A 72,089-nucleotide genomic window follows, 5' to 3' on the forward strand; every position below is an offset into this window, starting at 1 on the left:
TTTGTCATTGTGGTTGCGATACCGACAAAAGTATATATTGTGCAGCATGTACCTTTATTGGCATTTTAGAAGTTTATCATTATAATTATTATTTTAAATATTATTCAAAATAAACAGTAAAGTTTTACGAATATTGTTTATGTAAGGTAAGCGGCGTATCCCAGCGACCGTAAATTTGTTTGTGAATCGTAACGTTCTCAACGTAAAGCGTAAAGCCATAGCTTGGTACGTACGCTCGTTGCGTATCTACGTGGATGAATGAACGTCAACATGGCTGAATCCATGAGAGCAGCTGCCGAGAGTTGATGTGGCACTGAAGAGCAGCAGTGGCAGTGAACTTGAACTAACTAAATAATATTTATTTTGGAGATTAAGGTACGTAAGACAATGTTTACACATTAAGCCATTACACGTTCACTTTGCATTATAAATGGTATGCTGGGCCATTTATTCTTCCTTCTTGCATCAGCCAACGTGTCTTCAAAGAAAGTTTGCTGAATAAATATGACGTTGTCCTTTAATGTTTGTATTGATTGTGTTAATTAATTATATTGATTATTAATGTAAAGGTTTCATGAACCTTGTTTTTTTTAAATATTGTTGAATATTAGATACCATGCACTTGGATCTTAAATGTACTCAAAACGAATAAAGTGTCGTATTGATATAATAAAAACATCAAACCCTGGTAACTACTTTACTTTACAGCACTTACTTTTTTGATGCACGTGTCTTTGAATTTGAATTAAATGTACTAGGTAGAAATAATGATCAAATAATGCCTTAAATAATTCATTTATGTGAAGAACTTGCCCAGGACCTAAGTAAATCAGTTATCTGAAATATACATTTCTGTGTTTTATTTTAGTTGTACAGATCAGGTCACCATGTATCTCCAGAGGATGTTGTCCTGTTCTCGGCTTTTAGCAAGACCAAATGCTCTGCAAACCTTCAAAAGAGCTGCTTCACAAGGCAAAAGTAAGTAATGTATTACGTATGTACCTTCTATCCTGTACCTCTTTAAAGAAAGAAAAATATGCAGTGTAAAATAAAGAAAAGTTTAGCAAAACTGACTGGCTTTACTGTTCAGTATATCATTGTATCCTTGTTTCTTACTTAATAAAATCTGTCAATAATTAAAATATGGAGTGCAAGCAGTTTTCATTCATGACCCTTGCTCCTAATTTACAGCATGTCTGTCTCATTCACTGGGCCAGTGCCATGCTTTGAGTTCTGTCCTGTAAGCGTTTGGTTGTGTTGTCTGGCTTTGCTGATGTGGCACCTTTTACTATGTTATTTTCTTTCATAAAGAATGTGGTATGGCTTTGGTGGATGCTGTTTTTTGCAACCTCACAGCTTTGTGAATGGCTTGTGCCCGATTTCTGTTCACTTCAGTTCATTTGATTGCTTTGACTTTGATTTAAGATATCTTTTGTGACTGTACTGAGATTAGTTGCTGTTAATGTATCTTGATGTCAGCTATTATGCTTTGTGTGAATTACAATATAAAGTGTAGATTATGAAGTTATTAAAGCACATTTTTTAAAACTTAACCTGTAATATGAAATGTAAAGGAACACGCCACCGTTTTTAGAAATAGCTTATTCAAATAGGGCTTATTGTGGGCAAATGCATTTTTGTCTCAGTGCATGCATTGTTTTAGTTTGGCAGGGTCGCCGCTAGCTTAGCTTAGCATAATAAATGGAATCCTATGTAATATAATAATATCATATAATAAATGGAATCCAAACATGTCCAGAGTAAAAGTGCACCAAATTACTTCTTGTGGCCTGCGTATTCACAAGGAGTACAAATAGTGATGCAGTCAGTATCTGCCTTGGGACTATATTATGGGGAAGCACCGCTACTTGGGCACAGAGATATCACTCAACAGCCAGAGGACGTGCGGATGAGAGCCGTGATATCTCTGCTCCCAAGTAGCAGTGCTTTGCCTGTGTGCCCTTCAAGTCCATTCACAGATTTTCTATCAGATTTAAGTCACTGTCACTCAAGGACATTCACCTTCCTATCCTAAGTCATTTTGTTGTTCCTTTGACGGTATGTTTAGGTAGGATCACAGTTGTGTTGGAAGGTGAATGACCTGTCCCATCTTCAGCTGTCTAGCAGAGGGTTTAGTAGGGTTTTTATCCTGATTAGTAGTTACTAACTAATCGTTTAAGGTACTCGACTAAGCGAGTACCTTAAATACTCTAGTTATAGAGCCTCCAGTGCGTCATCCAGTGCGACCAGCAGTTCGTCACCATTTTAGTCCCGCCTAGAAAATCCGGAGCACAGCAATGGTGAAAAACTGTTTAACGGTCTGACTCCACAATTTAGTACTTCACAGTTCACAGTCTTTGCAATGTGTTTTAGCAATACATTTCTAACATTGATAATTTGTTTAGAATTTTTTTTATAGAATTGCATTTACAGGGACTTTAAGCAATTCTGCAAGGAAGAATGGGCAAATATTCCCAGTGCAAAGCTAGTAAAGACATACCTGAAAAGTTTAATAGGTAATTAAAGCAAAAGTTTGCTCTACGAAGTATTAATTCAGGAACTTGATGATGAGAGTTATAATGTCTACATACAGCTCACAAAAAATATTTTATTTTCCTTAGTGTAATGACAAATTGAAGATTTTCTAAAGATCCTTCAGATAAAAAGAAACCGATCATAATATAGATTATGAAAACATGCATTGATTAATTTTGTATTACAAAACAAGGCACTTTATACAGTATTTACATCAGTTATTTAGGGGACCAGCATAGTGTTCATTTGTTTGCGTTTATGCATTTATCAGATGGAATCAGAACAGAACAGAAGCAATTTGTCACAGAGCCAATGGTATTCTTAGTATCCATTGCCATTTGTTACGTTATGGACATGCACTTCATACTTCCTGTTTTCTTTGATTGTCTCTTACCACCTCCCCATTATTCTGACATTCATCTGTGATACAATAAACACTAACACAATCCATCTATGCACTCACGGCTTTCCTGCATGGCATGTCTCCTCATTGGGTGCTTTCCTGGCTCTCTCTCCCATGCAGATCCCTCTTCCTTCCCATTTCCTATACTCCATGCTGTGCGTCAGTGGAGTAATGTGCCTTTTTTTACAGTGCCACTGGCACGGGCCCACGGTAAGTCATTTGCCCACCGCAGTGAGCTGCGCCAAGCCAAAAGAATCGTAGTGAAGTTGGGGAGTGCCGTCGTAACCCGGGGAGACGAGTGCGGCCTCGCTTTGGGTCGACTCGCTTCAATAGTAGAACAGGTAAAAGCTGTGCAAATAAATATGTAATGTAACACATTTTACTAACGTGTGATGCTATATTTCATTGTTGACACAATATGACTCTGAATCTTGATTGTTTAAGGTGGCCGTGCTTCAGAATCAGGGTAGAGAGATGATGATCGTGACCAGTGGCGCTGTAGCATTTGGAAAACAAAGGCTGAGGCACGAAATTCTTCTCTCACAGAGTGTCAGACAAGCCCTGCATTCAGGCCAGAATCAGCTCAAAGATATGGTGAGAGGACATACACATTTGTTGTTTTTGGTGAAAAATTAAAATGCTTTAAACAAAAATACAATGTTACATTAAATGGATAGTTATTCACCCTCACATGATTCCAAATGAGTAGGCTTTCATTCATCTTCTAAACACAAATGAAGATATTTTTATTTGAAAAATCAAATTGTAAGCCCATTTACCCAAAACTTTCTCTTTAAAACATTCATAAAGAGATCATAAAAGAGATCCATATGTATTGAGTGGATTAATTCGAGGCTCCTGAAGATACAGTAATTTTGTATGATGAACAGATTTAGTTCAGGGATTTATTCACATTTAAACATTGATCATAGCACATAAATAGAACATCTCATTGGTTCTCATATGTCAAGCGAGCATGTTTGAGCTGGGTGAACTATCCATTTAACTTTAAGAAGTTAACTTTAAGACTTTTCCTATGTCAGGCACTGCCAGTTTTAGAGGCGAGAGCGTGTGCCGCTGCAGGACAAAGTGGGCTTATGGCTCTGTATGAAGCAATGTTCACTCAGTACAGCACCTGTACGGCCCAGGTACATACACACACTTGCATATGAATGATGAAAATACACTCTTGTTCACATTTTAATTCTTTTTTGTTGTTGTTGTTTTAGATACTGGTGACAAATCTGGACTTTCACGACGACCAGAAAAGACGGAACTTGAACAGCACCCTACACGAGCTCCTGCGTATGAACATCGTTCCCATTATCAACACCAACGACGCTGTAGTGCCTCCCCCAGAACCCAACAGTGACCTACAGGGGGTAAATGTGGGTACAGACTACAGAGTAAAAGGAATAGGGAGAGAGAGAGTCTGCTCAGCAGCCTTGCCACCCATCCTCTTCCTTTTGGAACTGCATGCTGGGCGGGGGCTTTACAGATGCATGCTGGGAGTCAGAGCTATGCAGCGGCTTGATCTTTGTCTTCTGCACTGTTGCAGCCTGAGGGTTTTTCTATAGAAACGGGAAAGGAACTCTCATAACTTCATTCACAGTACTGTCGCTTACTTTCTGGGCACATCTATACTTGCTCTATCATGCACTGGCTGTGGCTTCAAATGTGGTTTAATGTGGTGATGTATTTATGGGTTTTAAAACAAAGTGGCTCTTTCTCTAATTTTCTTTTCACACTCTGTATTTCTCTTATTCATTGAGCAGGTTATCAGCATCAAGGATAACGACAGTCTTGCAGCGCGGCTTGCCGTGGAGATGAGGGCTGATCTTCTCATCGCTCTTTCGGATGTAGAGGGTGAGATTTCATATTGAATGTTTTGATCAGTACCATACTTGTTATTGGCCGATATTAGATTAATCCTGTATTCTTCATTCAGCTGGATCTATTTGATAGTTACTTGTTTATTGTTTTTTTTTACATTAAGCTGACCTTTGCCTTCATTAAAAAGCTCACTTAAAATGGGTAATAACAGTCTTGAAATGTAAAACCATTTTATACTGTATATATATATTTTTTGTAGCCTTTAAAACAAGTGATGTTAGTTTTTTAGGGATTTTGCCATATCAATAATTTATTGTGTGTGTAGTCGTGGCCATTCATGAGTCACGGCCAGACTGCCTGCCTAAGGTCAGAGGCAAAAAATGCATGCCTATACATTTTTACATCATAATTTTTTTAAAGGAATTAGTATCTTTATTCAGCAATTAAATGCATTAGATTAATCAAAATTGATCTTAAAGACAGTTACAAAATATTTCTATTTCAAATAAATTAGTTCACAATCTAATAACAATCATTACTTTTATATTTCCTATAATATATAAAAATTAAGATATTTTGATCTATGAAATTAAGCCAAAAATGAACACTTAAACGCCTAAGATTTTTCATGCAGTTGCAATTGATGCAGTCTGAACCTTTCCAGATTATCTAAATAATAGCAGGCTTTAAATCTTCGGGTGAAATAATTTTACACCATTTTACTCTTTTTGCCTCTTCTCTAGGCCTTTATGACAGCCCTCCAGGGTCAGATGATGCCAAGCTCCTGGACACATTTTACCCTGGGGACCAGCATTCCATAACCTACGGCACGAAGTCCAGGGTCGGCATTGGAGGAATGGAAGCTAAGGTATTATTACAGAATAGGCTTGCTACGATAGTCAGTGTTGCCTGTGTTACCGGTGTTCAAACTCAACATCGGTTACATCACTTGCGTGGCACTGCCCTCACCCTCACCCTCGTTTATGTTTATTTTTTTATTTATTTTTATTTATATATTTTTATATTAACTTTTTATTTATATATTTTTTCCAAACAAAACAATATAAAACAAACAGAACAATGTCTGAGACAAGTAATAAAATAACAAGAGTATTACAGAGGAAAATAACAATAATACTAAATAAGAATATTCTGTGTAAATATATTGCTGCACCTAAAATGAATGTTCACATCTCAACAAACAAGATACAGTAATGTACAGCCATATAGTGATATAAAAAATATATATATATATATTTTACTTATTTTATTAACTTATTTTAATTTATACCTTTAAATATTTTTTAACCATGTGCCATCTTTGATTAAAAAGGTCAGTTTTCAATTGTAGTGATGCATTCATTTTTTCCATCATATAAATCTGTTTTAGTCTCTGTTTCCATTCAATTACAGTTGGTACTTTTACAGACTTCCAATTAGCAGTAATGTTTTTTTTTTTTTGCAATTAGTAGTAATACACGTAAAATATATTTTTGGTCAGCATTGAAAACATCGACTGGTATAACACTCAATAAGAAAAATCGTACATTTGAGGGAACTTCTCCCTTTACAATTTTCTCCAACTCTTCTTTGATGTTTTTCCAAAACTCAAGGATTGCTGGACACTCCCAAAATATACGTGTATGGTCGCCTGTTTTACCACATTGCTTCCAGCATAAAACTGCAGAGGGATCTTTTACAAATTTTGAAATAACCATAGGGGTGTGAAAGTAACAGATTTTAATTTTCCAGTCGAATTCCTTCCACTGTTGACTGCTAATTCCCTTATGGCACCCATAACAAAGTTTATCCCATAACTCGTCCTCTATTACTGTATTCGCTTCTATTTCCCACCTTCCTTTAATATTGTAAGTGTTTCTGGTCATATCTGTTAGCAACCTTTTATAGAGATGAGAAACATGTTTACCAACAGGAAGACGTTTTTCTGTAATCGTGATTAGGGCTGGGCGATATGGCCAAAATTTCATATCCCGATATAGCTCATTTGATATCCCGATAACGATATACATAACGATATAGCAACCTTTCTATTAATTCAGTTTATGAATAGTCTATACAAAATTGCAATGTGGAAATGCAGTTTGAAATGATATACAAAACAAATAAAGGTAGTATGGACTACATTTTTATTTTATTTAGAACCTTTTTTAAAAGCAAGACTGTTAGTAAAGTTAACACCTGCCTAGGGATGTTAACCGATGACCGTTTGACCGATGGCTGACCGTATCAACGTTAACCGATCAAAGTTGTCGGTTAAAATAAATAAAAAAGTGATCTCTAAATTAGGCTATTATAGACAGTGGACTAAACGCTACTACAGTTGGCCGTCTCATTCCAAAATCTTTTTGTGTGATTGAACATATCCCTCGCACTCAATTTTTCATAACTCGCCTGTTTGTACTTAATAAACCAATAAAAACATTTGGCACGAGGTCACAGCGTTTGGGTTTGCGCGCTCACAAGGTTTGCAAAAAGTAAACACTCGAGGTTAGAGCCAGAGCAGACGACAGTATGAAGCGTGCATTTCGTTTAAGATGGGCTTACATTTGGAAATATATTACATGTTCATTTCAGTGGTAACACATAAGGTGTTGATCGTCTTTCTTTATTATTGTTAGCAGTAACGTTACCTCAAACTAAAGCGGCGTCTCTTCGGAGCTGTCATTTTCTTAAATGAGCCGCGGCAATGATTCATTCAAATGAGCTTCTAACGCTGGACAAACGCCTTTATTTTCAACGCGATCACCTTGTACCCAAACCATTTCGAAACTAAGGAGCCATTTGTCCTCTGATTACAAACAAGCTCCTCTGCGGCGCGTTTGCGGGACTCGTGTTTCGCGCTGTGGGGGATTTTAAAAAAGTGACGTGAGTGGAAGGGAGGCTGCAGCGCGTGTGTGTGTGTGAGTGAGAGAGCGAGAGAGAGACAGAGGGAGCGCGTTTATGTATTGCATGGGCATGCCGTGGCGTGAGGTGCATCTTGACGTAAAATTCTGCCATAAACGCCTTATCGTGGCGTAAGCGATAGAGCCTTATATAAAACGATAGACATTTTCTATCGTCCAGACGATATATTTCGTCATATCGCCCAGCCCTAATCGTGATAAAATATTGTTCGATGCCATTTTGGATTTTGCAAATTCTTTCTTTTTCCTTATGGTTTGTAATATAGTGCCTAATTTGCAAGTATGTATAAAAAGCACTTGAGGGAAGATCAAACTGTTCCTGAAGTTGTGTGAAAGACTTTAAGTGTGTTTCTTCAAAGAGCTGATTAAAAATAAGTAGGCCTTTAATTGCCCTTCTCCTAAAACCATGGTCACACATTGAAGGTGGAAAATCTACATTACCCACTATGGGCATAGCTCAAGAAATTGTTCCAACATCTTTAAGCATTTTCTTTACTTCTGTCCATACCTTTTATTGTATGTTTTATCCACTCATTTTCAATCTGCATTTTATTGACATGTTTTGGATCCATAAAGGGAAGGGCAGACAGTTCCCCTTGCTCTATTTGAGTCCACTTTGCTTCCTCATCTCCACTGCTCCAAGTCACAATTGCTGCTAGTTGAGCTGCCCAATAATACAATTTTATATTTGGTAAAGCCAAGCCTCCCTAATTTTCAGCTAAATTAAGTGTTTTAAGTTTAATTCTGGGTCTTTTATGTTGCCATATAAATTTAGAGATTAATTTTTTATGTGTATTTTATAGTAATACAGTAGTTTAGTTCAGTTAGAGAACAGACAATACAAATAAAGCATGATCCGAACGAGTGTTGCCGCACAAATGCAGCAGGAGTCAGATTTCATTCATCATGAGAGTGAGGAGCTAACATACAAGATGATCGCGAAAGATTTGGTTTCAAAGCTAAATGTAAAGGCGCCTTTTTTAGGGAGTGTGCCATTGTGTGTTGCTGTGTTTTTCATTAAGAATAATGGACTAATGAACCCACCATTCAAGCAACCTACAGCCAAATTGGTTTTGATTCTACAATCAAAGTAGAATCAAACCAATTTGTTTTTTATGCACAGCCTTACAGAGCATGCTTTTACGGACAAACTGTCATTCACGGTGTGCGCGCACTGGCCTGTTTTCAGTTCATGCATATGGAAGCTTAACTTTAATAGGAATTCATTGAAACCACTCGCTTTGCTCCGCTCCATTATTAATGGCCAAGCGGCCATGTGCGTGTTACTTTCGGTTAGTTTAGAATTAGTGTTTTAAAAGTGATTTTGTTAGGATGAATTCTTGAAATTGACAGACTATGTGTTCACCAAACTTTAGGTGAAAGCTGCTCTCTGGGCTCTCCAAGGTGGGACTTCTGTTGTCATTGCAAATGGTACACACCCCAAAGTCACCGGTCATGTGATCACTGACATTGTTGAGGGCAAGAAAGTGGGAACCTTCTTCTCAGAGGTCAAGCCAGCTGGTAAGTTATCACACATTCTCCTGAATCCGTTTTTGTGTGGCATGGTTATCTTTATCTGTTAAAAGTGCTCAGATGCAACTTTTCTTCATCCACAGGCCCCACAGTTGAGCAGCAGACAGAGATGGCTCGCTCTGCTGGCAGGACACTTGCTTCCCTTGAACCAGAACAGGTCAGCTAAACTTTAAAACCACTATTTTAAATGGATGACTGGAATCATGTGTGCCTATTGTTCCAGAAACTATTGAACAATTTTATTAAAATGGGTTATTTTCATTTTAACATCTGTTGACAGCACCTATTACATCATTCTGTTTGTCCACAGAGAAGTGACATCATCTGTGCATTTGCTGATCTTCTCACTGAGAGGAAAGATGAGATCTTATCTGCCAACAAAAAGGACATGGAGCATGCTGCCAGCATAGGTAACAGGAACTGATTGCTTCTCTCTAGACCATGTGCAATGTGTTTTTTTTTTTTCATTGTAGTTGCATATCACAGAGGTTCAGTCAGTTTTAATCTGTGATGTTGCAGGTCGTCTTTCTCCAGCCTTGCTGAAGCGACTCAGTTTGTCGTCATCAAAGCTGAACAGTTTGTCCATCGGTTTGCGCCAGATCGCAGTGTCCTCTCAGGACAGCGTTGGCAGGGTTTTGCGAAGGACACGTGTGGCAAACAACCTGGAGCTGGAGCAGATCACTGTCCCCATAGGAGTACTGCTGGTCATTTTTGAGTCTCGGCCAGACTGCCTGCCTCAGGTCAGGTGCACAAAATGCATGCCTATATATATATGCTTCTCTCTAGACCATGTGCAATGTGATTTTTTTTATATATATATATATATATATATATATATATATATATATATATATATATATATATATATATATATATATATATATATATATATATATATATATATATATATATATAAAACTTAAAGATCTGGGGCCTATTGCACAAAACTTGGATAAGGGATTAAGCCGGTATATCTTGATGATCTTGTCTTCTGTTTGTAATATTTAGTACACCGCTGTCGTGTAAACGTACCCTGAAGGCACACTCACACCAAGAACTATAACAATAACGAAAGATAACTGTATATTAGTGGATAAATTGAGCCAGGATCCCCAATATATCCTGATTAAATCCCTTATCCTAGTTTTGTGCAATAGGCCCCAGTGCTGTAAACAGAAAAGTTGTGGGTTCAAACCCGACAGTAGACAATCCTTCATTCGTCACTAGATTGACCAAGGCTCCCGGTTGCTTCATTGACAAATTAGTGTGTGTTCTGTTAGACACTTTTTTATAAACATTTGCAAAATTTCTCAATTTTGTTTATCTAAACAGGTTTCTGCTTTAGCCATTGCAAGTGGAAATGCTCTTTTGTTGAAAGGCGGCAAAGAGGCAGCCAACACAAATCGCATCCTGCATGAGCTCGCCCAGGAGGCCCTGTCCATACATGGAGTCAAAGACGCCATACAGTTGGTAAATTAAACAATTTTGCACAGTAGATTGTCACTTTACACACGCAAATACTACTGTTCAAAAGCTTGGGGATTAGTATGTTTTTTTTAAATGTTTTTTGAACAGAAGTCTCTCCCCAAACTCAACAATGCTGCATTAATTCAATAATTTAAAAAAAAGTTTAAAAAAAATCTGAATACGAAATAGTATTACAATTAAAAATACAGTTTTTTATTTTAATATATTTTAAAATGTAATTGATTCCTATGATGGCAAAGCTGATCTTTCTGCAGCATTACTCCAGGCTTCAGTGTCAATTTTCTTATTAATATGTGTAGTGCTGCTTTATATTTTTGTGGAAAGCACGATACATAGTTTTCAGGATTCTTTGATAAATAGCGGGTTCAAAGAACATCAGTTTATTTGAAATGGAAATATTTGTAACATTATTATCTTTACTGTCACTTTTGAACAAGTTAATGCATACTTAATGCATATTAGTATATATTAAAAAAAATATATGTTAATGTATCGATGCGTATTGATTCATATAAATGTATATTAGTCATTCAAGAATGATATATTGTGGCAGGTGAGCACACGTGAAGAGGTGGAGGACCTGTGCCGTTTGGAGAAGATGATTGATCTGATCATTCCCCGTGGCTCCTCTCAGCTAGTCAGAGATATTCAGCGTGCAGCGAAGGGCATCCCTGTTCTTGGCCATAGTGAGGGGATCTGCCATGTTTATGTGGACCATGAGGCCAGTGTTGACAAAGCCATCAAGATCAGTAAGACTGCCAATTAAGATTTACTAGAGTGGATTATGTATATAAAGTACAACTATGTGGGGAAAATTTATAAATAATAACTTTTTTGTAACGGTATAAATCACACTGGTTATGTTTTATCTTTCTAGTCCGAGACTCCAAATGTGACTATCCTGCAGCCTGTAATGCCATGGAAACCCTGTTGGTACATCGAGATCTTCTAAGAACCCCAGTGTTTGATCAGATCATCGACATGCTGAGGACAGAACATGTAAGGCCGACTGTCAATAGCTACGTTACCATCCAAAGTTACTCATTGAACTTGTGCGCAAAATTGGAATATCACACACAACATTTGCGAAGCACTGTTTTCAAGAGAAAAAATGTCACTTCCTTGGAAATTGGCACAAAATATCTGTAATAGAAATAGAAGTTGCAGCCATTGCGGAAGCTACTGTGGCTCTTTTATCCTAAATGACTTGTGTCTCAGAGTGTGCAAATGAAATGTGAGAAACACATTAAAAAAATTGAATGGTAGTGTACATCTCACTATTATGATTCAATTTTTTTTTCTTATGTATTCTATTTTATGTATGTGTGTATATATATATATATATATATATATATATATATATATATATATATATATATATATATATATATATATATATATATATATATATTAATATAGTATAAATATTACAAAATTATAGTCTGTTTTTAACTACATTTTCTTAAAGTGATTGATTCTTTGACCCATGTAGGTGAAGATCCATGCTGGCCCCAAGTTTGCATCCTATCTGACCTTCAGTCCATCAGAGGTGAAATCTCTGCGTACCGAATACGGGGATCTGGAGTGCTGTATTGAGGTGGTGGACAGTATGCAGGAAGCTGTTGATCACATTCATAAATACGGCAGTTCCCACACTGATGTTATTGTCACAGAAAATGGTAAGGCTGAAAATAGTATACCTTCCCTATAGTTGTGTATAATCATGTATCATAAATCTAGACACTTTAGTGAGTTAATATTAAAGTTACAAATCTTGTTGATGTTAAAGTTAATAAAGTATAAAAAAAATGTGTTGTGAACAAAAAAAGCAGTGCTTTAGTGCCATCTAGTGGAAAATTGTTGCTGCTTCCACATGCATTGACATCTCATTTTAAAAATGTATTTAATGAATTATTTATCTTTATCTTTCCTATGCTCTGTGTAGAGGGCACAGCAGAGCAGTTTCTTCAGCAATTGGATAGTGCCTGTGTCTTTTGGAATGCCAGTTCACGGTTTGCTGATGGATATCGTTTTGGTCTTGGTAGGCCTCTTTTTTTTATTTCTTTTTTTTTTTCCTCCTCAAACACTTAATTTTTAAAATAATTTCCTTTTTAATCCTTTAATGACCCTGTGGTGCTTTGTAGGTGCAGAGGTTGGCATCAGCACAGCCCGTATTCATGCCCGTGGGCCTGTGGGGTTGGAAGGGCTTCTCACTACCAAGTGGGTCTTACGGGGCGATGGCCACACAGCTGCAGACTTCTCTGAGCAGGGCAGCATGACGTATCTGCACGAGAATATTCCAGTGGCGCAGCTTCTTCCTGGACGCAGAACCACTAGCTAGAGTCTTAAAGTTAAACTCACTCACTTAAAACTCATTTAAAGACTCAGGTGGAGTAAGTGCAAATACTTGGAAAACCATACATGGATAGAGAGCTGTTCACTAAACCCATACATTTAAGAGGGTTTAGAGGTTAATTTTCCATTGTTTATCCCATAAATTGCACTGTCTCAAAGATCTTCATTTAAACTTTTATCCAAGTGTATCCTGTTCTCAGAATGAACCAGTTGAAAGGTCATGCCACACTTATGGGTAAGGGTTTTTGCTTAAAGGGTTAGTTCACCCAAAAATGAACATTCTGTCATTAATGACTCACCCTCATGTTGTTCCACACCTCTGTTCATCTTCAGAACACAGTTTAAGATATTTTATATTTAGTCTGAGAGTTTTCTGTCCCTCCATTGAAAATGTATGTATGCTATACTGTCCATGTCCAGAAAGGTAATAAAAACATCATCAAAGTTGTCCATGTGACATCATTGGGTTGGTTAAAAGGTTTTGTACATTTTGGTCCAAAAATAACAAAAACTATGACTTTATTCAGCATTGTCTTCTCTTCCAGGTCTGTTGTCATCCGCGGTGACGCTGCTGATGTGTTATCTGGTGCGCCCGTGTATTCGGGTTCAAATAAATATGTCAAAATATGCGCAGTCGTGAACGCGGATTGAAAACAGATGCGGAAGAGAAGACAATGCTGAATAAAGTCGTAGCTGTTGTTATTTTTGGACCAAAATGTTTTTTCGATGCTTAAAAAAGTTCTAACTAACCAACTGATGTCACATGGACTACTTTGATGATGTGTTTATTACCTTCCTGGAAATGGACAGTATACTGTTGACCCCTAACATCAAAACTGTTAGGGGTTAACAATACCGTACATACATTTTCAATGGAGGGACAAAAAGCTCTCGGACTAAATATAAACAAAACTTAAACTGCGTTCCGAAGATGAACAGAGGTCTTACGGGTGTGGAACAATATGAGGGTGAATTGTTAATGACATTCATTTAATTTTTGGGTGAACTAAACCTTTAACGCCTTGGTCCAACGTCTTATGTTGTCATTTTTAGGCGCTGTATTAATTTTCTTTGAGTAGCGAAATGTATCATGGCAAAAATAATGACACCCCAGTACTGAGGTAATGAAAAGACACTCCCGGATTGCCAATGTTATCTATTTAATATTTAATATCTGAAAACTAGTAGCAATTTCAAAATTAAATTTCATGAAGGGCATAAAAAAATCATTGGTCTTATTTTGAACATATTGTGTACACAACTTCAAGAAAACAAAGAAAAAACATAATTTTCCTATTCATTACTTCTTTCATTTTCCATTTGTTTATGCTCATTGATTTTTAATGAATAATGTGCAGAACTGTAGACATGTCCCTGTTACTGTTGTAAAATTCACCTGGGGAAGACAGCCTTTGTCCTGAACTTCCACAGAAGGCAGTGTTATGTGTATTTAAAAGTGCTGTAACGCTCCACAGAATAGTGATGCTTATGGTGAAAAGAGTATTCTGAAGATGTTCACAATTTTTGTATGTATAATAAATTTCTTTTTGGTACTTAATCTAAAAATGCTGTACCATCTGGATACATTCTATGCTTCTGATTAGTACCTGAAAGTTTAATTTGTACCTGAAAGATGTTTGGAAAAGGATTTAGGGAGGAAGCATAGAAGTATCGGGGCCATTTTGAACTTGATTAATAATCTTAAGTGCAGTTCAGTATGGGAAACATCAATGGGCTGTTCTGTAGGGGGAGAGAGACTTGCCAAGCACTAAGTGGGACATGGAAGAGTGAAAACAATACTACAGAGGATTAATTATGTTGCTATTAGGAAAGAAGAGACTTCGAGAAGACTGAGGCTTGCCATGAAAGTGCCAGTGCCTTTTGACTTATGAATTCTTTTTATTCTCCAAAATATGCGGTTTACGCTCAATGAGCCTTCATCGGGAACTAAAAAGATCCAGAGATGAAGAGAAACAGAGTCTCATTTATGTGTTATTGTGTTCCAACTTTACTGTGTAAGATCTGTGATCAATGACTGTTTTGGATGAAAGAGGTTAAAAAATGCTCAAATGAGGAGAGTGTTACTGCCAAAACAGGAGATAAAAATACAGGTGCAGCTGTAAGAAAGCATAATTATAACTAACACGCAATACAAAGGTTGTTACGCTGAATTTTAAATGATAGGATCACTTTTTGTAAAGTAGCATGAGCTACTAATCAACCCTAATATTTTGTCTGCAGTTTTACGATGTTGAAATTATGACTGCTAAATAATTCTTGATTTGGTATTATATCAACCTGCACACGAAATGTCCCATGTCAAGGTCTGACTTGAGAGTTTGGGACATATGGAAGTGAAATTTAAAAGAAGCAGTCTTATGGCAAGCCACCGGACCTTCACAGTCAGTACAGCTTTAATTGAACATTACTTGAGGCGAAAACTCATTTTTTTTTGTGTTTCCTTGATCTTTAGAGACTCAAACGTGCTCCCTGCAGAGCCTAATTTTTTCAAATGTATAATTAATCGTCAAAGTTATTTATTCATTTGTATCTTTGCCAATTATGGGCTTCTAATTAAAAAAATCAATAATTGATATTTATCTCTGAAAGGGCTTGGTATCCATACCTTATGAAAAATGCATGAGCTGAGATATGGACTTGGTTTTGTGTTCTGAGAGAGCTGCATGCTTGGGGCTAAGACCAGGCCACTTTGACTTTTCCTTTTTGAGTCTGCGTTGCCCTATGATGTGCTGCTAATATGGGGCCTCTTTCAAGGGCCCAAAGCGTCTGCTAGACATCATGTGATCTTATAAAAGTCTTCTGCTCTCCCATCCTCAGATACCCTCTTTTTTTGTTCCTTAATAACTCAGTTCAAAGAACAAGTCCTGTTTCCTTAATAATTTTCTTTTGTCTCTTGGGCACAAGATGACGTCCTGCACAATCATGGCAATGCATTTATATGGAAGACCAATAGGGCCAAAACATGTAAAACTGACATGTTAACGTGTAATTTCATAAATGGACGGCATATACTACAGGGTATCTGCCGGATCTTAAAAAGAAAATTTTAGGCCTTAAAAAGTCTAAATTTCACTGCAGTATATTGAGTTCTAGGTCTTAAATAATTTTAAACAGGTCTTAATTTCCTGCGTCCAAGCAAAGCTTTTTCTATTGCTCATTGAAATGTTCCTGCAGCGCTTTAGTGTGTGTTTATTTCAGGGTGTTTCTTTCTTTTGCTAATCCAACTATAGTTCGCTATATTACAATTATAAATGAGACCAACATGCATCTTAGGCCCTGTCCACATGAAGCCAGTGCTTTCCCAATCCGATCTTTTTTTTTCCTCGTTTCAAGAAATATCTGCGTCCACACGAGATTACAAAAACGGACTAAAACGATGTAGTTTGCATGCCAGGCCAGTGTGTGGCACTGTAATTCTGCCACAGAAATACACTAAAAACGGAGAAGAAGAGTTGTGGCTAGGCAGGGGTATAGCAGTGGTCGGAGGTGAGGCAAAATCTCATAAATATCTGCATACCTTACAGGTATGCAGATACGTTAATTAAATGACGCGATATTGATGTGCGCATGCCCAGTGCCCGTAGTTGTATCCCTTACCTCTTTCATCGTGCTGGACGTAGTGTGATGACATCACCGTTTCAGAAAATATTAGGATTCGCTGCACACACGAAGACGGAAGACGATCATTTTCAGATTTATCCGCTTTGGGACCCGGTTTCGAAAAATATCGGATGCTTGCTTCTAAAACGCCGGATCCGTGTGGACGAAACGCTGATACGGTAAAAATGTTATACGTATACACCTAAATGCGTCTCCGTGTGGACGGGGCTTTATATTGTGAGCCAGTGCTCACGAAAATGCCTTTAAATAGTATGAATGTGCAATCTCGTTGAATGTATATGGCAAAATTTGTTTTGGCGTGCATATGGTACGTGTTTTTTACGCGTGCATTTGATACGCACTTTATGGCATTATACGTACGAACCCCCCACCCCACCACCCTAAGGCCGTGTGTCCACCAGAGCGTTTTTTCACGCTGCTGCCTGCCGTTTTCAATTGTTTTCAATGAGAGCGCCGCGTTTTTAGAAAGCCTGGAGCGCACCGAGGCGCTGAGCGAGTATTTTACGCTCATGTGCTGAGCCCTCAGCATTTTTTACTGGTCGCCAAGAGTTGAAGAATGTTCAACTTTGAGTAAAACGCAGCGCTCATCACTGTCACTCTTCACCCAGCCGTCCAATCACAGTGGAGGAGGGGCGGGACAGACCAACACAGACCAACCGCCACATTCTACGTGTCGTCATCAGATGACAACAAGCAATAATAACGGAAAAAAAAATATTTGAAACAAGAGACAGAGCAAATATTTTACATTGTATCTGCAATTTTATATAGAATCAATACAGGAACAAACTATCTGTGAAATGAGAAAGACTTCCGCGGATTTTCCGTATCACAACAACAAGCAAAGAGTCTCAAATGAGGAAAAAAACTGCCTGCCAAAACGCTCTCAAGCGCTCACAGAGAGGCGTTTTCAGCAGAGCGCCTAGCGTTTTCAACTGGCTAAAAATGCTTTGGTGGACACACGGCCTAATCCTACCCAAGAGCGTGTCATATGCACGCCATAGGGTGCGTATCATATGCACGCGAAAAAAACTGCGTAGCATTTGCACACCAAAACTAATGTTGGCATATCCATTCCACAAGATTTCACACTCGTACTATAATTGATACGCGTTACCATGAGATCATCAGCTTTCGTGTTATTGGTGCAAATCATTTGGATTCTACCACAGACGCATAAAAGGTTTCGCATTCTCACCTGCCATATCGCATAATGGCCAAATAATAATACTAAAAAAAAATTAATACTAAAATCAATATAAACCCCAAACTCAATTTGCTACTGACACACAGACCGATTTCAGACTGGCTGGAGATTCTGTGCACGGGTTTGCTGCCTGTCATCGCTCGTTTGAGTAAATGTTCTAAGCTAATTGTCTTCGAATTATCAAATACACACATTATTATGCTTATGTCCATATTTAAACTATCCTTTATTGTCAAAACCTGATAAACACGTCCCAAACAGGTGAACAATTTATTAAAACTGAGGGAGATTTATTTATTAAAATCTTAACTGTGGTCAGCATTTTTTTACTCTACACTATATATCAATAATATAATTATATATACTTAATTGTGTAAGTAGTAAAACACAAAAAATGCAAACGGGCAAAAAAAATCTAACATAATGATATGGTAAATATGGCATCCTAATTATGGAGGAAAAATAAATACATCACCATCTGGAAATGACCACAACAAAATCAGTAATTTTGATCTCACACAAATCACTATATATACTATATCAACATGCACCTTTATATATACAGTATTGTTCAAAATAATAGCAGTACAATGTGACTAACCAGAATAATCAAGGTTTTTAGCATATTTTTTATTGCTACGTGGCAAACAAGTTACCAGGGGTCGTCTCACAAACTGCCTGTGGCCCTTGGACCCAAAAAGAACAATTTTACTCTCATCAGTCCACAAAATGTTCCTCCATTTCTCTTTAGGCCAGTTGATGTGTTCTTTGGCAAATTGTAACCTCTTCTGCACATGCCTTTTTTTTAACAGAGGGACTTTGCGGGGGATTCTTGAAAATAGATTAGCTTCACACAGACGTCTTCTAACTGTCACAGTACTTACAGGTAACTCCAGACTGTCTTTGATCATCCTGGAGGTGATCATTGGCTGAGCCTTTGCCATTCTGGTTATTCTTCTATCCATTTTGATGGTTGTCTTCTGTTTTCTTCCACGTCTCTCTGGTTTTGCTCTCCGTTTTAAGGCATTGGAGATCATTTTAGCTGAACAGCCTATCATTTTTTGCACCTCTTTATAGGTTTTCCCCTCTCTAATCAACTTTTTAATCAAAGTACGCTGTTCTTCTGAACAATGTCTTGAACGACCCATTTTCCTCAGCTTTCAAATGCATGTTCAACAAGTGTTGGCTTCATCCTTAAATAGGGGCCACCTGATTCACACCTGTTTCTTCACAAAATTGATGACCTCAGTGATTGAATGCCACACTGCTATTTTTTTGAACACACCCCTTTCAACTAATTGCCCAATTGCACAGCCTTAAGAGCGTGCATATCATGAATGCTGGGTCTTGTTTGTTTTCTGACAATCTACTGAACCTACTGGTAACTTGTTTGCCACGTAGCAATAACAAATATACTAAAAACCTTGATTATTCTGGTTAGTCACATTGTAGCCTACTGCTATTATTTTGAACAATACTGTATGTGAAATCCTGCTGGGATTGAGCTATGAGGAAGAGCAAGTTTATACATTTTTTGTTCAATTTTATAATTCTGCATATCCTTTGTACGTTTTTTTATTGCGTGATACAGGTCTTAAATTTAATTTATAATGGTTTTAAGGTCTTAAATTTGTGAAACCTGCAGATCCCTTGATACTAATGCGTCAGTGTTTTGACATGTTTTCACTCTGCATTGCATTTCAGACTACACAAATGTCATTTGATTAATTTTAATACATTTTTCTTTATTTTCAGTTGTAGTTGGTAAGGGAAGGGTGCTGATAAAATACACAGTTTGCTCAGTCAACAGTGCTAAAGGAGACAGATAGCCCTACTTAATCTAGGCTAAACGGCACTTGTGCCGGATTACAGCAAGCATCACAAATACATTCAGCACGGCCACCTCGAGGTGATTAAAGGTTAGACATAGTCGCTGCATGGACAGGCAGTGCTGTTGACACATTGGGAGATTTGGTTGCGTGATTTGGATCTTCAGTTGATGTCAGTCACACGTCGCAGGGAGCCCATGGTAGGACTTGGACTGCCCCACTCGACGTGCCTCCTGTATTCACCAGGACGCAGGAAGAATTGTCGGCCAGTGTAGTTGGGGTGCTCATGGAGGATCCAGTAGCCCTCCATGACATTGGCTGAGGAGATGTCTCCGTTGTGGAATCGCTGACGCAGATTAGGACAATCTTCATTCAGCTCCATTGCCTGACCGCCGAAATCAGAGCGCTCAAAGATCTTCATCCTGTAGTTTCCAGTGTACTGAAGAAGAAATAACCAGTGTTGTATTATTTTATGCTATATATACTATTCTGTTTATGCATTTATAACTTAATTCCCTCCAAAAATGTAACGCCTTGCTCTGATTGATCATGTCAACATTGGATTAACCAATAGCTTGAGTTTAGGGCAGGGTGTATTCAGTTTGACAGACCAATGGCAGGTGGATTGACTCTTTGGGAAACCTGATTTTTATATACAGCATGTTTTACTATTAACATGATATAAACAGAGTAAACATATGAAAATATAAAAATTCAACAATTATTTTTGGTGAGCTATTTTCTCACAACATAGCCTAAACGCTAACATTTTGATACAAATAGAAAAGTAGTTTTCTATTAATGCTGATTGTTCAGCAAAGACTCACGGGAGGAACCATGCGGCAGGAACGAATGCAGTCATTGAATCCAGCCCAGTGCTTAAAGTCAGGGTATTCCCCCTTGAACAGCATGTACTGATATCCACCATAGTTGGGCTTCTCGTAGGCCACCCAGCATCCACCATCTACTCGGATGGAGTTGCAGCGAGAAAAGTGGGAATGCATGTCAGCGCAGTCTCCAGTGCACTCATAGTGACGGCCCTGGAAGCTTTTGTCTTCAAAGAAAGTAATCTGTTGGATGTTATAATGAAAGGATGTAATACAGGATTACAGGTGCACACTGTTTCTTGAGTATATTATTAGATTTATATATTTGATATAGAAAAGCTGAAATGTTCTTTCCAATATACAGTATTTTCAAAGTGATTTTTTTGTGGTCTGTCAGTTTACATTTTTGTCCTCTGTATTGCAAAAAAGTCAGATTTAATCCCAAACATATTAACTGAACACAGCAGAGACACCATTTGCTCACTTACCTTGCCCATTGTGACTGTTTTCCAAGTGGACCAAACCATTTCTGAGGTCAGGACCTCTTTATAGACCCAGCATGGATCAGGGCTTTGTGTGTGACTCTCAAAAAAGTCTAGTCAGCACAATGTGTTCTATAGAGTGGATGTGACTGTAGATTTGCCAGCATGCGCCCCCTTTGTATCTTTGCAAGCTTTGTGCTTTCTCACCACTGCACTTTTCAGTGCTTGACAAAAAAGTTGCAAACTCTGCTTTTAGTTGCTTGAGGGCTTTATATGTAAATGTCATGAACTAGCAGGACACATGAATGAGAATAAAATGGTCATATGAAACTGATTTAACTGATTTAACTGATTAACTGATTTAAACAAGATTTAATTTAAATGGTCCCCTTAGATGGGCACAAAGATTTTTTTTTTAAATCAGTTTATTTTATGATTTGTTGGTATGAGATTAAAATAAATTCTTCAACCATGTTAGATTTGTTAAAAAAAAATATTCAGTCTTTATTTTGATGTGTCTTGGGCAGCAGATCAGTGGATCATCATTCGAAAGAGAAAAGGCAAGCTGAACAATCTTTCTCTTTCCTTCGCTAGAGTAATTCAAAGTGCGCTGAAAAAAGGCAGCATACAATAACTTTTTTATTTCATTTTAATGTATTTAATAAAAAAAGACAGCTTTTACATTAAACTGCTCCTCATTCTCCTAAAGGAGCCAATCATGGGATTCATGCAACCCCAGTCCATGCATGCTCTGTACTCTCCGGGTCGCAGGAAATACTGACGGCCTCTGTAGTTGGGGTGCTCGTAAAAGGTCCAGAAGCCCTCCATACAGTTACAGGAGTAGATGCCGTGGTGGCCAAAACGGTCATAGACATTGGGGCAGTCGTCTGTGAACTCCATCATGTTTCCGTACATTTCAGGCCTGTTGTAGATTCTCATGCGGTAGGCTCCTCTGTACTGTTGTGTGGGGAGAAAAACCAGCGGTTAGGCTTTAGAGGAATCAATAATCAGGGCAATGCAGACACGTTTGAAAGACCAGTTGTCAGAACGTTAGGGAGGCAAAACTCTGAATTCTTCATGTCGCTGTTGAGACTGAGCCTTTGAACATGACTTCCTGCTGTACTGCTGTTTCAAAGATTTTCAAGTAGACGTTTAGTCATTTTTGTCGAACAAACTCTAGTGACAGTGTCATGATTCTTCCACTGCCAAAAACAGAGATGAATGGAATTATGATGAGCTGTGCAGTCATTGGAGTGTGTCTTGCTCCATTTCAAATAACTAGATCTCCTGGTGGACCTGTGAACCTGTTTTTTCCCTGCATATATGAATTACATCAAAGGGCTGGTTGATTGACGTTGCTTTTTTTAAAGGTGTCTAACTGTTTGAAATAAAACCCATCAGTTTGATTGACTTACTGGGGGGAACATCTGACAAGATCTGATACAATTGTTGAAGCCCATCCAGTGGTGAAAGTCAGGATACTCCCCACGGCCCAGGACGTACTGATACCCCATATAGTTAGGCTTCTCATAGGCCACCCAATGACCCCCCATGACCCGGATGGAGTTGCAGCAGTTGAAGTGCCTGTAGGTGTCATAGCAGTCAGAGGAGCACTCATAGGAACGCCCCTGGAAGTTGCTGCCTTCGTAAAAGATGATCTGACGACAGAAAGACAGTGATTTCAAAAGGCACAGCAGGTAGAAAGGATGTTAAAAAAAATTAAGTTATGTGTATGTTATGTGTTTGAAGGAATATCCTGATTCATTTTGTCCAGTCTCTACTTTACACATTTTATGGGCCTATATATTATCTTATTTTTTGGAGCTGTGAGTGAAAATAACATGCTGTGTTATGGTTTATAGTCAAGTCACGAGAAACAATGAGCTAGGAATTCCATCAATATGTAATATATAAATTAATGTAAAATTGTATGTTGGATAGAGTTCTTATTCTAGACCATAATAATGCTCTTGTGGAGTCTTATTCTGCTTTCTTCTATCTAGTTTAAGAATGTATGATCATCATGTCATTTCTGTCTAATGTCCAGCACACATTCCCCAGTTGTGGCATGTAACCAATTTTAAACATCCAGAGTCGCTCTAACTAGAAGGTGCGACTATAAGCGCCTACCTTTCCCATGGTTGCAGAGCAGGATGTCCGCGCCGTACTGCCATAGAGGTCCTAGTGGACCTTTTATACTCTTCTAGAGATGTATACATGCTGCTGCCAGAGGTACGTCACAGAGCCTAGAGTTTATCTTTGAAAACGTCACAGACCTTTCCCATTATTCATTTCTCTAAAAACAACTAAAGCCACACTCCCATTATTCCCCAATGCTAGAATTTACCTATTCAAATTCCCCTCACCTCATGCCTTACCAGCACACCAAGCCTTGTTCACCCATGACCTTGTGATGTGTTCTTTTCACAACGGGTCACAAAAGAATCAGGAGGTACTATAACAGGCCTTTCTGTATATGGCACAATGTGTAGTAAAAAGGGCATGTAAACAATTTTACTAGTCCACAAGTTTAATTTAATGTAAATCAAAGTTCCCTTTAGGTGACCCCTTAAACGGGGAGTTTTCAAAGGGAGATACACAGCAGCTGCTAGGTTTGAGAAGGTTTTGTGGATTTAAAAATGAACGTTCACCTAAAGCCCTATTTGGAATTAGTTTTACAAGGGTAGGCGGAGTAATGTCACGTTACCACAGGCCATCTGTAATATTCATGGCCAATTCACAGGAGAAGAAATCTCAAGTGGGAGGGGGTAAATCGATTTACGTACCTCCCTGTCGTCATGTGTGCATTATGTTAACCTATATATATATATGGGGCAACTTCCAAACAGCATTTTTTTTTGCCCTTGGAGTGCACTTCGGGAAGGGGATTCCCTTTGTAGGAGCGTTCCAAACGAAAGAGCACAACTGAATCCCATCATGAAGGTCCCTTTCACAGGTCCATTAGCGAAAGGAGCATACAATGGTCACTTTAAGGAAGTAATTGAATCATTTATGATCATTTTCTACCCTTTGGAGTAAGTAGGGCATAGGTATGCTCATTTCCAATTGGAATTTGCACATGCAATATAGGCACTTATAGCTAAAAGCGGTTTCGTGCCTCTCTAACAATTGCTTTCAACCTTCATTTGATCTGAATGGTATTCAGAAGACACTTGAGGTTTGCCAAAGACTTATCCTACCATCTAAATGCAACTGAATGCTTCTTCAAACACCTCCATACTTGAAAAAACGTGGAAACCTAATTTTATTCAGGAAATGATGGAATATTTACAACATATTTTCAGCTGGTCTATTCACACAGCATTATCATTACATTTTCTCTGAAGTATTTACAGACGGTAAAAGTTGCTGAAATCTTTACAGACATTGTCCCGAATGATTACTGAGATGGCACATTCAGATGGGACTAAAATCACTAAGAAACTCTGGTAATAATTACTTTACTCCACCTCTCCATGTAAAATTAATCCTGTCAGAATAAGGCTTAAGATATTATTTATTTATTTTTTAAATATTGAAACAATTTGTATTATTATATGAAAGCCAATTATTTAATTTGGCAAAGTATTTAATGGGATAGTTCACCCAAAAATGAAAATTAATCCATAATTTACTTTCCCTCAAGCCATCCTAGGTGTATATGATATTCTTCTTTCGGACAAATACAATCAGAGTTATATTAAAAAAATGTCCTGGCTAATCCAAGTTTAATAATTGCCAGTGAATAGAACATTTATATAAAAGTACACATCAAACATCGATCACATCAAACATCGACCCCCCCCCCCCCCCCCCCCCCCCCGGAGCTGTATAGATTACTTTTATTTGTATAATAAAAATATTCATATTTAACACTCACGCACTCACAGCTCAGCCCGCAGCTGCAGGCATTCATGGAAACGGAGCTATGCTGAGCAATATAATTGTTTTAACTTCTCAAATTATTTTGTATGAAAGTTACGCTTCCGACGCATGAACTGAAAACGCACCAGACTGAACACGCGTTGTGAATGTATGCCGCGAGTGTGATCGCGATTACCTCAGCTCTCATCACGAGAGCTCATTAGCTCATTCATCACGATGAATGTAATCTGACTCCTGCAGTTAGTGCTCAGTGCTGTGACACGCGCATGGTGACTCACTCATTATATTGAACAAACATGTTCAGTATTTAATTGTAGTTTCTGTTCTCCATCTCAGTCACAGTGATTAAGTAGCGGTGGCTTTGGGAGTGGCCTCGTAGGGCAGTGAAGCATTCTGGGAATTGTTGTCTTTCATCCCCATGAGACAAAAATACATTTTCTGTCTTTTTTCAGTCTAGAACGCACCAAATTCAAAAATAATTTCACATTTCTACTATGACCCAGTTTAAATACAGTTTAAATACAGATTTATATAACTTAGTATAGTAATAATTATTATTGTCATTTATCATCATCATCTTGGATACGTTTTTTCATTTATGTTTTGCAAAAGCATTCAATACAGCCACTGTCGCGCAATGTTTTACACAGATTAAATAAACTTACATTGACATAACATAAACTTACACAAATCCTCGGTTCACCCGTGCTCATATCATCAGCATCAGTTTTCTGAGAGAAACAGTTCGGTTCAAGAAGATGCTATCACACTCAGTATCTCTACTCACCGGTTCACAGAATCGAACATGTCCGAAAGATCGAACGTGTCCGATAGAATTGGTTCTCGATTCTGTACTGGTGACCCGAGAAGCGAGAACCACTGTAGCAGTAGGCAATAATGCTGAGCTGCGAACTGCACTTCAAGCTGATATGTAGTCAGATATCGAACATGTTTTGATTACATTTTAAAATGTGTATCGACTTAGAAATTAAATAAGAAAAAAGCTGTTACTAAAAATATCATGCATTATTGATAAAACAAATAAATGTTTAGTTTGACCATTTTACAGTCCATTGTGTTTGCAAACTTTAAAATAGGCTACAGTGATAAGACGGCTTTATGAGATGTTTCCAAACGTGATTAGTTTTATACACTTGAAACCTGCATCTCGTTCCTCTGAACAAAAAACACGCATGCTCAGATCATCGGCTCGTCGGTTCTCAGTATTGAACGTGTACGAAAGAAACGGTTTTCGATTCTGTACTGCTGATCCGAGAACCGTTGTACGTTCAGTTACACACGCATGCTCAGTATCAGCTGCTCATGTTCTCAGCAGTTCTCTGAGCAAAACATGTGAACGGTTGGAGTTACAACATATACCTCAAGATATTAGTTTCTTCAATATATATATATATATATATATATATATATATATATATATATATATATATATATATATATATATATATATATATATATATATATTGTGGCAGGGTGAAGGATCACGCAACAATGGAATTGGTGCAAAGCCCCCAGAGGGTGGATTTATTAGTGTGAAACTTGACAGACGTGATGTGTTTAGGTGCAGGTGCGCTGTGAATGTCCTTCTTCCGGGTGCCCTGGTGCTAGCGGTGACGTGGGTGCGGCGAGGTGGCCGGAGCGTCACAGGCTGCAGTCTGGGTGAGAGAGAGAGAGACAGGTTAGCGTAGTGCTGCATGGAGATCGTGCTCCAACTGGTGTCCCAGAGTCGAGGCTTTTAAGCCCGGGCCTGATGGCCTGCAGCTGTGACGATCCGGCCCGTGCTGATCGTGTGCAGGTGTTTTCCATCAATTGCCAGGGCGACGCTGATGAGAGCTCGGGAGACTTGTCACACTCCCCCCCCCTAAGCGTCGCGCTGGTCCTGTAATGACAGTTAGTGGCATACGTTGGGGAACATAGGGGTGGGCGGGGAGTGCGCCCTGACAGACCTGCGTAAGCTGACCACAGCCTGGAGAGTCCGTCGGCGTTGGAATTGGCCGTCCCGGCCCGATGTTCCACTGTGAAGTGGAAGTCCTGGAGCGCCAGGAACCACCGCGTCACTCTGGCGTTGGTGTCCTTAGCGCGGGCCATCCACTGAAGCGGGGCGTGATCCGTCATCAGAGTGAAGCGGCGTCCCAGCAGGTAGTAGCGGAGCTCCAGGACCGCCCACTTAATGGCCAGGGCTTCCTTCTCCACCGCCGCATACCTGGTTTCGGCTGGGGTCAGCTTACGGCTGATGTAGGTGACGGGGTGCTCCTCACCCTCCTGGACTTGGGAGAGGACCGCTCCGAGGCCCGTGTCGGAGGCGTCCGTCTGCAGCAGGAAGGGGCAGTTGAAGTCGGGCGCCCTCAAGACCGGTTCCGTGGTCAGCGAGGTCTTGATGGCCCGGAAGGTCTTATCCAGCGCGTCATCCCACTTCACCTTCTCCGGCTGCCCCTTCCTGGTCAGGTCTGTCAGGGGAGATGCTAAGGAGGAGAAGTTAGGGATAAAACAGCGATAGTAGCCCGCCAACCCCAAAAAGGCTCGTACCTGGGTCTTGGTCTCCGGGCGGGGCGCTGTCAGGATGGCGTCGACCTTTCTTTGTTGTGGCTGGATCAGCCCTCTACCCACCCGGAACCCCAGGTACTGAGCCTCGGCGAGGGCCAGATGACATTTCCGGGGGTTGGCGGTCAGCCCAGCCCGCCGGAGTTCCAGGAGCACCCTCCGGAGCCGCTCCAGGTGGTCCTGCCAGGTCTCGGAGTGGATGACCACGTCGTCGAGGTAGGCGGCGGCGTAGGCTTGGTGAGGACGCAGGAGGATGTCCATCATCCTCTGGAACGTCGCCGGTGCCCCGTGGAGGCCGAAGGGGAGGGTCCGGTATTGCCAGTGCCCACTTGGAGTAGAGAACGCCGTTTTCTCCTTAGCGGAGTTCGTGAGGGGGACTTGCCAGTATCCTTTGGTGAGGTCGAGTGTCGTGATGTACCGGGCCCTCCCCAGACGTTCCAGTAGCTCGTCGACACGGGGCATCGGGTAGCCATCGAACTCCGAGACCTCGTTGAGCCGGCGGACGTCGTTACAGAACCGGAGGGTGCCATCCGGCTTCGGTACCATGACGATTGGGCTGGACCAGGCGCTGCGGGATGGTTCGATTACCCCTAACTTGAGCATCTCACAAATTTCATCCTCGATGGCCTGTCTCCGAGCCTCTGGGACCCGATAGGGCCGCTGCCTCACGATGACCCCTGGTGGCGTTCGGATGTCGTGCTGGATGACGTTGGTCTGCCCGGGACGGGTGGAGAACACATCAGAGAACTGACGGACCAGATGGTTCAACTCCGTCTTCTGGGCGGCCGCCAGATGGTCCCCGACGTCTACAACCAGGGGATCGACGGAAGCCAACGCGGCGAGCTGTTCTCGGGTCCCCACCCACCTCTTCAGCAGGTTAACGTGATATAGCTGCTCTTCTCGCCGGCGACCCGGCTGGCGCAGCCGATAGTTGACGGGCCCCACTCGTTCCACGACGGTGTACGGACCTTGCCAGGTCGCGAGGAACTTGCACGTGGAGGTGGGGACCAGCACCAGGACTCGATCCCCTGGTTGAAACTCTCGTGGCTGGGCCGCCCGGTCGTACCTCTGTTGTTGGGACTGCTGCGCCTTGGTGAGGTGTTCCCGGACTAATGGCATGACCTTCTCGATCCGCTCACGCATCTCTCTCACGTGTTCAATGGCGGAGCGGAGAGGTGCCGGCTGCTGCTGTTCCCAGGCCTCACGGGCCACGTCCAGGAGACCCCTCGGCTGACGGCCAAAGAGCAACTCGAATGGGGTGAATCCCGTGGATGCTTGGGGCACTTCCCTGATGCCGAACAGGACGTATGGGAGCATCAGGTCCCAGTCTCTCTTATCTTCCGCTGCCACACGCCGGAGCATCTGCTTCAAGGTTTGATTAAACCGTTCTACGAGGCCGTCTGTCTGTGGGTGGTATACCGTGGTGCGGAGTTGCTTTACCTGCAGCAGCCGGCAGAGGTCGGCCATCAGCCGGGACATAAAGGGGGTCCCTTGGTCCGTCAGTATCTCCGCTGGGATGCCGACTCGGGTGCAGAGGAGGAACAGCTCGTGGGCGATGTTTTTGGCCGTGGCCTTCCTCAGGGGAACTGCCTCTGGATACCGGGTGGCGTAGTCGACGATCACCAGGATGTGCTCGTGTCCCCGGGCAGACTTAGGCAACGGCCCCACCAGGTCCATTCCGATTCGCTCGAAAGGTACCCCGATGATGGGAAGCGGAATGAGCGGGCTGGGGGGAGGCGCTCGTGGTGCGGTCCGTTGGCAGGTGGGACAGGCCTGACAGAAACGCTTCACTTCCCCATCCAAGCCTGGCCAGTGGAACCGGTCCCGGATCCGCTGGATGGTGTTGGCGACTCCCAGGTGACCGGCCATCGGATGGCCATGGGCGAGTTCCATGATCATTTCTGTCTTGGTCCTCGGCACCACGAGGAGCTCTTTGACCTCCCCCCTCCGCTGGGCGACACAGTACAACAGGCCGTTCCGAACGATGAAATGCGGGAGAGGATGGGGCGCTGGATGATGGTCCTGGCCATCGACTGCCCGGACCTGAGTCCAGCAGTTCTTGAGGCGGTCATCCTCCAACTGGGCCTTCGCGAAGGAGCCCCCTCCCTGGACCTGTTGGAATACATCAAAGAAGACATTAGGAGTTTGGGAGGGGGACTCACCATCTCTCCCGCTGTCCGACGCCAACAGAGCGGCCTGGGTCGTCCTCCTTCTCCGACCGCGCCGCTCTCGGGGGCGGCTCCCGGCCTGGCTGGCTGGCTGGGCGGAGGTCTGCAGCAGTTCTTCAAAGCCCGGCCAGTCCCGTCCGAGGAGTACGGCCACGGGAAGGTCCTTCACAATTCCCACTTCCAGCGGCCAGGTGCCCGGGCCAGCGGAGATCGTCACTCGGCGGGCCGGGACATAACGAGTGTCGCCGTGTACACAGGTGATCGGAAGTTGGGTCTTGGAGTTCCTCTGGGGCGGTAGGATGGCGGCCTGGACGAGACTGACCGAGCTCCCCGAGTCGAGAAGGGCCAGAACTGGCCGCCCATTTAGTTTCACCTCCGACCGCGGGGCTCCGCGGGGCGGCTCTTGATGGACGACACAGCCAGCCAACCATGTACGTACCGGTGGGACCGGTTCCTCCGTGGGCATCGGCTCGTCGATTGGGCCGGGAGCCGCAGGCCTGTGTACTGCGCGCTGGGTACCTTCCGGCGCGCGTCGCTCCTGGACCACCCTCCGGGGGAAAGACGGCGCTCGCTCCCCAGGGTCGCGGTGCATCGCCGCCTCCGCCAACTCGATGGCTTCGACGAGCTCGCTGATGGAGGTTGGATTCGTCATTCCCACCGCCCTCCTCGTGGGCGGTGGGAGAGCTCGGAGCAGACGGTCGATCGTGACACGCTCCGCTACCTGACCCGCGGTGGATGTTCCTTCGAGCAGCCAGTGTCGGGACAGTCTGGAGAGTTCAGCGGCCTGGGCGCGGGCTGGGCGACGAGGCTTGTACTCCCAGTCGTGAAACAATTGGGCTGCTGAGATGGACGACAGCCCGAGGCGTCCGAGGATTTCTCTCTTTAATGCATCATAATTATCAGCCCTTTCAGTGGGTAACGAAAAGTATGCTTGTTGTGCCTCACCGGTCAACAGGGGTCCCAGCAGCCGCGCCCATTCGCTCCGGTCCCAGTTCTCCCGAACCGCCGTGGTCTCAAATAGCTGCAAGAACAGCTCGATGTCGTCATGGCCGGTTAACTTTGGCAGTATCTGGGTGGCGCGGACGCGCGGATCAGGCAGCGGAACGTGCTGGGCAGGGGCAAGGCGGAGAGCGGCGACTTCCTCTTCAACTTTTTGCTGGCGAGCCGCCAGATGCTCGGTGATCTGTTGCTGCCGCAGACTCACTTCGGTAAGGCATTTTAGCAGGTCATCCATGATGGGGGAGGAGCGCCGCCTTTTTCTCCGATCCAGTTGACTGCGGGGGTGAGAAAAAAAAAAAACAATGTCAGTGTTCAGGGGGTGGTTGGTGATCCTTCACGCTCTTGCCCGCATTCTCCACCAGTGTGGCAGGGTGAAGGATCACGCAACAATGGAATTGGTGCAAAGCCCCCAGAGGGTGGATTTATTAGTGTGAAACTTGACAGACGTGATGTGTTTAGGTGCAGGTGCGCTGTGAATGTCCTTCTTCCGGGTGCCCTGGTGCTAGCGGTGACGTGGGTGCGGCGAGGTGGCCGGAGCGTCACAGGCTGCAGTCTGGGTGAGAGAGAGAGAGACAGGTTAGCGTAGTGCTGCATGGAGATCGTGCTCCAACTGGTGTCCCAGAGTCGAGGCTTTTAAGCCCGGGCCTGATGGCCTGCAGCTGTGACGATCCGGCCCGTGCTGATCGTGTGCAGGTGTTTTCCATCAATTGCCAGGGCGACGCTGATGAGAGCTCGGGAGACTTGTCACAATATATATATATATATATATTCAATTTCTTGTCGGAGGGACTGTCACTCATGTCAGAAAGTTAGTAACTATAGTAACCTGTGGGATCAGCACTGATTTGAGACGCAAACCGTTTAGAACAATTCAGTCCGATTTGGTGAACTGGTATAACTGGTTCACTAAAAAAATCCGGTTAAAAAGAATGATTCGTTCGCGAACCGGACATCACTACTGCACATATAAATATTATGTAGTGACAAATCTAAATGGACTGTATTTACTCAAAGAAATTTTGTCAGCTTTACTTTTTGTTCATATAACTGTTATTTGCAAAAAATGACTCAATATTGTTGTGTGGCACCACTTGACGCTGCGTTTTAAGTAAATTCAACAAGTTATATTACAATATATTACAAATAATAAATATACAAAAATAAATAGTAAAATATTACGTAAAGTAATTAAGTAATTTTTTTTTTTGAGTGTAGATATTTTACTTTATAACGTGTTAAATATGGATATTTTTCTCACACAAACTCATTGATTCACTATAGAAGGCCTTTATGAACCCCCTGGAGCAATGTGGATTGCTTTTATAATGGGTGGATGCACAAAAAAATGTTGAGCTGCCATTCACTGCTGTTATAAAGCTTGGATTAGCCAGGACATTTTTAATATAACTCTTATTGTATTCGTCTGAAAGAAATATGTCATTTGATGGGGTGAGTAAATTAAGTGGTAATTTAGATTTTTGTGTGAACTATCCCTTTAAGTTATAACATTTAACATATTTGATTGTTCTTGACATCAATACATTTGAAAACTTTTGAAGAGTCAAATTTCCCTCTCACATTTCCTTCCTTTTGTACATAAGCACGGCACACCTATTTTGAAATGTGTCAAGACTGCAGATAAAGCAAATGTTCATCACAGGTTTTTGAAATCCCTATATGGTAGAAGTTGTTCTTTATAGCTTTGTTTTTTGGTGTCATCATCAAATATGCAATTAGAGGGAAACACAGCTGTCACATTCTGTTTAGACTGAGGCAAACCAGCCTGACAGACATTTTGTCAACCATTTGGTCTGGAGATTTTTAGTGAATAATTTATTTTCAAATACTGGCATCACAGAGAGTGATTTCATCACAGCACACATTATAGTACATCTGGTGTCTATTTTTCCTGCCGTGTGTATTTTCAGGCGTACTCATCTAAGTGATTCTGACACTATTGATTGTTCTGGAATGTGTTGACATAACCTCCGACAATATGTTGCCTTCTTTTGCTTCCATAGCCTGAAGAGCCACTCTGATGCAAGGCCTTCATAAGGCTGTGTTGAGGTAGGTCATACATTTCATGTGTATGTGTTTGTATTATTGTGTGATGGTTGTTTCAACTCTAGGACAGTAGACTCTGGCATGTAAGCAAACCCCTCAGCTGACAGGCAAAAGGCCAAAGAGAGTTGGCCTTGTGTTTCTATTCTTTTCAAAGCTCCCCTCATCTCTCCTTTCATCAAGATGAGGAGCGACGCTCTGTTTTGTGTATTGTTTTTTTAGCTGGTTTTACTCCAGAGAAAGACAGCTTTTGTAAAACAATAGCCACACTGTTCTTTGATAGCCACTCTGGCATTGTTTTAAAACACAGCCCAGAGAGTGAGAGAAGTTGTAGTTAGCGCTTTGTTTCTTTATCTGTCAGTGGCTTGAGCTGACAGTCACAAACATTATTAATGTGTCAGATCTCTTTAAAAATTCCATAAAGACTCATTAAAGTTTGAGACCACACTGAAAATCTATTTTAGACCTGGAGATAAACAAAAAGTTTAAGGATTTTGAAAATATTAAAAGAAACATTATGACAATGTGGATGATTAAAATAAAGTAATTATTAAATGAATAAGAGTCTATTTCTAGATCACTTGACTAATATGTGACATTGATAATTTTTATTTATTTTACACAAACTTCTTGAGCTGAATTCATTAAAGCAAAAAGTGGACAATACTAATGTTAGCGATTTATTTTTGAATGTAACTTTTTCTAACCTGGCCCCTGTTGTGTAAATGATTCATTAGTGTTATTTAATTTTTTACTTTTTTGAGGAATGGTCTTTTAATCTAACTTTTTTCCCTGTCTCCTCCTCTTTTTACCTTTTTCCTTGGCTTAGTTAGCGATTACTGTACTGCATGTACTCTGCACTACAGGAATGGTTCTCTCACATCACAGGCTTGCAAATAGTAATCTTGAAAGCCCTACAAGACATTTCCTCCCCACACGGGGTGGAATACTTCAAATAAGCCCAAGCTTTCTCTCTTGGTTCCCCCTGGAGAACAAAAAGCCAACACTTAAGATCTTTTGCTGCCTCTCCGGTTGAGGGAGATGGGGAGAGAGAGAGAGAGAGAGAGTGAAATGGAGTGAATTGCTTTGGACACAGGCAGAGATCAACAGTACAGTGTTTTCACATAAAATGTGCGAAATACATAAATTTCATTTGGTTCAGTGTGAGAAATGGTTGTATGTTACATTTTTTTTAATTGTTTGCAGTTTATTCTTGTTAATAATTTTATAATCAGCATGAACATTTGGTGAAAGTTGATCACAAGCTGCTTAAACTTCACAAGTTTGTAAAACCTGATGATCATGTTCTCCAAATGTCATCCGACCATCAGTACAAAGTTTGCACGATCAGCAATTGATTAGTGACCTAGAAATAGTGCAGAATCTTAAATATTTTTAATAGCTAAAACTGCTTTCTTTTTTAAATATTGTTTTTAAATTCTAACCCCGGTTTCACAGACAAGATTTAAAGGGGGCGTGAAATGCTGTTTCATGCATACTGAGCTTTTTACACTGTTAAAGACTTGGATTCCCATCCTAAACATAGACAAAGTTTCAAAAACTAATGTTGGACGTTTGATGGAGTATTTCTGTGTTAAAAATACTCCTTCCGGTTTCTCACAAGTTTCGGCGAGTTTTTTTCGAGTATGGGTCTACTTGACGTTAATAGATCGGAAGGTCCTTGTATGGGCCGTACGGGCTCTTATCCCGGTAGGGTGCGCGCGCGCGTGACTAGAGCGAAAGAGAGGAAATGCACGCCGTAAACAGTCTCTCAGATGCAGATCCAGTCGTCCGTGAACACTTATGTGGCGCCGCGCTCCACTTTATTCCTATGGGTGACGTCGAGCGACTTCAACGCTTCAGCACAGCATTCCGGGAAGGCAGCGCTGCATTTGAACCGATTTGAACACAGAAATGACAGGAAGCTTCACAACATCGTTTCAGTCGCGTCTCAAAATGGATTTACACGCCACTGCTGTCAGGACTTCACCAAATCATACCAAAGAAGTGTGTTTTTGACGGAGCAGTTCCAGCGATAAAGGTTCGGTCCTGCTTTGGAAGCAGCCGGTGAGTAAAACTGCTTCAAATGTCTCTGCTTTTGGCTACGGACGCATGAGTAAACATCAGTAAACGACACGATCGCGTGCTTCGTCATTCAAATGCGCTAACGGTTACTCCATTGTTGTTCTGTATAACGTTACAGTATTCTGACGTGCAAAACCGTTTTGCTTGCTACTTCTAAGGTCTAACGTTAGTCGCATACAATAGTCCATAAACCGAATCATGTCCTCATAAACTGCGAGTAAAGACACAGAAATGTGGAGAGGCCACTAAATACAGTAACTTACATAGCACAGAGACGGACGTCCTGATGTTGCCGTTTCTCCTGTTCAATTTATTTCTCCCTCAGATTTGATTCTGGATCATTATCTGTATTAGCTTAGATAGCGATGGGTTTCTCCACGCTTGAGGACGTCACCGCTTTGCGCGCTTGTCATTCTTTAGCTCCGCCCACACGATACGCCTCCAGGCGGTCGGTTTTTTTCCGGAAAGACTCGGTACAGCCTATATTTCTTTTATAAATATAATAAAACTAAAGACTTTTCGGCGATATGAAGGATGCAATACTACTCTATAGGTACTCAAGATTGACATGAGATTGACTGAAACTGAGTGTTTCACCCCCCCTTTAAAGGAATAGTTCACCCAAAAATAAAAATAAAAATTGTCATCATTTTGTCACGCTCAAGATATTTAAAAAGCATGTCCATCTTCCAAATATCTTCCTTTGTGTTTAGCAGAAGAAAGAAATTTATACAGGTTTGGAACAACATGTGTAAATGATGACAGAATTTAAATTTTGGGGTGAACTATCCCTTTAAGCTAGTAACTAAAATGCATGTTTAAACTGTTTTAACTGAAAGCAAATTGACATATCTTAAATGTCAATGCCATTGTTTTGTCTAAAGATGTACTAACACCTTTTTTCTAAAGAACATTTATAAAAGATATTTAAATATCCTCATTTCATTAACCTAATTGTGGCTTAACCTACGCCCTGTCTAAGGCGTAGAGATGGCTTTTTGTTATTACCAGGTTTTAGTGTGGTCTCAGACTTTTGGACTTAACCAAGTAACCATAATCCATAAACTAGTCTTTTGGAACTGAAGAAAAAATGGTTATGGTCTAATTTTGTGATATTACAGGAAAGGCCAAGAAGAAATGTCTTAATAGACAAAATGGCAAACAAATACACTGTTAGCTTTTTGATTATGGCATTGAATTGGAATTGTATAATCTAGAATTATAGGCAGTCCTGCACCCAAACAAACACAATTCATTTTTATTATTTCAGGGGTTGAAGACAATATGCAATGGACTATTGCAGTCCCAGATATGAGCATTTAAAGAAGCCATCAGTGCGGGTTCTTATAAAGAAAATGTGTAATTTCAAGTACTTTATGGTTCTAGGACAAAAGCTCTGCCCTAGTGAATGGCAGCTGCTGCTTCTCTTCATTAGCCTTGTGGGTTTCTACGAATGGGCCTTAATCTGCTGTCGGAGACGGTGTGATGTGGCTGGGCGAGCCAAAACCTCCCATGTGAGGGGGAGGAAGACGAGGGCCCCTTTGCTGAGAGATCATCCTCCTGTTGTTGTGCGGAGCTGCAGACGGGCCCTGTCTGTCCCTGCCAATGCACAAGCCTCGCTATCGGCTTCGCCAGACGCTGCCTACGCTTGCCGGCCACTCTGAGAGCGTGCCAGGGACGGCTTTGTGGAGATGTGTCTGATGTGCTCCATCTTTTCTTTTGGAGGATAATTAAAAGAGGAAATAGTGGTGGAATATACACTGAATAATGGAGGGATTGGGGACGCTTCTGAAGCCATTCAAATGTGGTTATTATTTAGTTTATACTTTGTTTACATGCAATTTTCTCTCTCTCTCTCTCTCTCTCTCTCTACACTCTCTTGGGCGTTTCATAAAACTTTTCTCTTTTAATAATGACTTTAGTCCCAGTTAACACCCAACATATGTTTTTAATATACATATATTACTGGATGGTTTTTGAATTGTTTTAGAAATCTCTTATATGCTTACCCATGCTGTATTTATTTGATCGAAGATACAATAAAACTGAGATTTTATTAGGGTACAACAGGGCTAATGTTACGTGATGATGCAGTCAGGCAATGAGAAGTCCAAGACATCCAAAACTAAACGGGTTTATTTTCACAAAAACTCAGAACAGAATATAGGCTACAGAACGCTGGAGAACGGAAACTACATTAACACACTACAATAAACACAAGAACTGACAATGAGTGAAGGGAGTGAGTCCAAACATAAAGGTGCGCTAACGATGAAGACCAGGTGCTGGAAATCCGGGTAGAGCGGGAGAGAAGATGAGGAAGTGAGTTCAGGTGTGAGACAGGGAGGATCTTGGGAAATGGAGTCCGGGAACGGGGGTGACTGTGACAGCTAAAAGCACACTTTCATGTCTTGAATGCCTTTCATGTTTTTATTGAACAAAAATGGATCAAGAGCGTATTTTTGGCTCAGTATTGTATTTTTGAGCATATTTTTAATCTACTTTTGATCTATTGAAAAAAATGATTTTTTTTTTTCAAAAATTTTTTTTTTGGGTGTATAAATACCTTACTAAATGTACTGTCATGTTTTATTACCTTAGAATGAGCCACTTCTTCATTTTTAAATGTTAGGAAAAATGTTGTTTGATGACCTTATGTGTTTTTACAGTATAAGTTGATGTTGACTTGTATGGTAATTGTCTTATGCTGCATGCTGTATACCAAATTCCCCCGGGAAATGAATAAAGATGAACTAAACTAAACTGAACTGAACTTCTATCTACATACACTCACCTAAAGGATTATTAGAAATTATCAGGCTGCACAGTGGTGACAAGGCATGATGGTTCCATGTTCTCATTCTGTTTACGCCAAATTCTTACTCCACCAGCTGAATGTCTCAACAGAAATCAAGACTCAGTAGACCAGGCAACATTCAGTCTTCAACTGTCCAATTTTGGTGAGCTCATGCAAATTGTAGCCTCTTTTCCTATTTGTAGTGGAGATGAGTGGTGGGGTCTTCTGCTGTTGTAACCCATCTGCCTCAAGGTTGTGCATGTTGTGGCTTCACAAATGCTTTGCTGCATACCTCGGTTGTAACGAGTGGTTATTTCAGTCAAAGTTGCTCTTCTAACAGCTTGAATCAGTCGGCCCATTCTCCTCTGACCTCTAGCCTCAACAAGGCATTTTCGCCCACAGGACTGCAGCATACTGGATGTTTTTCCTTTTTCACACCATTCTTTGTAAACCATAGAAATGGTTGTGCGTGAAAATCCCAGTAACTGAGCAGATTGTGAAATACTCAGACCGCCCTGTCTGGCACCAACAACCATGCCACGCTCAAAATTGCTTAAATCACCTTTCTTTCACATTCTGACATTCAGTTTATAGTTCAGGAAATTGTCTTGACCAGGACCAAATTTAATAGGTGTTCCTAATAATCCTTTAGGTGAGCGTACACACAAACTTCTCTACAGAGCGCTAGCTATTCTCTGCTGTCTCAGATGACGACATCTATGTCCTGTGTCAGCCACCGTAGCTCCTCTATTTGCTTCAAAAGGGAGGGGTGAACGGTGTGCGGTTGCAATTCGCAACCTAGATGCTGCTAAAATGTACACAGTGCACCTTAAAACACTAAATAACATAAAAAACCATCACAGCACTTTTCCAAACAACGGTTTGTCAATATTTAGTGCAAATCTGGTAATTTCTTGCAATGTCTCTGATTCTTATGTAATATGATCTAACGTGGAATAATGTCGTAATGTTGTGTAGCTATTGACACCTATAATTATTTTATGTTTATGATTTTAAATAGGCCTAATTTAACATTTATATATATTTTTATATATAATGATGTATTTATGAATTGTACTTATTTATTTTTACATAAGTGGTTGCATTATTAAAACAGATCATTTAACCTCATTGCATTACAGTTTGTCTTCCCCACATTGTCCAGGTAAAGACATTTCCCCCTCCATCCCATGGCTCAGAGTTTAAAGAGTAAGTTTCTTTTGTATGATCTGCCCTCATCTTAAAACAGTCTCTGTGTTTACTGACACATGACACATACACACAAAAAACTCAGATCTTTTCATCTCTTTTTTTAGATGGAAGAATCTCCTTACAATGCATCCGTGTGTTTAAGGCAGAAGCTGGCAACAACACAAGCTACTTCAATAGAGCGCCTTGAACACATGGGGAAAAGGAGCTGCCGATCTATCCCAACCTTTCTACAGCCTTAAATATATAATCACATATGATGCCATTTTTTGCTTCTTCAAATTTGGCATCAAAGCAAATGTGTTCTGACAACAGTTAGTGACAAGGGCTCCAAAAGAAAAGAGGAAAGTCTGCCCTACCACTCCGTATCAATTATTGATTGTGCGGCGCTCGACCGGAGAGAAAGAGAGAGAGCATTGTCATAATGAAATATGTGATAAAAAAAAGACAGATAAAGGTCGTTGCATTGTTCTGAAGACTTATGAGTTTGATTGACAGCCTGCAAATTCTCTTCGTTCACTAGTAAAGGAGATCAAAAGACAGTTCTTCTTTTTGCCCAAGGCCACTTGCAATTTATTTAGAAGCCCTGCGCTTGTGTCCCAGCAGGTATCACTGCTGAACCAAGCCACTCAGGATAATCACAATTTTAAGGCGTCACTCTTTCTTGCTCGCTTTCTTTGTCAAATGAATGTAGCCTATATCCAAGCTGGTTCAGGTCCTTAGTTGTAACTATGACAATATTTTGAAATCATGTCTGATTTAAATGATACAAAAGCAGAATCAAGCTTTACCATGGGGTCTAAAACTACACTGAATCCGCTTTGAAAATCTGGAATTCAGAATGTATTTTAGGCCTATTCAAAAACTCCTAACGAACCTAGTGACACTGATCATGCAAACTCCTTTCAATTGGCGTTCTTGCCCTTTGGAACTTATCCAATGCTGCAGATCATGATCATCAGCTTTTATCATTCAGCTCAAGTGCTCCTTTCAAACAAAAGTAAGACAATCTTATTTTAATCGTTTACGGTTACATACCATAATTGATAAGGGACGGGTGTCATTGCTGATTATCATTACTGACTTTCCAATTGTAGCCACACACGAGTACATAAAAATATGCTATCAATGGTAGTGGAAGAAGCCACTCTGCTTTGTAACCAGCAATAAATAACACTGTTTATTTCAAAGGGACGCAGCAGTTCTTATGAGCAGCGGAAGGCTTGAAGAAAAATAGGGCATTCATATGGGAGCAAGTGAAGGCATGAAGAAATAAAAGAAAATAGAGAGCAGTGTGAAATTCCTTTTGAGTGGTTTGAAATGAAGTAAATGTCTTCAGTCTGGTTAAATTAGAATGGCATTGTGTGGCAAAATGACAACAACAAAAACTATAATAATGTTAAAAAGAAAAAATCTCAGAGAATGCTTGACAATGTCTTTGAGTTTCCTTGAAATAATATAATAGATATATTATTTATATGATATATCAATATACCATTTTATATCAATATATAATATAACCTATATTCTTAATTTGCAATATTACTACAAAAATCATTACTGAGTTAGTGCTTATACCTACAATTATAGTTTTTCATTGTATTTATATGGTATTTAAAACTGTTTTTTGTCATCATTTACTCATCCTAATGTTGATCCAAACCAGAAAGACTTCCGTTCATCTTCTAAACACAAATGAAGATATTTTTAATAAAATCTGAACGATTTCTGTCACTGACAGCTGCACAACTTCCACTTTAGGTTTTCAAAGGTTCATAGAGATCGTAAAAACGAATCCATATGAATTAAGTGGTTTAGTCCAAATTTTCTGAAGAGACACGATCACTTTATATGATGAACAGATTGAATGTAGACTTTTATTGACGTATAAACATTGATCAGTGAACATAAACACTTAAATGAAAGCTGCATAACACAAGAATGAAGCTCATTGGTTCTCGCACATCAAGCGAACATGCTTGAGCTTCCATTTACCGCAGCTGTTCGACGTATAAAGCGATTGTTTTTTTCTGAAAATTTGGACAAAACCACTCAATTAATACAGATTAGTTAAACAATCTTTTTATAACGTTTTTGAAGCGTCAAAGTGCAAGTTGTCATGGAGAGACACAAATCGTTAAGATTCCATTAAAAAATATCTTAATTTTGTGTTCCGAAGATAAACAGGGTTTAGAAAGACATGAGGGTGAGTAAATGACAGAATTTTCAGTTTTGGGGTAAAGTAACTGGGCCTATAACCCTTTAAATTTGTATGAGAGGCATGCGAGGTATTGAAGTTGTTACAGAGCTCATAATGCAGATAATGAAGGTTAGAAAAATAATAACCGACAATGACTAAATAATAGGCTACATAATTATTTAAATTTTAAAGAAAATGTTATGACCGAAACTGCTATTATTGTTTTTGGGTCAAAATGGCTTTGGAGGGTCGAAATCAGTAGGCTAACGTTTAATTAGAGCTCCTCCAAACTAAGGCACATTTTGACTGTTTATTTCATGCACACAACGTGGATAAACTACAAATAACATGTCAGTACTGCAGTAATAATAATTTAATTAATAATGATTTTAATTGGTAATTTGCCTAATGGTTCTCAAATCTAATCTTTTAATCCGTGCTATGTTTTCTGTTGATGCATGAACAAAACTTCACTATTTTGTAGCTGGCCTGCCATTCAATAATCATGTGTGCTTTGTTAGTTTTAACATGAAGCAAAGTCTCAACTTTACATTTCTGTCGATTTTATTTTAATTTAATTTTGACTCTTTACAGTGTAGCCTACGTACTCAAGTTAAAGTCAAGATATGGGGAACCGATCATCTCATATCTATTAGTTATAGCACGAAATAAACATCAAAAGGTAGCTACTATGTAGAAAAAAATACATTAGCCTACATCTTACCAAATCATGTCTCATGCAGTCGCGTTCAATGTTTGAACCGGGGAAAGACAGCTTGGCTTATTACACAATGTCACTTAACATTAGTTACATTTAGCCATTCCTCAAGGAAGCTAGCCTATTCAAGGTGCATAAACTCATAGTTATCTAGGTAAAATGACTTTAGAGAAGAGAATTTTGCTAAATATATCTGCACAGCACTATCATTAGCTACTTTCTTTAACCTGTTGTCTTTCTTGAATAAACGTAGCCTAATGAATACAAGTTATTACAGTTTATTGTAGTTAGCCTAATTGTGTATTTTGCGCGAACAAACTGGAGTAGAAACAATTCTGCAATTAAAAAGCTGAGAAAAACGTCCTATGTGCATTTTGAACGTGTAGCCTACACCTTTTAGCTATTTGAGCGTTGCTTATTAAATACGTTTCAATTCATTAATGATTAGTAATTTATTAGGTTAATTAGGCTATTTTCGGTTTAGGGAAAATTGCACCCTGAATCGTATTCGAAAATTCAACAAGCAAACAGTTTGAACTGTTTTCAGGTTTTTCACACCACTAGAGTGCAGTAGAGCTTTAAATCTCTCTCTCTCTCTCTCTCTCTCTCTCTCTCTCTCTCTCTCTCTCTCTCTCTCTCTCTCTCTCTCTCTCTCTCTCTCTCTCTCTCTCTCTCTCTCTCTATTTGTAAAATAATTCCTGGAAGAAGTGTGCAGACAGATATGTATTTACTGGCTGTGTCATCTCTCTGTGCTCTAAATCCTATCAGCTGCAGCAGGTGCTGGGCTGGGCTCAGACTCAGACTCAGACGCAAGTCATTTTAAACAGCTGCTGTGAGGGAACTGACCTGGAGCACAGGCCACAGCGGGCATTCATACACACAAATACACACGCTCTATATACAAACAAAGATATGTGCACACACAGCACACGTGGACATATGTAAAAGCTTTTTGTTTTGGTGCGGCAACATTCTGGCATGTTGTATGGTTGTTGGATGGACAAGCAACTGTTGGCTTTGAAATGTACATTAAACTTTTTAAGAGATACACAGGAAATAATATAAAATATTATATATATATATATATATATATATATATATATATATATATATATATATATATATATATATATATATATATATATATATATATATATATATATAATTTATTTATTTTCCTCTCTTTGTAGCACTTTGAGATTTTCTTAGGAGAACTTAACATGGATTTCTCAATGTTAAGTGGTCTCTTAATTTTCCAGAGCTATATACACACACACACACACACACACACACACACACACACACACACACACACACACACACACACACACACACACACACACACACATGTTGTGTTTCCATGTTTAATGGGGACTTTCCATAGGCGTAATGGATTTCATACTGTACAAACTGTACATCCTATCCCCTTACACTGCCCCTGCCCCTAAACCTACCCATCACAGGAAACATTCTGCATTTTTACTTTCTCAAAAAAACTCCTTCTGTGTGATTTATAAGATGTTTTCCTCATGGGGACCTAAAAATGTCCCCACAAGGACAAGGATTTCGGATATTGCCATCTTTGTGGGGACATTTTGTCCCCATAACGTAGGGATTACCAGGCCACACATACACACACACACACACACACACACACACACACACACACACACACACACACACACACACACACACACACACACACACACACACACACACACACACACACACACACACACACACACACACACACACAAGTTTAATATAATATTTACTGCAGTTATAAGGTTGTAACATTTGATCATTATTTTCAGGAAATGCTGATACTGACAGCGTAAATTACATCATAAATATCTAAATGCAGACCACAGAGAGTAAGTTCAAAAATAATTTTCCACAATTCCCTCCAAACTATTTGACAAAAAAACAAAAACAGTGTCACCATATTTTTGAGTATACGATTTTAATTCATAGCATTACAGAAATAATAAGAGCAGTATGCCACATTGTTGTCACATGACCACCTGACTCCATTTGTCACATGACCTCATGTTGCATATAATCTAATTCAGTGAGTTGTGTCCAGTTAGATCAACTTAGGTAAGATATTTGATTTTCTAATGCAATTTTAATGACTTTAAAGGAGATTTGTTCATGTGACGTACATTGCATTTTATGATGTACCATGCCTGTGTGCTAGCTGCCAATTGGTAATGTTATTTCAAGCATAGGCCTACAGAAAATTAGCATATTGTTCTTCTATGCATTAACGGCTTCAGTGGCTTTGGGAAATCAGACGTGTGTCCTTAGATTTATTTCCTACCTCAGAAAATGTTTGCATGGAAGTATTATCCCTGTTATTTTGATAAATGCATCTCTGTGGTTGTTTTAAGAGCTGCATCTCTTTTAAATCATTTGAAAGACTGACACCGGTCTGAGTCATGACTGTGTGTGTAAGGCAAGCAGAAGCCGAGTCTCAGTTGTTGAACTGATTAGAACTTTGAGATTGTTTGAAAGACCCGAAGAATCAAGAGCGACTTGCAGCAGCATCCCTGGAAATGCCTGCAGGTCCTCTGAGAAGATCACCAAATTAAAAAAGGCAGGGAAATAACACAAATTCCCACCATCAATACCGTGGTTCTTATTCTTCTTGCTTTTAACTTTTGTTTTTCCCTTCTTTCGCTTTCTCTCTCTCTCTCTCTCTCTCTACTCCCATCACACTGTTGTTTTCTTAGTATGTTTTTCTCTCGTTCTGCCTTTTTCTGTCGCTGAGCACTGCAGCCACTTTCAAAGGCTCGGCTGTCACGCGTCGGCTTTGAGAGCTAGTTTAATTTTTAACGTACATGTTGTCAGGGTGCCGTCAGCGGTGATTGACAGGTTCGTCCCAGAGCAGCCCTGCTTGGCAGGCTGGCGTCTTTTGTCAGAGAGCGGAGAGAAGCAACAAAGAAAGGAGAAGAGGAGGAAAAAACACATAAATAAAACACAACCCCCACTTACACTTTTCAATAGAGATTCAATTAAACAAAACTTAACGTTGAGCTTTTTTATATATGGAAAATGGACTTTTGTTCTAAAATGGAGATCCAGTTCAGAGCGTTAGCCTACTCTTTTGGAAGCCGGGAAAGAAAATGCAATAAAAATAGGTGAAGATATGAGTGCTTTGTGATTGCATTGCAAGTGATGCAAGTGAACTTAATGCAATAGATTGTCAGAGAGTAAAGGGACCAGTGTATTGTGACACTGAATGGACTAAATGCAGTATATCAGCTATGTATCTAGATAGAACATCAACCATACTTAAGGCTGTTTGAGCGTTAACCGAGCTGACACAGTGTATCACTATATATAATTTGCTTACATAAGCAGTTGTGTATATGGCCTTAAATGATCTTTCTGCAGACTGAAAGTATCTCAGAAGTGTATTTGCAGATAAACTTCTCTTTTTTTTGTCGCTCCCAGTCTGGGGAGATGAAGACATGAGGCTCCTCTAGTGTAAACACTGAGTTGGACACTCTTTGGAGTGTCAGGATTCTGACAGGACCGCCGCAAGCCAGTTCATCTCTGTGCATGTATACACACTAGCCATAACTGTTTGAGAATGAAAAGAGCAGGACAAGAAGTTCACAGCAGCACTAAAAAACACGGCGGCAGAGTCGTCCTTGCACGTGGTCATTTAACTTTTGATTTTAATCAACAGAATGTAGGTTTCATTGGTTTTTTTGAAATAGGTTTTTGCAGGGTTCTTTTGAAGAAGTGTAGATTCAGTGTGGTTTGCAGTGCTGGCTGAAATGATTATTTTATGAATAAGAACCGTCTATTAAGGATAGGTGACTTCAAGACTTAAGAAAAATGGTTCCAATAAATAAAACCCCAAGGTCCTTTCTGTTATGTGTCGTTTTATGTTATGCCTTTTATTTGCTCAAAAGTTTGGGGTCAGTAAGATTTATAAAAACATTTTTTTTTTTTTTTAAAGAAGTCTCTTATGCTCACCAAGGCTGCATTTTCTTGATCAAAAGCACAGTAAAAACAGCAATTTTGTAAGATATTATTACTTTTTAAAATAAGTTTGCTATATTTAAAATTTTAATTGAATCCTCTGATGGCAAATCTGATTTTCACGTTTCTTCAGAAATCATTGTAATATGCTTTCTTATTATTATCAATGTTGAAAACCGTTTTTTTAGGCTTCTTTGACGAATAGAAAGATGATTTTGGCAACAATGTAAAAGTCTTACCTGTCAATTTCTTGATCAATTTAATGCGTCCTTGCTAATTGAAAGTGTTTCCAACCTTAGTGTAATATTTTGCCGAGTATAGCAGGACATAAATCTTGCAGACAAATGAAAATGTATTGCCTAATATGAATGACTCCAATATCTGTTGTTATATTTGCTAGAAGTAAATTTTAATGCAAGAGGTCCTTGTGCCAGTTTTGGAGGCCGCACACGATGAGTGTCTAGCACCCTGCCTCGGATAGGTGTACTTTTTTCCCCCTCTCTGCCAACATCTTTTTAAATAAAAACACATCTTGCATTTGATAACAGCTTGACATTTGACAGTCTGTTCAGACCAATCAAATGAAGCAGATTTTTTTTTTCCTTCGAGCCGTCTAGCAGAGCAGCATTGGGGAAAAATAGTCCTGTCACTCCTCAGAAGCCTATCAAAGACTGCCTTAGCCACAACGATCAACTTCTGATATAGCGCTGCCGCCGCCCCCTTTTTTATTTATATATTTTATTTATTTATTTTGTAAACCAGCCTGTTGAGACATCATAGCTAACATCAGAGCTAAACCATGATGGGATGAAGTGCCCCACTTTCCTCAGAGAAGCGCCGGGTTGTTTTTGTCTCACGGATGGAGGGAAGCAATGGTGACTCTCTGTCAGTCACGACAGAGCCAGAATCTCAGGAAAAGATTTCCTGGTCATCACATCATACCCTCATTATAAAAGTAAAGCACGGATCGCATTATGTATGTGAGTTCCTCCAGTGAGGGTACTCTTAAAAGAAGCAACAAAGCTTCCAGTGTCTATGGTTACATAATTCATCGCAGCCAAATTCAAACAAAATTTAACACATTGCCATTCACATAAGGCCACGTGTATTAGAGCACAGTTAACTCCAAAGTGATAAATTAATAACACTGCACCAGGGTATTATGGGAATGAGCATGTTTAATGATTCTGTTTGACAACAAAAGGAAAGTGTCTGAATTCCAGGGAGTCACCCTCCTTTGCTCTTGCTTCACTATAAGCCTGTATGTACAGTTGTTGGATGATATGATAAATACCATTATAAAATTGATAGTTCTGATCCCGGATACTGATTGGTCAAGACCGAGCTAAACTAGACCAATAGAATAGCAACCACTTTGACACAAATCACCTGTTTACCTAGCTAATGTGTATATCACTGTTATTGTCAATGTTAAAGGAGTAACTGGTCACATGTAATGGCGTTACGTAATTTTATTACAAAATAAATGAAACTGTAAATCCGTTACAGTTAATCAGAAAAAAAATGTGTAATTAGATTAGTTACTTATGAAATTAATGAATACAAAGGGGGTTACATCTGAATGTTTTCTGTAAAAAGCTAGGATATGTAAAAAAAAAAAAAAAAAAAAAAGCAATACTATTCTGCTGCTTTTGATTGGTTCTTTGTTGAATTTGCTACAACCCGTCTGAATGTTGCCACCATGGCGAGTGATACAATTGTGTTTCAGTGCTGGAAATGTAAAAATCAATTAATCCAGAAATCTCTATTTAACCTCAGAACAATCTCTAAATAGAGTTGCTAAAGTCTGATTTTGTGGTGGCTGTGCTTTAAAATGCAAAAGATTAAAGGATTAGTTCACTACTTCACTTTCAAATGAAAATTTCCTGATATTTTACCCCCATCTCATTCAAGATGTTTATGTCTTTCTTTCTTCAGTTGAAAAGAAAATGTGTGTGTGTTTTTTTTAAGGAAAACATTCCAGGATTTTTCTCCTCACCATTGAGTTCCATTGCAGCCAAATCAATGCAGTTTCAAAGGGCTTCGAAGGGCTTCAGAGGCTTTGCGCAATCCCAGAAGAGGAATAGGGTCTTATCTGGCAAAACGATTTGTAATTTTTAAATAAAAATAGCTTTTTAACCTAAATTGCTCCCTTGCGCTGCTCTGCGCTCACCAGTTATTGTGCAATCACGCCAAAAACATCACACTACTAGACGTAGGCGGAAGTACTGCCCCAAGTACACGTGCGAGGAATGCCCTTTACCAAAAAACACTCCATTTTCAATTTTAACATCATCCGATATCTGTGTTTCGGTACATCCGCCTACATCTAGTGTGATGTTTTCAACGTGATTGCACAATGAGTGCACAGCAATGCAAGATCAGCAATTTAGTATAAAAATGATTTGGACCTTCACCATTTTGGTTGCAATGGAAAAAAAGTATTTTCTTTTCGACTGAAGAAAGAAAGACAGGAAATTTTAATTTTGAAGTGAACTAATCCTTTAAGGATTTTGAAAGTCACAGTAATCAGTGCTGAGTACTACCGTAAGGTTAACCCTGCCTGGTTTAAATGTTTGAAAATGATTAACAGTTGAAAACATTCATTAGAAATGTATACAAATAATAAAATGTAGTCAGTTACATTACTTTAATAAATTAATTGAAATAGTTGCACTACTTATTACATTTTAAATGGGGTACCTTTAATCTGTAACCCATTACATTTCTAAAGTAACCCTGGTTATTATTTATGTCTCACGGCTGATTTATACTTCTGCGTTGGACCTCCGGCGTAGCCTCTATGCCATGGGCTACATGTTGATTTTCATTTATACTTCTGGGTCCTTGTTCGCGTCGACATGCAGTTACTGTATGTAGAGGGAGCGTGTGTCTCTGAGGGAGGGGTTCTGGCTGACCAATCACAGCGCTTGCGGACCATGTAGAATCGATGCGTTGTTATATTTTTGGAGAGGTACATGTCAGAGTATGTTGTAGGCTACACGCGCAACACACAACCTACAATGTAGCTATATAGTCCCTCGACACAGAAGTACAAATTGGGCTTTAGGAACATCTTTTTTTGCAGAAGATAAGCATACCGGTATACTGTCCAAAATTTGGGGTACAGTATATATATTTTTTTATGTTTTTGAAAGAATTCCCATATCAAACAAGTTTGCATTTATCACAAATAAAAACAGTAATGTTGTGAAATAGCATTAGAATTTAAAACCACAGTTTTAAAACTACAAATATATTTTAAAATGATTCCTGTGACGACAAAGCTGAAAATTCAGCATCAATTTAGCATCATTACTAATTTGCTGATTCGAGGCTCAAGAAACATTCCTCGTTATTATAAATGTTGCTCTCCTTAATATTTTGGGGGAATAACAGGCTTTTTGTTAAAAAAAGAACAGTATTTATTTGAAGCATCTTTTCAACCTTATAAATGTCTCACTGTCGCTTTTCATAAATTTATTGCATCCTAGCTGAACAAAATTGTTTGACTGAATCGGAGTGTTTATATATATATATATATATATATATATATATATATATATATATATATATATATATATATATATATATATATATATATATATATATATATATATATATATATATATCTAACACTCCAATTCAGTCAAACAATTTTGTTGTATATATAATAATACGAATTATCTTATACTAGTTAGTTAGTTAGTAAGTTACAATAGGCTTCCCCGTTTTTGTTTTTTATTATTATTTACAGATGTCAGTTTCACAATGTATTTTATTTCTTCTTTTTTTTATTCACTTTTTGCACCATTAAACTAAGAATATTAAATGTGATAATAATCTCTAATCAGCAGTTCAGCAGTGTAAGCTTACACCGCACAGCTGAGTCAGTGCACAACAGAGAGCACTACTAAAATCTGATGCAGTCAGTCAATATTGAAGAAATTTCCATGGAATTCACATCAATTGCACCTTCTTTCTTCATATGAAAGGGCCTCTGTTGAAAACAAAAAAATATGTCAGAAAAAAAATCCCCCAAAACATCCGGACTTCCACTTATTACAGATCTTGAGTCAGGAGGCAGGTGTCGAGTGTTTTGAGAAATTATTTGAGAGTGTGTGTGTGTGTGTAAGACAGATTTTTATTCCTCACTTGTAAAGCCTCTCACTTAGAACTCACTCGCAACACACAACAGATAAACAAACCTTCACATTTCAAAAGGAAATTCTCAGACGTGGATGTGTGATTCTTTTTTTCATCATCACTGTTCTCACTTATCATGAAAGGCAGCTTTCAATGTCAGTTCGATAATAGACAGCCCGTCTATTCACCGTGCGTGCTTAAATACTACCGAGTTGCTGCCGTGTGCGATGGAGAGCGGACGTCTCTTCAAGGAATGACACAGAGCAATTCTTCCTTGTCTTTATTCTTTTTTTTCCTCTGGATGCTTTGACCTCTTCTTTGCACCAGGTGTGGGTTTCCTTGATCCCCCTTTTCCTCTATTTGCAGTGCCCCCACCCTCCGCACCCCCTGGTATGAATGATTCACTGCGAGAACAAGCGCTTTCCCTCCCCAAGAGTGTGGAGCACGGTGAAAAAGCCATGCAGCGGAGCCAAAGCTCCACTCTGATCTCGCCATGTTGTGTAACTCCTCAGAAAGCCAATGTTCCTAACTCATACTCTGTCTTTTTTTTTCTGACTGTAACACTCGGTATTGACTGTTTATGCTTTTTAATGTTTGCGGAGAGGGCCTGGGGCTTGCAATGGGGGGAACCGTTCTTCTTGACACACTTAACGCCCCCGTAGTGAACTCTCGCTCCCAGCACTCCTGGAAGTACAGAGACCCCATCACCAGCCGGGAGTGGGTATGAAAGCCAGCACCCGCCGTGCCGCTCGAGAGAGATCACCCAACGCACGATTAAGACGCACAAAAGGCATTCTTTCACACAAAATATTTACACAACAGCCCCCCTCCCTATCAAAGCTGCAGAGGCTCTCTTCTGCTGTGCTTTCTTTGGGGAAGTTTGAGGGCACTGGAGATAGACTGAGAGAGAGAACGAGAGAGAGAGAGTGAGCATGCACAACCTCGCAAAGGGCACACTTCGGTCATATTAAGCAAGGAACAACTCTGTCTCTCATTCTTTTTGTCTGCCCGATTCTTTTACGCTCTCTCGCGGTCCCATGTGAGCGACAGCATAGAAACATTCTTGGATCGAATCTGCCAATAAATGTATGCAGGTCAGCATGTAAGCGTCAGGGTTGCCATGGCGCTATCTCAGAAATCCATTCCAGCTGGAGTGTTTACAAATATTGTATTTTAATAGACTAGTTGACATTTATTAGATCCAACTGACATAAGTGAATGTGATTTTAAAGATGCTTTTTAATGGATGGATTGCAATAGCTTCAAACTTTAAAAAAAAAAAATATTTTAATAATGCCCATCCAGACTTATTAAATTCTCTATAATACATGTACAGTCAAACCAAAAATTATTCAGACACCAGATATATATTTTTAGTGAATATATAAAAATTGATGGTTTTTGTTGGCTTAACTTAAAAAAGAAAGTAACCTGGTTGCCTTAAAATTTTGAGTTTATTGAAATTAAAAACTTGAGTTGATACAATGAAGGAAAATTGTTTAATAAAAGGAAACTCAAAATATTTTTGTATCTGAACCACATAAAAAAATTGATAAATCATGAAAATAGCACTATTTGGCATGTTTCACTGCATCATCAGAAATAAAACACACACAATTACTCAATATGCTTACAAAATCTTTTAATAATATTTTAATTAAGGTTGTCGAATCTCAAAAAAATTTCATTGTATTAACTCAAAATTTCAATTTCAATGAACTCAAAATTTTAAGGCAACCAGGTTACATTTTTTCTAAATATTTTTTTACAGTGTACCAGTAAAATTGTAAAACACTTTGACCTGAGCATGTTTTGCTTGTGTTAATGTGACCTTTTACACCACAGACTGAAAATAATGGAGCATTTCTTGGTAATTGGTTGACCTAGATTAGTATTATCTAATTGTGTACTTAAATTTAACAGCTGATTGTAATCCATTACATACCTTTTTATCAAAGTTATCTGACATTATCAAGATGAGTTTGTTCTGACAGAGTTTAACACAGTTCAATTGTCATATTTTATTAAAAACTCTAATAATGTGAGAAAATGTTAAACGTGTTTGAAGAAATGTTCGTTTGACTGGATATCAAATCAGGGAATTTCTGCTTAAATAATTAATATATTTTCAGTTATGATAGTTAGAGTGGTAGTTGCAGAAATACTTTTAATGTTTACATTGTGATCTGAGATTAACTTTATTAGGTGTACAAATTTGAAAGTTTATATTCAGAAGCAATTCAAGCCACTTTGCCAAAGTGTCTGATATATGAAATGTAAAGATGTACACATTAGCCTCGTTTAGATCAGTTTCATGTACAATTCCACTACTTGGGTTTTTAGATAAATACATTGTATTTAAATTACTTTTTTCATTTTATTTAAAGCATTTAAATCAAAACAGTGGCAAAGTAGCCTGACAAGCCAGACCCACATCAAGATGTTTGGTCTGGAAACTCACCATTGACAGGGTTCAATAGTGAGGCGGGATAAACAGTTGTGTTTCAAACTCCCTCTGCACGCAATAGACCAGAGCAACGAAGGTTAAGCGTAGTTAGTTGATAGATTAAACTTTCGCTGTATCCGGTCGGCAAAACTCTGAACACATCTCCTCTTTTTAAGAATGACTTCAGAGCCGTTCTATGTTCTTTTCTCAGAGAAAAGCTTAACTCCAAGTCGTCCAGAGTCGCGGTCAAAGCTGATTCGAAAGACCACCGTTCGCCAGTTTCTGTGTTTACTGGTAGCACACAAGCGTAACTCTGCCATCATGTTAAGCCCCGCCCACCGACTCTTTACACGTTGTGATTGGCCTGACCAGAGTTTGGCGTTTATAGCTCAGATGTCACGTGTATTGAGAGTTTCTAGACGACACTCGCGGCAGATTAGATTTGCTGCCACTAGGCTGCGTCTAGATTTCTAGTCTAGTGGCAAAGTAAATTGGGAATTTTTTTTGTAAATAAGTTTAAAAAAAATTAAACATAGGCTTATAGCTCTAAAAGTACTTTGGAAGAGGCTATTTGCACTTAATGCATATAGTGTTAAATGCTATTTACACTAAGGGAATAGCAGTATTTTCTGTGTAAATAGCAGTTAGATGCAACTCATTGTATTGTAGTCCATTATAAAAATATATACAATTATAACAACCTATTTGGTGTAAATTCATTAAAATCATAAATCCTTATTGGGACCTTATGGTTGTGGCTAATGTACCATCTTGTCCATTCGACTTGAGGGCACCATATCTAATTTTAATTATAGATATTAAATACTCGCTATAGGCACTTTATTTCCAATTAAAATGTTTTTTATATATTATTTATCAAATAAAAGCTGCTCCAAGCTGACATGTGATGGGAAAAGGGAGAAGAACGGAATCTGAAAATGGTGTATTGGTACTTGGGTTAGCCACATCAAAAACTAAATTCACTATCTTTATTCTCCATGTCACTATTCCTGTTTAGATAGAATCTTGTCTGACTCAACCAGACAATGGTGGGTGTAGTTAATGTTCTGTAAATAGCCTTTGCCAAGAAGATGGAATATATCTAGTTACCTTTTTTGGTTTTGGGGCTTTATGGTTTTACACAAAGGGCCATACGAAGAGCATAGCCTAAAGCGTGCGGCACAGGTGCGCTTAGGGCATGTCCGAATCCACTTTTGCTAGTTTAACAATGGTAAAAATGGTCTGCGTGGTCATGAAGTGTGTTTTGGCCGTAACATGCAATAAACCAATCAGAGTCTCATCTCCCATTCTCATTGAAAGCCAGTTGCGCTTGTGCCATGGCGGATTCGCTATTTACATGACGGAATTTGCAAGCGGAAAGACTGAACGATTCTCCTTTTATATTTAATATTTCAAAATGTTTGTGTGCTGCTGTGTGTGTAAAAAGCAACATATTAAGCATAATGTGCCTTCTAAATAACAAAAAAAATACTGTGCTATTGACTTTAGACCCGTTTTTTTTTTATCAGTTGCGCAGTCATTTTCAGTTGCCCCAAAATAGCAATATTCCAACAATGCGCCTGGACACACCTCGTTTTCAGACCAGCACACCCATGGGTGCAAATGCATTTGCTATTTAAACAACATGAAACTAGCAAAAAAACACTTGCATCTTGCCGGTTGTTACGTCGCGCCGGTCTCTGATAGAGTCTTACAGCTTATCAACTCAGGAGGGTGGTGGACATGCATGATCCCACTGACCCCAACACATTAGTTAATTTTTGCATTTTCCAGAAGTGGTTTTAAAACCACTCAACAATCCATGTATTTTTGTTTTCCTATTAGTAATGAACATGGCTAATTCTTAGTCTACATCATTACCATGTGGTCAGATTGGTCCCAGATGGTTGGAACAGTTATTAAAGCAGGGTACCAGTGGCATCCAAACCCACCCCCTGCTCTTTTTCTAAAAGACAAAGATGTCATAATGTGCTAATGAGAAAAGATGGCTAAGACCTCCTACATTCCTTCCCCTCACCTCTTTGTGGCCACGGCCGCAGGTCGTCTCCAGGCGGACGAGGCCTGCTCGTCAAAGGCACCGGCCCTCGCACCATATTGATCGCGGACTCGATGAAAGGTCAGCGGACCCCCGCTTCCACTCATCACCATAGCTGCAATGTTTCTGCGCCTGCCTCCCCACAGACATGAGCCCACCATCACCGTCCCTCTTCTTCACCGGCCCACCCCTCCTCCCCCGACTAACCACCACCTGGGGGAAAAGGAGAGCTTGCAAACGAGCTAATCATCGCTTACAATGAACACCTCCTGACTGGCTGACAAATGTCAGGGTGACTTGTACAGGATTTAAAAAAATAAATAAATAAGAAATGAATTAATTGCACTGGTTAATTAGGTCCCTGAGGCCTGAGCGCTAATTGCAAGCCACAGAGCTGGCGAGCCTCGAAAGCCCAAACAAAAGAGGGAGCGTTCAAACAAACAGGCGAGCTCAAGAGCAGACATACCACAGATACACACACCGACACACACGACTCGCTTGGGCTTTTTTCCCGCTTTCGCAAGCCTCCCCTCTCCTTGTGTAACTCTGTGACCTGCCAAATGTTCTCGGTGTCTTGATGTGCGACGCAACGAGAGGCATTCAGTCACAGAAATCTGCCGCATTCCACAAAGCATCTGTCTCGGTACCACCCGCATTCATTAAGTTTGTATCAATTAGCCGTTATGACTTAGCAAACCTCTATTTGTGCTTGGCACTTTGAAAATCTTCCTAAAGTGACTGTGTCCCTCAGTGTACCCTTGTGTCATCCAACTTTAGCTTCACAAAGTGTCTCTCGCACTTAATTAGAAAGAAAAAATGAAAGAAAGAAAAACAAAACTCTGTGTATTCATCATCCTCTCTGCGACAGTTTCTTTGCCTTTTTTATGTTTCCCACTCAAGTGCAAACTTGAGAGATGGTGTGTTTTGTCAAGGTTGTTTGAAAGACAGGAAGGAGTGAGGGCTCTAGAACCGTCGCATTTCACTGTTCTACTAGTCGCTGCTTCTGCTTCCACAATTATCAGCTACTCTGATACTCTTTCTAAGGCATCGTTCACTTTTTAGAACTCGGTTTGAGTTGCTTGCTCTGTGTGCCTGTTGTATTTCAGAATCCACTTCTCCAAAGCTCAGACTGTGTGGGTGTCATTATATCCTTGAATCACAAACTGTACATCTTGCTGTGATTGCAGGTTCAAGTTTAATCCAGGTTTTTGATAAGTTTGTATGCGTCGGTAAGAGTGCATATTCGATTAAATGTGTGATACAGAGCCCATTATTAAGGGAAAGATGAATACATGTGGAAGACATCACGGCGAACATCCTTGGTGGTCTGGCTGCTGTTATAACTCTTCTGCTCCTAAATCAATTAGCACTGTCATTTACAGTCCTTTTGTTGCTTTTGGGGGTCATAATGCATTTTATTTTATGTTTATGTCTATGTTATGTTGAGACTTTATTTCATGTTTATGGCATGCATGTGTGGTGATAATTTGTTACTTTGCGGCCTTATTTTTATAGTGTTTTGCTTCATGAAAAATATATTCATCTGTATTGATTACCTATAATTTTCTGGCGTTCTGATGTGCTAACTTTTAAATGTTTAATTCGGTCAAATCTGTGGATTTAATAACCATAGTGGATGTTTAAGATCTGTTAGCTAATAGGGACCGCCGCAGGTTAGTTGTAAGGGTGTATTGCTATAATGGTAATTGCTGTATGAATATTACATGACATCCCTGAAAATTGCGTACATGGAAATTATAGCTTATAAAACATCAAATATCTTAAAGTGATAGTTCATCCAAAATTAAAACACTCACCCTCCTGTCATTTTTAACCTATATATATTTCTTCTGCAGAACACAAAATAATATATTTTGGACAAAAAAAAAACTTGGGTAGTATGGAAAAAAATAATAATAAACATGAATAAATAAAAACATTTTAAGTATCTTTTGTATTCGACGGAACGATGTTTGGAACGACATGATGGTAAGATTTTCATTTTTTGTTTGAACTATCCCATCAACAATCTTGCCTATTAAAACGTAATATATTAATTTATTCCTAGTGCACCGTATTTTTGTGGTGAAGCCACAGCCCTCCATAACAGCTTTTTAGCACCTCATTAACATTCAGAAACATCCTTGACCTCAGGAAACGGGGTCTTTCCGCATTTTGATTACTTGCTAAACAGCAGTGCGTTCTCTAAATGCCCCCTGCAACATCACCATGCTCTCGTTCTTGACTTTGCCTCTGACCCACAATCCTTTGCTCTGTGGGGATTGCCTACACATTAGCTCAAGCAAGGGAAAAGAGTGCTTATACATTATATGAGCCAAGGGTCAGCGTGCACAGAAGTAAAAGAAGTACATCTTCAGACAGACTGACATATGACTTCAATGAAAAAAAAGCGATTTGGGAAAGCAGGTATAAAAGGAAAGAGCATTAGACTCTGGTATGCGATATTTAAATACATGTATCAGCCAGGAAATATGCCTGCTTTTACAATTTGATACTGATGGTCTGTGGTGCGATGTTCTCCCAAGACGTTTCCTGCCGAGCAGTGAGAATCTGTTGAGCAGAACCATTAGCCTTAATTTGTGTGTGCTGCCTATCTGGAGACAAGCTCCAAAGGCCAGTTAGCAATATGGTTTGGCTTTGAATTTGCAATGTGTCCAGGTCTTCACAGACTAAATACTCCTCAGAGACCCGTCGGTCCCAATCCCCCATGACTAGGCCCTATCGATCCTGCTGTTATTGACATGACACCTGCAGAGGGGGCTTTAGCTATTGATAACCGATGGTATTTCTGCCGCAGATCAAAAGCCAACTGCCAGCTTTCATGTTTGTAAACAGTATTGATTTGCATAATAACCTCAAAAATTAGTATGTGGGATTAGTCAAGGACAAATGCATTTCAGCATTCATTTCGACGTGTACTGTGAGAACCTAATTAAGGGAAACAATTCTGAGAGAGCACATGATCGCTTGACAACATTCGGCATCGCCAATGACACCCTTTTGGAATGCCATTGTTAATGAAACGCATTTTATTAGATAACAAACTAACAATACTCTCAATCAAAAAATAAAGCACGCATCTCCACCTCTCGGCAGACAAAGCGCTGATGTGTTTTTGTTCCCCCTTAAAGATGCAAATTATTGCTGTGTGCTGCATTCATTTATTCATGAGCTGGTCCCCGTGCCTGTGTGTTCACCTGTTCGCAGCGGTCCCTGGTCTGCATCAGGCTCGGCGCTGAAAGAGATGTCAGGGGAGAGGATGAGGAAGGGATGATGAGGCAGACGCAGAGGTATCTTTCCCTCTCGCTGCTGTTCATCCACTTCCACTAAGCTGCTATAAAACCACTGAATTATGCATGTGTCTCTGTCACTTATTCATTTCTTAACCACAGCCGCTGTCATTAGGTGACGTGCGTTATTTGGCTCTGAGCTCTTCCCAGTGGACGTTGTGTTCAAACTGGGAAGCCGAGTTCATACGATAGGAAGTTGATTGTGTTTTATGCATGACGGCATTTGTGAGGTAGCTGTGCTGTAACAAATATCAAATTAACATTTATTTGCAATTACTTTGTGAAATATGGTTCTAAACTATTTCTTATTAAACCCTCTTTTTATATATGTAATATTTCATATTTACACCAATGTTCTATTTATTTAAACCAATTTTTTTATTTTATAAGTTAGTGTTTTTATGCATTTTTACATTTATTCCAAAATAACGAGTAATAAAATAAAACAAAATAAACAGTAACAAATGTAATATATTTTATTTGTGAACTAATGTTCAGCTTTTCTTTTTCAACTTATTTTCATCAGTCATCAGGCTTGAACACACTGGTCACAGATGTACTTTTAATTTCACCAAGCTAATTGCTAAAACGCTATTAGCTTGGTAATAGCGTTTTGCTTGGTAATAGCGTTTTGCTCACTAAAACCCCTGCAGTCGTCATGGTTTCAGGCCATTTCAAGTTTGATTTTTGACATGAGACATAAACCGGTGATATCTAAATGGCTGAGTTGGTTACTTTTTAATTAGTCTTCCAATTAATCTTTATCTTTATTTAGGCCGATTCGTGAACATGCACGAAAACAAGTAGGATTTATCGCACAAACCAATCATAACTCGATGGAGGCATTGCCTCCTCTCACGTGACTTTACCCCATTCATTCTCAATTACCCCCCACTAAAGTTTGAAGTCGATGAGATCAGAGGAGGGCAGGAGGAACCTATGGGGGTTGCTGTTGGATATTTATTTTAGAAAAACAAGTGACTTTTACACTTTTAATGTCACATTTTGTAATATTTGTGTTTATATTTTTGTAATAACAATTATTTTCCCATCCAGTTTTTTTGAGGAGACACTGCTCGAAGGAAACACCCCTGAATTCCCTCAGAGGGAACACGCCTGATTGATATTGTGCCCGACCAAAAAAAACTTGCTGTTTATATTTAAATAGGTCAATGGTTAAGAGTCTATGGTAATTATTAGAGGATGATTATTGCAGTGATAATTATGTTTCTAGCATGGTATATGTTATGTTTGGCCATAGTTCTTCTAACCCAGACTTAAACAACTATGTAGGAAGACACATCATGGGCATGGCCATATTTCAGGATGACAAATTCAAGATTCGTCAGACTCAAACTGCAAGGAGGGAGCATTAAAAACATTAGTTTACATCAAGAGGTGCATCAATTTTGGTCAAGATCTTGTATTGACAATTCAAGAGTCCTACACTCTGTAAAGTCTCCTCCAGCACAAAGACTTTCAATGAACTTAATGTCTGGTTCTACATGCTCCCTCCCAACCATTCTTTCACAGTTTGAGTCTGATTAATCTTTAATTTGTTGTCCTGGAATATGGCCATGCTGTGTCTTCCTACATGGTTGTTTGTAAAATGAAAAGCTACACACTCCATCAGTTTGGGTTAGAAGAACTGTTGCCAAACATATAAAAGGCTAGAAACATATATATCACTGCAATAATGATCCACTCATTGAATCATTTGCCTATTTAAATCCAAACAGAATTGTTTTTAGAATTTGTATTTATTCTGCAAGGATGCATTACTTTTTTTTTTAGATATGATTAATGTGAGAGCATCTGCGCACCAGCTCTGCCTGAGATTTTGAAGTCTCTGTGGCCTGACAGCCTTCCTAATGTCTGTCACCAACTACTTAAGGCCCTTTAATACTGTGGCTTTCATACTTTCACTGCTTTGATGCAGTTTAGTTTCAATAACTTGAGCTTTTCACATCGAGTCTGGTCTCTTCCCTTCTAGTAAAACCGTGTGCTCAGCACAGGACATGAAAAAACGGAGTAATGTTGTGACTAGCTATAGTCAACAGAAAAGGTTGACTGTGTATAGAATAGAACTTGAAGATGGGAATAGAGAACGCTATGAGTAAGAGTGGCGTTCCCCTTTTAAACCATGTGCCGCTCACAGCGGTTGCAGAGAGATCGCTCTCCCAGACTTTTCTTGAAAAAACAATTCCACATGTGCCTGAGCGAAAAACCCGCCCCGCACACTTGCTGTTATTTACGAAGTGCTGACACCGGGGCCTGAAAGAATTAGTATTCTGTTAGGTAAATGTTTTCCTCTGGGTTCCTTCTCAGCAACAGTTTGCAGATGTCTGGGCGATACAGAGAGAGAGTGTGTTCCCATTGCAGAGCCAATGAAAAAAGCATGTCAAAAAAAGTTATTCTCGGCCGAGCTCTGACAGTGATCTATGACTTCACACTGCCTACTCACTGCCTTACCATCCCCAACTTCAGGGCTGTGTTTTGGCTGCCAGAGATTTTACACTGGCTCTGTTAAACCCAAAGCTGTTTCTCCCCCCCAACACATTTATTTTTTTATTTGTAAGAGTTTATTTGGATGCACCTGGCTGGAGTCCAACAGCAGATGTGTTGGCAGCGCCGTGGCTAAGTAGCAGATTTCACACCATACGGCCCTGTCGAGACAAAACCCCAAAACCAGGATGACAAAGGTCTTGATGCTTAGATTTGTTTATCCAGCTAAAGATGTGAAGGTATGCCCTAGCACTGGCTTAGCTAATATAATCTTTTAGCATGTATCTCTGGAGACTGCGCTCATGTGTGCGCTTCGTTTTATGAATTGACAATATTTTGATGTTTTATAGTCATGTTTCCAGTGAACTTAAGAAAGCAGGCATTAAAAAACTGCCAGGCCCGTTGGAATAGAATTAAACATATGTTCTGAAACACCTGCGCAAGACACACATATATACACAGAGGAGACGTAAAATGACCTAGACGTGTTTATGAGTGCAGAGGTCGGTCCCTGATGGCTGCTGGTGGAAGCAGACTGCATTCCAATTATTAATACTAGTGTAGCGGGTCAGAACTGAGCAGGAGAAAACATCCTTATCAGCACGCAGGACAAAGCTCTTCCAGGACGAATGGCCCGCCGCCGGGCAGATGGAGAGATCTTATCAGAGCCATGGATCGCTGCAGTAAGGGAGGGAAGAGCTCGATTTAAAGGCCAGTTAAAGTGGACACAGTCTGAGCTGGAGAGGGCTGGCTGAGGAATAGCTCCCATTCATAAGGCTTTGAAACAACTAGCTAACAACAAGCAGTTTCAGGCGCTGCCTGCGTTTTTATCATAAGTGGAAATGGAATATATTGAATTATCAGTGACATTTAAAGTGATTACAATTATTGGTCACACTTTACAGTGCGGGTACACTATTATGCTTTAATTCTAATGCATGCACAGATAATCTTGAGTTAATGTAACACTTGTTCACTGTATTTACGTGCAACTCAACTTGTTGTTTGGTCCCACAGAGCTTAAACATTAGTGCGGATGTCAAAACCAATAACCATAATGACATATTACTTAATTATGTTCATAGTCATTTCCCTTAAAAAGTAACATCATAACATAATATCTATATTCAAATCATTAACTAATGATTTATTACAACAGAAGGCTGGAGGTTTAGATGCATGGTTTGAACCATTGTGGCAATTAACACATTAAATTAATAGCAATTCATATTTGACTTAATATATTGCTCAGATTATGTGCTGGTGAGGTAAACATCAATGAATGACTTGCCCTATTATTAATATTATTATTTATTTAAGTAACAGAGTAACATCTAAATCTTAGAATGCATGTTTGTTTTGTTTTTTTAAATAGCTTTTGAAAGATAAATGTGTAATTTTTGCACCACTATAACGACACCAAACAAAATGGCAACTCTGTTCTCAGAGTGATAAACAACGTGGCATTTGCAGTTACAGTTTATACAATAAAGGCTCAACAGGAGCAAAGATCTTAGATTTCAGATCTACTTCTGGGGAGTTTAATATGAAAGTCAATGATAGTAGTCTCCAAGTATAGGCCCTAGACTTTTCCAACTCTGAACAAAACATACCTTTTAAACGTTTGTGAAGTAAGTTTCAAACCAAATGTAGTAGGGCCTACCTACTAAACAGTATGTGATTTTTAGACAGCTAATCTATGAAAGACTTTTCTCCACTTATTACCAATACTTGATAATCTGGTGGTATTTCCTAATATTCACTGTTGGTGACAATACTGTGCCTTTTTAGGTAACCAATGCTACATTGTATCTCGAATCTCACCGTGAATTCATTCTATTGTCATTATTCTATTGTTTCATACAAACAACGCAAGTGGTGGCATCTGAATATGCATATTGTATAAAACCCAAAACAGTAGTTGTGTACCAAATTACATAGTATACACCGTGTTAGTAAACACTATGCACTTTACTAATGTATTCTACCATCTAATGTCTGAATTTGATATGGTTATTTTTTCATGAGTCCATCCGATAGCCCCTCAACTAAGGAAAGCTGTGACAGTCCAGTCCAATATTTCACACTTTGTATTTCGGTGCACCTTCCAGGAAGCAGGTTATTTAAAGTGCACTTATTCTTTTTGGAATTTACAGTGTCATTTGTCAATGAAAACATGAATCTGAATATTACATCACACATTCATACAGTTGCGAAGTATGAAAAAGTTGGCTACTTCAGGGAGTAGGAGGTTTTAGACGCAGCCATCATCAATAAATACATTTTTATATCGCTGCAGTATGTTATCTTGTTGCTAGGCCGACTGTTTGTGTTACATGCTGCAATAGACTTTAATATTGCTGGAAGTTTTCAAATAATATAATGGTAAAATAATAAAATTATCAACTATAGTAAATATTTCATGTTCACATATTTTTATATTGTAAATAGCCATGTAATAAAATAGCTATATTATTTTATTGTATTATTTATATTTATGATTAGGCTACTTACTAAATACAAATAGGCCTAATTATAGGCTCAGAAGAAAATAACTGAACTTCATAAAATGAAAGGCAAGCATGTTGATCTGAGTTCAGGTTGAGATCAAACATTAACGACTTTTGCACGTGGCTTGCCACTCATTCGAAAAATTTAATTTATAGTGTCATATGTTCTCCCCTCGCTTCATCCATGATGTCGGGGTCCACTTTTTCTGCTTATTGGATCTGATTTCGGAGATAATGGGTTTTTCAAATGTTGGAAACGTTTTGATTGCTGGAACAGGCCAGGGTTGTCCATATACCGACGATGGCTTCGCTGATAGAACACAGATGGACTGCTGATGATTTATAGATCTGACTCCAGCTCACGAACAGTGTGAGATTGGAAGCGGCGAGTTTAGCGCGTTTAGTCTTTCGATGGCTTCACACGTTCAGGTGTCTTTTCATTCTTTTCTTTTGTGTTTTCTTCTTTCACCCTCCCTCTCTCTTTCTCTCCTTTCTACACCCTCATAGTTTCAGCCGCGGGTTCCCAGAGTAGCTGTAGGTGTGTGAGCGCCAGAGGCGTAAAAAGCGAGACATGTTTTTTCCTCCGCTCTTTACAAAGAAAGGCCTCGTTCGTGGTATTGCGTCGAGGGATGATGCCTCCGTGCACCTACTCAATGAGAACAGGACCAGACTAATATGAAGCTGAGTCTGCCGCTCGCATGCGCTTATCAGAGGGATTCATTATTTTACTGAGGCCAGACTGGACGGTGATAGACAGCGTGCAGCTGAAGCAGAGATGGACAGGGGGTGGGAGAGAGAGAAAGTGTTACACCTGTCAGGGGCAATCAACATAGCCCACAATAGAAAACTGTAAACAAGGATGCAGGACAGCACACAGACACAATTATGCACACATACACCTACTTGTGCACACAAAGAGCAAAAACAAACACAAACCACAAATGCAAAGCACTGGCAGTGACAGATGTTGGCAGGGAATTGGGTGGGAAAAGAAACACTTTCATTTCTTTCTGCGCTTCATTTGGCTTTCATGGTGCGGATGCTACGAGGGAAAAGATGGGAAGAGAGAGGGCTGGCCTGCCTATCTCACGGCACACTGGGCTCCAGTCGTAATATCTGGTGGCTGCTCTGCCTTCTGTTGCTTTATCCTCAAATATAAATGGAAGCATTGGTGCCAAGACAGATTAGAAGCGAAGTGGAAACACAGAAAGACAGTTTGTCACTAATCAGATGTTTGCGTTGGCTTGAAGAGCTATATTTGTCTTTGTAAAAGTGAGCATTTGCTTTGATAGTGCTGGACGTTCTGCTGTAGCAAAAACAAGGGAGACTGTCATGCCACTGTCTGCTGTTTGCTGTAGTTCTCATGTCTATAGGCAGGTTTATGAGTTGCATTACTCACCGTGCGCTGTATTATGCTTACAAACTGAAGAGAGGCTCCCATCGTGTTGGACAGAGGAGTGGGATGACAGAGTTCCGGAGCTTCAAACGGCTCCAGCGTTTCTCTCTGCAGGTGCGCGTTCTGTCGTTCGACCACCTGGTGGCGGTAAAGTACAAGACAAACACGCGCTTCCCCGCATCACACGAACTCCTTTAAAGCCACCGAGAACACGGCATTCGGAAACATCACAAAGAAAATATGCGAGGCCAAAACTTTTCAGTTCCTTTTAAAGGGAATTTCCAAGAGATTCGAAAATGACAGTGATTAATAAATGTAGGCTATTTAGTCAGTTTTAAAATACAAAGAAAAGAGATGAGAGGATCTTATATATATATATATATATATATATATATATATATATATATATATATATATATATATATATATATATATATATATATATATATATATATATATATTCATTATCAATAAATATTAACCTTACATCATAATTTGAATTGACTGCAGGTGAAAATGAGAATAGTAGTAAATGCTTTTTATAACTCCCTAAATATACAACTACTACTACGAATTCGAAAATGACAGTGATTAATAAATGTAGGCTATTTAGTCAGTTTTAAAATACAAAGAAAAGAGATGAGAGGATCTTATATATATATATATATATATATATATATATATATATATATATATATATATATATATATATATATATATATATATATATATATATATATATATATATATATATATATATATATATATTCATTATCAATAAATATTAACCTTACATCATAATTTGAATTGACTGCAGGTGAAAATGAGAATAGTAGTAAATGCTTTTTATAACTCCCTAAATATACAACTACTACTACTACTATTACTACTACTTACTACTAATAATAATAATAATACTTATTATTAACAACTACATTTAAATAATTGCATTATCTTTAGGCTATACATTTCTTCCACTTTCTTTGTTTCCTTAGGTTTAAAAAAATATATTTATAAAAAACAAATGTATTATTTATCTTAAAATATTTAATGATTTTTCTTCACCACTTTTTTGTTTTTGTTTTTGAATGCTCAGTTCACTGTCTGTCACCGGTTATGAAGTGACCAGCCCATCTTGTGCTTTAGTGATATTGTAATGATGAAAAATCTGTAACATTATTTGCACTTATGTTATTGATTTTCAGTATAAAACAGACTAAAAAATGTATAGTTTTGAGTAGAAATTCAAGTCACGGAAATTTTGTGATGTGCACATAAATATTTGGGTATTACAATTTAAATGTCTTTATAAAATCCAAGGTTAAAACCATGTAAAATTGTCCACAGATATTTAGTTATTGTAAATTTAATATTTTAGTGGACAAAATGTAGTAGGCCTATAGTAATGTAATATCGTCCACTAAAATGTTTTTGAGGTTGCTAATGCCTAAAAAAGAAAAACTATTGAAAATTGTTCGTAATGTTCGTTCGAGAGGCCAAATCATTTTTGTAAACAGTCAGTTTACTTATCATTTGTGAAAAATTAAAAAAGGCCTACTTGATGGAATTAATTAAATTAAAATACATCCCTCACACATAATGAATAGAACAGCTTTTCACAATAATATACATATATTTATTTATATTACAAAACTTTTTAATTAACAGTTGTTTATGGAATCCACCTGCTTAAACTTCACTTACACCATTTCTTCTAAGTCTTGTCATTATATATTGAGCATCCCCTGAGCTGTTGGCTGCCCACTGTCACCATGGAGACTGTAAGGCTCTTTAGCTCATATAAGGGCGATTAGATTTAGTCATAGTTGCCTTACAGATGATGGAACTACAGATGCATTTTTATAAAGAAAGCGACATCACACAGTGCGGTACTGTGTGTGTATGTTGGATGGTGTGTTCATGTTTATTCACATGCATGTGATGTGACAGGGGTGAACTCAGCTCCATTCAATCCCAGTATGGTGAGCTCAGCAGGAGATGCGGCTCACACACTCCCCACACACACACTCTGTGCGCCATCAGCCCCCGTCTCCGCAGAGCTGCCATGCTAATCATTTAAACAGCACAATCAAAGCAAATAAGATGTTTCACATGGGGAGAAAAAGACGGGGAAAGTGATTATCAGTGTTTGTGAATGTGACAGAACTGAAGGGGACTTTGATTTTGATATTTTCTCCAGTTAGCAGTGACTCCAGGTTCAGCCAGTAGTCCTGCAAAAAAAAAAACCTACAGCTGCCGTTGCATGACTAAAAGTTTCAAGAGAGCGAGAGAGAGGCCATTATAAACTCTGTATACTTTCCTAAGGGGACATGAAGTCTTTGGTGCTTTAATATTTTATTTTCAAGTCACAAATGCATTATTTTAATTCTGTGTATCTTTAGTAGCGTTCGCATCAAAATCCAGTTGAAATAAAAATATATCTCTTCCCACACAAAAAACAATCACATCTAACAAATAAGACGGATGGTATAAATGGCGACTGGTTATCTCTAGTTGTTAATAATTCTGTTGGGTTTGCAAATCGTACACTTCCTGCCCGATCCTGTTGTGGTTAGCTAGAAGCATTTGATGTAGCATTACGTATGTGTTGAAAGGGTCTGTGAATGTCGGTGTCACCCATGTGTGAGAGAAACTACTTAAAACAATAAATAGCAGACTGCATCTAAAACCAAGATAGCGCTAAACGGCTCTCTTTAATGTCAAACACCCTGGTTTTTATTTAATGTTGCTGCTATCCACCGAGTGCTTTTCTGGGGGGGAAGAAAGCAGTTGCACTGAACAATAAACAGTTTTTTTAAGCCTAGATGGTGCAAACATGAGCTATGTTGGTCCCAAGCATATGTCAAAATCAGTGTGTGTGTGTGAGTGTGTGTGTGTGTGTGGCACTGCTGTGAATAAATGATGCGTGTAATCAGTGTATTTACTTAGAATGTGGCAGTGGCACCTCTAGATTCCCTTTTTTTTCCACTTCAATTGAAAACGGATCCTCTCCACCAACCACAAAAACAGAGCTTTCTCAACTTAACTGCCTGATTGTACGTGTAATTTACTAGAAAGACTGTATTCAGAGTCTTTAGTGGCGGTGTGGTGCAGATGCACAGATATGTTTCTGAGAAAGCGTCACTGCTTCAGAGTTTCTCCATATACACACTCCCAGATTAGTGCCATGCTGTGCCTTCAGTCAGGCCATTGGCGGCCTCAGTTGGTTTTCAAGGAATTGAGTAAAAAAAATGTATCAAAAAATGGGAAAATTGTTGGGTTCGTTGATGTGTATTTCTAGTTAACTATTTTCATCCCTTGAGAAAATAGCTCTTTTAAAATAGTCCCTCAGGTTTAAAGAAGCATGTATTCAGCAAAATAGTGTGGGCAGGGGTTGAGTGTTGTTATAATTAATGAAAAACAGCACTTTTATATTAATAAATAATTTACTTGACTTGCAAATGTATATGTCTGTGTTTGTTCATAGACTTCACCCATGCAGTCGAATGCGATTCAGATCAGAGAAATCACCAGCACCACTAGCCAAACTGTTCCTGAATGAGCGGTCAGTCGGAGTCCTGTTTGTTTATTTAAACCTAACTGGTAATTATGCCTCTGAATTGTACAGAGCTTTAGCCTAAATTCTGCAACATCTCTCAACCAGTCATTTAACGTCCATGATTATGCTGTCGCCAATCGCTGCTGGGCTGGAAAAGGGCAGTTCCATTCCAGTGGCGGTTGTGTGTCTCTCTAGTCTATGTTGCATATTTGACCAATCATGGAAAACGAACATCACTTTTAAATGTATTTATAGCACATTTAAGCATATTTATATTTTAAAATGTTCTTGCAAAAGGTTATAACTATATTACATGTATTGATGTGTGCAAAATACTTTCTCAAGGTTGTAAATTACACCACTGTTCAAGTATTAAGCACATAAACTTTTGCTTTCTTTGACTTTGTTGAGATTCTTAAATCTCAATATATATTGATGTCAGAGCAGACTCTCTCTGAAGTTTCATGATCCTGGAATGTTCCTCCATCTCACTAACACTTCTTTAAAGTACCTGAAGACACATTTAAAGGCCTACAGCACATTTGCTTTGACCTCCATCCTATAGCAAACTAAGGATGTGATGTCAATCCTCTGTTTCACATAGGCTTAAGATAGTCCCAGACTAAAATGCATGTTTGAGCTGTTTTAACTGAAACTTGCAGTGAGATATCATAATATATTTCAGTGCCATTGTTTTGTCTCAAGATGCGCACCAGTAATGTTTTTCTAAGCAACGTTTATAAAAGCTACTGAAATGTCCAAATTGAACTGAGACCTATTCCCGCGTGTCTCAATCTAAACCCTGTCTGTGAAACCGGGCCAATATGGTCTCAGCTCTCTTAAACAGTATAACGTTTCATTAGGGTACACCAAAATTATTTGCAATAGTTTATCTATGATTGACTGAATGGGCTCCTTTGTTGCAAGTTTATATTCTTGAAGGATTTTATCAATGAAGGAATTTTAACATTCTCATCTTTTCTACTTATTTGTTTTGAATACATTTTAAAATAAAAATGTGATTACCCTTTACTTTAAGGTGTCCTGTAAGTAGACAATCATTAAAGGGTTACTTCAGCGATTAGCATATGGCTTTGTATCAGTAGAAACCCTGGAGTATATTCAAATGATTGTGATTTTTTTTCCCCCCTCATATCCCCCTGAGACAAGAGATTTATGCATTTTATTTCTGGAAAAATTCCTCCTATGATGCAAATTGACAATATTTGCATCATGGGAGGAATGTTTGACCAAAGGCTAAAGACTACAGCCAGCAGAGGGAGCCATTTCCACATGTTTTGAACCCACGAATGGGGGATGGGAGATCACACTCAGAGCTCAGCTGGCAGCTGCAGGCACTCATTTAAACGCAGCTATGGTGAGCAATGTAAGTCTTTTAACTTCTCAAATTAATTTATATTAAAGTTAAGCTTGCAAAGGCATGAACTGAAACGCGCCAGACTGAACTCACGTTGTGAATGTATGCCGCGAGTGTAGTCGCGATTAGCCTACCTCAGCTCTCATCACGAGAGCTCATTCAGCTCATTTATCTCACTCCTGCAGTTAGTGCTCAGTGCTGTGACACTCGCGCGGTGACTCACTCATTATATTGAACAGACACGTTCAGTTTTTAACTGTAGTGTTTTCTCTAACTCAGTCACAGTAATCAAGTAGGTGGCTTTGGGAGTGGCCTCACAGGGCAGCGAAGCATTCTGGGAACTGTAGTCTTTCATCCCCATGAGACAAAAATACATTTTCTGTCTTTTCTCAGTCTAGAAGGCACCAAATTCAAAAATAATTTCACATTTCTACTACATTGATGACCCAGTTTAAATACAGATTCATCTCCCCAGCGCTGTAGCACCCCTTTAATAATATAGTTTTTTTTAGGGTTAGTATAGGGTTACTTTTAGGGTTAGTATAATTTATACTTATTACTATGGCCTACATGTAACAAGGGCACCTTAAAGTAAAGGGTTGCACTTTATTTGAAGGTGTTCATGTTACAGTGCAATTATGCATTTAGGTACTGAGAAATATTAAGTAACTACATGTACTTACTATAGGGTTAGGATAGGATTAGTGTTTAGTTGAGTTGTATGTAATTATGCATAATTTTACTGTTATTACTATGATAGTAGATATAACAAAGGACACTGTAAAATAAAGTGTAACCAAATAAAGTGTTACCTACATTTTGAATGCTTCTTCTTATGCATGTTTTATGATTATTTAATGACTTATGACTTACCATTGTGTATTTAATGTGCTATAGAAATAAAGTTGCATTGCCTAAGAATTAAGAAAAAGTCAGTCAATCACTGACTAATCAAAGCCTTGTATAATATAATCAATAACTAATCAAAGTGTCTGCTACTGTTTTTGTTTTTTGTTTGTTTTTAGGTATAGTTTATTATATTTTGTTCTTTGAAGTTTTAAGAGCATTTGTATTTGGGAGCATTACTTCCTTCTAATGCATCACATCATGTTGCTTGATACCCCTGATAGCGAAATGTACATTTGCGGTTTCTTTTTTACTGAAAGCTTCCTGGTTTCCGCGGATGTGCAGTTGCTTCATTCAAGACTCCCATTTGAGATTCATTTATTTCTGGCAGAATACTAATAACCAAACTCGAGAGATACAAAGTTTTCTGTTTCCGAGCCCTGCTGATGACCTCATCAGGAAAGCGCCCATCCTCAGTGTCTCTTTCCTTCAAACGCCAGCCAAGTCGCTGAGGTAGAGAAAAGCTCCGGCACAGATCTCCAAAATGAACGTGTCTCTTATGTGCGAACCCAGCACAGACCCATACTTTCTTCCCTGCGCCTTTCATCCGTTCTCATACTTCTCACATTTCTCTTTCACTCTGCCTCACTGGCTGGTTGAAAGTTGTCCTGCCTTTTATTTTCAGCAGTATTAATTTGGTGGAGTTTGCCAGCTCGGCAGTGGCGTGCTCTTCTCACTTGACGTTTTGCTGAAGTTTGTATGCCACTTGAGCTTGCCGTCTCCCTCGCTAATGATAGCGGCGCGGGCTCTCAGGGGAGTGCGGGCCGCCTTGCACGGCTCCCGCGCTGGATATTTTGGGAGGCAGCCTGTAAGGCACATCATTGCCTGCTCATCCTCCTTCCCTTTTCTCTTTCTCTCTCCTCTCCCTCTCTTTTTGTTGTTGTATGTCTGTGCACGCATACACTCTTGAGCGTGTGTATTTTTTTTTTCCCTCAGACATATTTTTGATTTCTGAGGGAATGATGAGAGGGGGGAAAAAAAGAAAAAAAGTGTGTATGGAAAGAAAAATCCCTTTTTATTAACTTATTCATTGTATATGAAATCAAGAGCTTTTTCTCTTTCTCTTCTTGCTTAAGCCAAATGAATGTTTAAAGAGGTAATTTACAGGGCCCTGTCAGGAATCCACATTGTGTATCACACAAACACGGGGGGGAAAGGAAATTCCAATCTAGACAGTAACATGACTGAACTGAGGAATCTCGGCGGGAGGTCCGGATACATTATACAACAATCTGTGTTCTCCCTTGTTTAATTTAAAGCTGTTTTAAGGCTATTGCTGTGGTCAACATCACAGAAAATGGATCGCCCAAAGGTCAAGCCCATATTGACAGGAGAGAAGAAAAATGGACTGAAATATGAAGTAGTAAACCTGAGGATTAGCAAACATAAAGCAACTAGAGAGAATAAAGTCTGTTTGAATACACTTTGCTATATAATCATGTCTAGATTTTTTTTTTTTTGGCACATGGTGAACATACTACAGAGTAGATGTTGCTCTATCAATGATTAGACAACTAAAAAGTAAAGACTCAAAAGTACGCACACAAAAGATGCATTTATCTTCCAAGGCTCTTCATTCATTTGTTATGAGTATAGCATCTTTTTGAATATTGTTTTTGTAAGAATTTAGCTGTTAATGAAGTTGTTTCACAATTTGATTTATTTTAATCCTCCCTAATGCTTCAGAATGAAACAATACTGCTTCTTTATTGTCTTGACCCCATATTCATGTTTATTTTGGCTAATCGTGATCAGACAAAAGCAAATTTATCCCTAGTGCTGCATGATCCTTCAGAAATCATCTTAATATGCTGATTTGCTGCTTGAGAAACATTTCTTATTAGTATCAATGTTGAAAACAGTTGTTTTTTTTACATTTTAAAAGTCTGTCACTTTTGATACATTTATTGCATCCTTGATAATACGAATACAATTAAAATAAATAAACAGAAAACAATACTGACCTTTAATTCATGATTATTTTGGTTAAGCTAATTTAAAGATATATCTCATTCAGAAATTGATCGATTTCCTCATGCAAACCCGTTTCCACTTTTTTAAAGGACAAAAAGCAGCTTTGACATTTTGCTAAATATCTTCTCGCAAGAAAAACAAATATTTGGGTTTGGAACAACATG

The 72,089-nt window shown here is 39.3% G+C and overlaps 4 protein-coding genes across 7 annotated transcripts; 1 reads left to right on the forward strand and 3 right to left on the reverse strand.

The window, feature by feature from the left end:
* The first annotated feature begins 239 nt into the window (after positions 1-239).
* aldh18a1 (aldehyde dehydrogenase 18 family, member A1) lies at positions 240-14,627 on the forward strand. Of its 3 annotated transcripts, none has more exons than XM_067429856.1 (18): positions 240-375; positions 869-978; positions 3,059-3,279; positions 3,383-3,532; positions 3,982-4,086; positions 4,168-4,326; positions 4,714-4,804; positions 5,515-5,639; positions 9,072-9,216; positions 9,312-9,385; positions 9,539-9,638; positions 9,748-9,968; positions 10,561-10,698; positions 11,270-11,465; positions 11,594-11,715; positions 12,209-12,395; positions 12,662-12,757; positions 12,861-14,627. In XM_067429856.1, exons 2-18 carry the CDS (start codon positions 888-890, stop codon positions 13,055-13,057), a joined length of 2,418 nt encoding a protein of 805 aa, XP_067285957.1. In that variant the 5' UTR covers positions 240-375; positions 869-887; the 3' UTR covers positions 13,058-14,627. The 3 variants fall into 3 exon arrangements, with proteins under 3 accessions (XP_067285957.1, XP_067285958.1, XP_067285959.1); XM_067429857.1 differs by having other exon boundaries at positions 4,168-4,320; XM_067429858.1 differs by having other exon boundaries at positions 3,128-3,279.
* A 5,214-nt stretch (positions 14,628-19,841) lies between these two features.
* Positions 19,842-21,073, reverse strand: crygmx (crystallin, gamma MX). Of its 2 annotated transcripts, none has more exons than XM_067429364.1 (3): positions 21,065-21,073; positions 20,577-20,819; positions 19,842-20,188 (listed from the first exon to the last, which is right to left on the reverse strand). In XM_067429364.1, exons 1-3 carry the CDS (start codon positions 21,071-21,073, stop codon positions 19,913-19,915), a joined length of 528 nt encoding a protein of 175 aa, XP_067285465.1. In that variant the 3' UTR covers positions 19,842-19,912. The 2 variants fall into 2 exon arrangements, with proteins under 2 accessions (XP_067285465.1, XP_067285466.1); XM_067429365.1 differs by having other exon boundaries at positions 21,050-21,073.
* A 663-nt stretch (positions 21,074-21,736) lies between these two features.
* crygmxl2 (crystallin, gamma MX, like 2) lies at positions 21,737-23,197 on the reverse strand. Its single transcript, XM_067429366.1, has 3 exons — positions 23,189-23,197; positions 22,474-22,716; positions 21,737-22,015 (listed from the first exon to the last, which is right to left on the reverse strand). The coding sequence occupies exons 1-3, from the start codon at positions 23,195-23,197 to the stop codon at positions 21,737-21,739; spliced, it is 531 nt and encodes a 176-aa protein (XP_067285467.1).
* Positions 23,198-26,445: 3,248 nt separating this feature from the next.
* LOC137055685 (uncharacterized) lies at positions 26,446-31,398 on the reverse strand. The gene is made up of 2 exons (XM_067429565.1): positions 31,119-31,398; positions 26,446-30,947 (listed from the first exon to the last, which is right to left on the reverse strand). The coding sequence occupies exon 2, from the start codon at positions 30,905-30,907 to the stop codon at positions 26,606-26,608; it is 4,302 nt and encodes a 1,433-aa protein (XP_067285666.1). The 5' UTR covers positions 30,908-30,947; positions 31,119-31,398; the 3' UTR covers positions 26,446-26,605.
* Between the last annotated feature and the right edge of the window lie 40,691 nt (positions 31,399-72,089).

The sequence above is a fragment of the Pseudorasbora parva genome, chromosome 21 (assembly GCF_024679245.1).
Source record: "Pseudorasbora parva isolate DD20220531a chromosome 21, ASM2467924v1, whole genome shotgun sequence".
Taxonomy (NCBI): Eukaryota; Metazoa; Chordata; class Actinopteri; order Cypriniformes; family Gobionidae; genus Pseudorasbora; species Pseudorasbora parva.

Excerpts from the sequence above, each read along its gene's own strand:
- crygmx (XM_067429365.1), bottom strand. The coding sequence starts at position 21,073 with ATGGGCAAGGTAAGTGAGCAAATG. Across the intron at positions 20,820-21,049 it reads GCAAGGTAAGTGAGCAAATG|ATTACTTTCTTTGAAGACAA; the intron begins GTGTCTCTGCTG and ends AACATCCAACAG. Across the intron at positions 20,189-20,576 it reads CCTGCCGCATGGTTCCTCCC|TACACTGGAAACTACAGGAT; the intron begins GTGAGTCTTTGC and ends TTTCTTCTTCAG.
- crygmxl2 (XM_067429366.1), bottom strand. Across the intron at positions 22,016-22,473 it reads CTTGTCAGATGTTCCCCCCA|TACAGAGGAGCCTACCGCAT; the intron begins GTAAGTCAATCA and ends CCCACACAACAG.
- aldh18a1 (XM_067429856.1), top strand. The coding sequence starts at position 888 with ATGTATCTCCAGAGGATGTTGTCCTGTTCTCGGCTTTTAGCAAGACCA. Across the intron at positions 5,640-9,071 it reads TTGGAGGAATGGAAGCTAAG|GTGAAAGCTGCTCTCTGGGC; the intron begins GTATTATTACAG and ends ACCAAACTTTAG. Across the intron at positions 11,716-12,208 it reads ACATGCTGAGGACAGAACAT|GTGAAGATCCATGCTGGCCC; the intron begins GTAAGGCCGACT and ends TGACCCATGTAG.
- LOC137055685 (XM_067429565.1), bottom strand. The coding sequence starts at position 30,907 with ATGGATGACCTGCTAAAATGCCTTACCGAAGTGAGTCTGCGGCAGCAA.